Below are 72,089 nucleotides of genomic sequence, written 5' to 3'. Positions count from 1 at the left end.
AGTCCTCTATACTAAGAGAACATGATGATTAAAAGGCTTTCAATAATTTAATCTGAAACAAATTATTTACGTGTATATGTTACTTGAATTAATTGAATGTTTGATATATGAATGCCATGGGATGTCACTAGTAATAAATTCTAATAATTTATACCAAGTAAATATGCAGAAACTACGTTTAAAAAGTTGTTGTACATCTAAACATCAAGTTATTTTCCTGTTTCTGGATTAATCGGTATGATAGAATGTTAACACTGTCAAATGGTTACTTCTTTACACTGACAACATCAAATAATAATAGTTTTACTACACCAGATGCTCTTATCGACAAATTTATGTCTCGTCAGTGATGTTGGTTTTGTTAAACACACTGAATATTGAAGCAACATTACCTTAATCATCATTGTGTCATAATAATCAACAAAGGTACTAGTACCGATACGTTATGTTGGCTTTTGTTCTGTTTTATCGCAAAATCACTCATAACTGTTTCGCTGAATTTTTGTTTGTATGTTTAATTGCTTTTGTTTAGACGCACACAAAGTACAATTGAAGTTGTCAATTATATAAGTGATATATTTTGGTGAAATGTTATATTTCCTTTTCGGAAATGATCGTCCTCTCCATTTAATATAGGGGTACAAACAACTGATTACGCAAATTGATCAAAAACATATCTGATAATTAAAGTTAAAGATTTGTTATTATTGTAATTCAGTGTACTTATTGTATGAAAGGTATTTTTCAAAATATTGATCACAAATTGTGACAATAACTTACCATTATGAGCTATTCCAACTGAAATAAAGGTTCTATTTCTTTTTATTAAAGTACAAAATGTAGTTAAAAAAATTACGCTTTTTCATTTATAACGAACTTCATTAACATGAGTAAATCAAACACAAACGTCAATTAACTATCTAGTTAATGTTCTAGAATACAACCTTTTAGGTATTCAAACTTCAAATTAAAAATATGCTCTTGACTCCTTTTATGTCAAAAATGATGTGCAAGGGAATGAGATTTTCCACATTAATCATATGAGTTTTTGATTACGTAAGTGACGGTATTAAGAGGTTTAAAAACTACTTTAACCAAACCAAATATTCAAGCTTACATTCGGGAAACACTTGAAGAGCTATATAATCAAAAAGGACCTAAAATAATAGCCAAATCCTTCTAAGGCCAACTTTGACTGAAGGTGTTGAAACCTTAGTTTCTTAATAATTTCAAAATTTATAAAACGGACAATTTTCGAAAGGTTAGAAAACATGCAAACGAAAGATTTACAACCCCTGTATCTGGTCTCATTTATTTAGAAAAGGAAAATTCCATGCTTGCTGTGAGAACCACTTAATTTACCTACCAAATATCAATTAAAATTACAAGATAACATTGCATTGTGTACTTTTTTTGTGTCTTTGAATTCGATAAACGTTACATAGATTTAAGAGGATATTTGCCAAAAAAAGTCCAAGAAAAATGATTACTTCATGTTTTATATGATACTATTAAAGAAATTATATTTCAAAATATAATTCATTGATATTTATGAAATAAAATGTCGATGAATAAATAAATATTTATGAACTTACTAATTACACAATAAATAAATACTATACCATGCTTGATATTATATAAAGATAATTGTACTAATTAGCAAAAATTGTAAATGAATTTTGTGATAAATGTATCAACCAATTTATTATTTTAATGAAACCGTTAGTTAATTCTAGATATAAGTTTGTGAAATAACGTCATTATATTATAGTTATTGTTAGAATTATTAGAATATGTTTTTGAAAATTGTGGAAAGATTTCCGGAAAAGAGTATGCACTACAGTTTAAGATAATGTGCATCCTTTGAGAGTGTGTGTGGTGGAATTAAGGGATCAATTATTTTAATGTTATATGTTTGACACACATAGAAATTCGATGGTTATCAAAATAACTGTTTGGGAATATGCCCGTAGGCAAAATAGCTGTTCGGGAATATCTGTCTAGCAAAAATAACAAGTTTTAGCGCACATTTACACGTTAAAATAATATCTAGCAAGTGAAATCGTTACGTTCGTTTACATCTGAAAAATATGGCGGCCGCCTCAACATTTGGTTTATGTTCGAACCTGGACATTTTAAGCATTTTGAGACAAAAAGACTCAAAAAGCACTAAGCAGGCTTCTTAAATGAGTATGTAATTAGTACAGATACATGAGAAATCTTAAAATTTCTATAGACATTCGAGAGGACCTTTGCAAACTTATCTCGAATTTGTATGTTCATTCAAGGAAGATTATATCTTTGTATTAAGTTCAGTATAATAATACAGTTATAGCCTTTTTGAAAAGTTAATATCTAAAATTATTAAATACCGAAAAGGATGTTTTCCATAGGTCATAAGGACCTCAAATTTGTATGTTGATTCAGGGAAAATTATATCTTTGTATTCAGTTTAGTATAATAATACAGTTATGGCCTTCATTAAAAGTTAATTTCAAAAATTATTAAATCTCGAAAAGGTTGTTTTCCCTCGGTTCTCAGGACCTCGAGGAAAATAACCTTTCCTCGTTTTAACAATTTTGGATATTAACTTTTCATGAAGGCCATTATTGTATATTATTATTATTAAGGTCTTTCCTTTCACTATAAGGAAAGACCTTACTGTATTTCGTCTGTTTATTATTAAGGTCTTTCCTTTCTTAATAGAAAGACCTTACTGTATTTTGTCTGTGTATTATTATTATTATTCTTTTTCCTCCGCTAAATTTCAAAGTCAAAAGTAAAAAAAAGTACGCGACATATCAAAATGATCTTTGGTACCAAGTATCAGGTTAATAAAATCTTTCTTGTGGTAGAGGCATCAAAGTGTACTATTCACCTTATAAAAGTGATCGCCCCCATTCCCAAAAACATTGTTATTGCTACTCTTCATAAACTATAAAGTTAAGAGTAGCGACAAATGATTTTTTTTAAATGTTCCTTGTCAAATGTCGCAACATTTCAAATATTTTTAACCGAAGCGATCCAGCGACTTCTTATCTCCCCTTGAATATTTTACTTACCGGTATGCAAAGGAATCTCATAGACCAGTAGTTGTAAAGACCTAGGGTCTTTTGATTTGAGATCATTGGACCATAATTTAAAAATATAGGTCAAGGTCATATTTTAGATTTGACATTTCTTTGATTTCCCTATAATTCTCAAATGGTTGAAGATAGAGAAAATTTCAATGGTGAAAAATGTTTGGTTCTACAAGAGGCAACTTTGTTACATTATGACTTTATTGATTTTATCATTGTGTTAGGGACATAACCCCCATTGACGGTTTGCTAAAAGACATTATTAGGCAAAACTCTTTAACAAAAGGTGCTAGACCCATAAGGTCTTTTGCAATGACATTGTGGACCAACGACCTTGACCAAGTTCACAAGGTCAAAGGTCAAAGGTCAAGGTCATGCCTATAGAGGCAAATTATGTGATTTTGACCCTATTTAAAAGGTTTGTATGTGTGGGTTTTGAAGCTTTTGTAGCTTGCCATTGACCTTTGACCTTACTACTTGTTATGGAATATCTCAGAAACCCTTATACTTACAGGAATCCTGAATAGTGAAAAACATTTGAGTCATTAAGGCGCAACTTTGTAACATTTAGAGCGAAGAAATATAACCTTTACGTTAGGGGCATAACCACCGTTACAGCCACACAGATTTTTATTCTTACCATCTTCAAAAACTTCCCGGTGAAATGTGAACAACTTGGGTACCCATGGTGAAAGGGAGTGTAATGTGATTTTAGCGTTAATCATAGATATACCACTAAATCCCCCCTAGCAAGAGACAACAGTTGGTTAATGCAAAAAGTGTATGACAGTATATTTAAAAGAAAATATGGAAGGAAAGACCTCTCAATTGTTCACGAAGAATTGAAATTTTAATTATTAAGGTCTTTCCTTTCTTAATGGAAAGACCTTACTGTATTTCGTCTGCTTATTATCATTATTCTTTTTCCTCCGTGTTTTTTTTTAAATGTTCCTTGCCACATGTCGCAACCTTAGATAATTTTAATCGAAGCGATCCATTGACTTCTTATTGGGGTTATCTCCCCTGGAATATTTTACTTTCTCGGTATGCAGAGGAATGTCATAAACCGTAAGTTGTAAAGACCTAGGGTCTTTTGATATGAGATCCTTGGACAAAAACTTGAAAATATAGGTCAAGGTCAAAGGTCAAGGTCATATTTTTGATTTTGACATTTCTTTGTTTTCCCTATTGTTCTTGAACGGTTATAGATGGAGAAAATTTGAATGGTGAAAAATGCTTTTGTTAACAATGGGCAACTTTGTCACATTATGACTGTTTTGATTTTACTATTGTGTAAGGGACATAACCCCCACTGACGGTTTATTAAAAGACAATATTAGGCAAAATTCTTAAACGAAAGGTCCTAGACCCATAGAGTCTTTTGCAATGACATTGTGGACTAATGACCTTGACCAAGGTCACAAGGTCAAAGGTCAAAGTCATGTTCAAAAAGGCAAATTATGTGTTTTTGACGGGTTTTATGTGTGTTTTAATGCTTTTGTAGGTTGACATTGACCTTTGACCTTACTACTTGTTAAAGGATATCTCAGGAATCCTTATACTTACAGGAATCGTGAATAGTGAAACATATTTGGGTCATTAAGGCTCAATTTTGTTAAATTTAGACCGATGAAAATATAATCTTTCATTAAGGGGCATAACCTCTTTTAATGGTTTCGGAAAGAAAAAAATAGATTTAACTCTTAAACCACAGTTGCAGGGTCTCAAAAACTAAATGAAGTAAACAACTTTGGGACCCATGATGTTAGGGAGTGTTACGTGATTTAAGCGTTAGTTATAGAAACACCACTAAATTCCCCCTTTCAAGTGACAACACCAGTATGTTGGTGCGACAAGTGTATGACAATATATTGAAAAAAATATGGAAGGAAAGACCTCTCAATTGTTCAAGAAGAATTGAATTTTAATTATTATTATTATTCTTTTTCCTCCGTCGATTTCAAAGTCAAAAGTCCAAAAAAAGTACGCGACATATCAAATGATCTTTTGTACCAAGTATCGGGTTAATAAAATCTATCTTGTATTAGGGGCACCAAAGTGTACTATTTACCTTATAAGAGTTATCTCCCCAAAAACATTGTTATTGCTACTTTTCATAAACAATAAGAGTAAGCGACACATTGTTTTTTTTTAAATGTTCCTTGCCACATGTCGCAACTTTAAATAATTTTAACCGAAGCGATCCATTGACTTCTTATAGGGGTTATCTCCACAGGAATATTTTATTTTTTCGGTATGCAGAGGAATGTCATTAACCGTAAGTTGTTAAGACCTAGGGTCTTTTGATATGAGATCCTTTGACCAAGACTTGAAAAATTAGGTCAAGGTCAAAGGTCAAGGACATATTTTTGATTTTGACATTTCTTTGTTTTCCCTATTGTTGTCGAATGGTTATAGATAGAGAAAATTTAAATAGTGAAAAATGTTAACATCTACAAAAGGCAACTCTGTCAAATTATGACTGTATTGATTTTACCATTGTGTAGGGGACATAACCCCTATTGACAATTTATTCAAAGACATTATTAGGCAAAACTCTTAAACGAAAGGTCCTAGACCCATAGTGTCTTTGCAATGACATCGTGGACCAATGACCTTGACCAAGGTCAAAAGGTAAAAGGTCAAGGTCATGTACAAAAAGGCAAATTATGTGTTTTTGACGCTATTTAAAGGGTTTTATGTGTGTTTTAATGCTTTGGCGGTTGACATTGACCTTTGGCCATACTACTTGTTAAAGGATATCTCAGGAATCCTTATACTTACAGGAAACTTACTTGAAAAGTGAAAAATATTTAGGTCATTTAGGCGCAAGTTTTTTACATTTGGACCAAAGCAATATAACCTTTCCGTAAGGAGCATAATCTCCTTAAACGGTTTCTGAAAGACAGAATTAGATTTAACTATTAAACCACAGTTGCAGGGGTTCAAAAACTTCCCGGTAAAATGAAGTAAACAATTTGGGGACCCATGGTGTAAGGGAGTGTTACGAGATTTAAGCGTGGAATTTGTTCAAGACCAGACCTTGGTTCTTCGTTGCTTTTGGATCGAAAAGATTCAACGACTCATTGGTAGGGTTATGCCCCGATGAAAATTAACCAATATCACTTTAGATAATGTTGAAGTTGAAAAACTTCTTGGAATTCATATTTATAAAAATCTATCATTGTCAAATCAAATTGATAAAATATGCGAAACTATTTCAACCAGAATATACCTGTTAAAAAGGCTGAAACGTTATTTACCATCAAAGGGTCTTATTCTATTTTACAATAGCTATATATTACCCATTATTGACTACTGTTGAACACTATGGTGTCTTACCACAATCTGTAATCTGGAGAGGATACATAAGCTCCAAAAACGTGCTGCAAGATTAGTTTTATCTGTTTCTTTTGATTTTCCATCAACATTAATGTTTAAAAAGCTTGCATGGATGACTATATTTACGAGGATACAATATTTTCAAGCTGTGTTAATGTTTAAATGTATGAATGGTCTAGCACCTGATTATCTATCTATTAATTTTACTGCTTGTACTGGTCTTTATAATTATTGTCTCAGGTCGACAACATCAAGACTTCTTCATGTACCATGACCTAATTCTGAATTTTTCAAAAGAACATTTAAATATTCTGGTCTTATTACCGGGAATAATTTACCAAATAATATTAAAGAAATAAATAATTTAGATACATTTAAGATCAAATGTTCAAACTATTTTCTAACTGTACAGAATGAAGATGCTTGATTCTAATGTATTTTTTCTTCTTCTATTGAATACATATGTACTTATTCAATATTGAAGCTGCTATGTATAACAGTATTATGTATTTTATTTTGTTTGTATTTTTTTTCTTTTTTCTTTTCTATTTGCAATTGTATTAATAGATTTTGAAGGCCTCATGGAAGATTAACATGTAATTGTTAAATGTTTTACCTTCGTTAAATAAAGAATTTTATTTATTTATTATTTATTTATGTCGGTTGGCCACTAAAACTCAGAAACCGTAAAGTGTATCCACCTAGGATCTTCATCAATGATAATCGATTCATGTGACCATGAAAAAGCCGCAAGGTCAAAGGTCAAGGTCATAACCTAGATTTTGACCTTAGCTTGTTATCGGATTAACTCAATAACCGAAAATGATGGCTGATAAAATGTAATAGAGAAAATATGTGTCTTATCGAGATCTGCATTTGTTATGTGGGTCCAAAATTATTGGACCAACTATGATGGACCTAGGGCATCAAAACTGTTTTTCGGGTCCGAAATAAAGATTGTTTGCTTATAACTCAAACGAGGTTAGAGATAGAAGGTCCCTAGCAACGACATAAACACCTTAGGGACCATATATTTTTGAACTAAGAAGGCTATGAATAATATAAATATGACATTTTTAATACTAGAAATAACATTTTTGTCCCTAGCAATGACATATAAGTCCTTAGCAACCACCTATTTTTTTTAACTTTTAAGGCTATGAATAGTAGATATGACATTTTCAATACTGGAAGTAATATTTTTAACCTTAGCAATGATTTTTGTCCTTAGCCACCACTTGTTATGAACATAAAAGTCCTAAGCAACCAAATATTTTTGAATTAAGAAGGCTATCAATACAAGGAAAAAGGAAAAAGCAACTGCTGAAATAAGAATTTGATATATCATGACACATGACCACGATAGAATTGTACCTATGATGTTTTGATTATAGTCTAAATAAGCTGTTTCCAAAATAAGTGTGGAGCTACAACATGCAAAATTGATAAAACAAATCCTTACGTTTAGCCTGTTCTGATTTTAACGCAAAAGCACAAAACATGTCATATTTCCTATTGTAAATTAATTATAGATACTAGACATAAAAATGTGTACGCCAGACGCGGGTTTTGTCTATGTTTCGGACCATATGAGTATTTGGACCATACGCGTATGGTCATAACCATATGCGTATGAACGGACCATATGAATATCATACTCGTTTGGTTGATAACGGGCCGGACCATGCGAGTATTAAGACCATATAGGTATTTTTCGAAAAATTCGATCTTTCTTTGTAGGAACACAAAGCTTATTCTCTGAACAAAACAAAACAAAAAACGGCACAAGTTACTGTCTGATTTTTTTTCATCTTTTACATATTGTCTTGCTCCTATTCATACGATCTTACTGTCATTGTAAGATCATATGAATAAAAGCAAAAACACATGAAAAAATTTGCTAAAAACAATAAGAAATTTTTGAGAAATTATAATTTTATTAAAACAATTTAAACACCAAAAGAAATTTAAACAAAAAGAAGAAAAGACAGAAGGTTTAATGACCAAAGTGCCTGTGAGTTAAGCAATTTACTTATTGTTTAACGGTTCATTTAGATATTTTTTGAAGTAATTTATTGAGTTTCGTATGGACAAGTCGATAATGACCATGTAAAAATTATTTTACTATAATTCTTACTTGTAAGTAATATTCACTCTTTTAATTAAAAATCAATCATGTAAAAACGACTATCATATGCTTGAATTGGTCACAATTTCATTTTTAGAAACTATTAATTTATGAGGACACCTTTTCAACGTTTATCGTGTCAATTACCCGGACCATACGCGTATGGTCGGACCATATGAGTATATATGCAGATGGTCATGACCATATGCGTATGGTTCAAATACTCATATGGTCCGGAACAGCTACAAAAGATCTATCAGTGACGCTCGAATAAAAAATGTGAAAGAGGCTAAATAAATTAAACTACGAAGTTATCATTTAGTCTGGATTCGCATGGTGAGGTGTATATAACATATGCAGAGAACGTGGAACTAATTTGGCAAAAGACATCGAATCAAACTTTAAATCCGATTCTTCAGCTTCTTCTGGAATTCTCAATGTAAAAAAAACTTTTAATGAATTTATATATCAAACTGGTAACTTCAAACACACAAAAATATGGCTTTGTTTAAACATTTCTAGTTTGTATTAGCCAAATTGTGTTTGATTTACTGTAAGAGATGATGTTATTGTGACTAAATTTCTAAACTGAACATTTTAGGCAGAAATTGTGAACTTTTGTAGATAAATGGGAATACAGTAAGATGGGGACTAGAGACAGAGGCAGGATTTGATATTTTATATAATCTTAAATGTTGGAATGATTAACTATTAAGATATTAATGATAGTATTCTGAAATGCTTTCAATTTGTTATCAAAGTAGTTTCATACGGGTTCTAGGCATTTCATGTCAGAACACATGCACATACATGCAGGATAAGCTGACATTAGTTTGAGTCTTGACTTCAAATTCTTTAAAAATTGAAACAGGGGTGGGGTTATTAAAGGTACTGTAAATGAAAAGTTAGAGTACATGCAGAGATTTTTTTAGACTATGATTCTGATAAATAAGGATTGCTGTGAGAAAAAGTGTTCTTAAAGAGTTTTCTATTTGAATAAATGTTAGTACAGGTTGCACTTTTAAATTCATCTGTTTCACAATCCAGCCTCTTTTGGAGAGACATTTGATATTCATAGATATTTTGTCTCGTTTACCTACTGGTTCCCGGATATAATCTGTTTGTTTCATCTCGTAGCGACATAACTTAGGAATGTTACCAGTATAAATGCACATGGATAGTTGCTAAATTGAATTCTGAGGAAGACCAAAAGTGAATGGAGGGGGGTTACAGAATTTTAGTATACTAGAAAGTATAAAATCTTAGAAATTCGAGGCATACAAATGTTGAAAATATGCCGCACAGCCCTATATTTTGACCTTTGAAAAAAATAGAAGTGCATATGAACTTTCCATTCTATGATATAATTTTTTACGAAACTTCATAGTAAAGGTGGCACAGTTTTAGCTGTCAAAGGAGTTCTTATGAGAAATTGCATTGTCCATATTTTCAGAAGTGCAACCTATAGTTGTTAATTTCTGTTTCATTTGGTCTCTGGTAGAGAGTTGTCTCATAGGCATTTGTACAACATCTTCTTATTATCATTTGAAGTGAAACGAAAACAAATTATCTAGACATGTTCATTTAAGGGACTCATAAAGTGTTGTGTTGGTCCTGGTGAGTCCGTTATGGCTTTAAGAGGCAAACAGGCAATCAAATTGGTCTGATGTAAACAGATATTTTCAAGAACTTCAGAATCAATTGAAACCAAACTTGATAGATATGTCAATGGTTATGTCCTTTACAAGTGATGCTGTTACTTTGATGATACCGATTTGAATGCAATAAGGTCTCCACCGGACTTCAATGTTGACTTTGAAAACCCCATAGAAGATACATTTTGCTTATCTTTGAAAAAAAAAACAGATTAAGTGATTGAAAACAAACTACGCAGGTATGTCACAAGAGTTGTTTCTGTGGATTCATTTATTTTCGTAGATATCAATTTTCGTGGAGTGAGGAAAACTTTCATTTTCGTGGATGTTTAATTTCGTTGTTTTGCCAATGTGTACGTACAAGGCAATAGAAAATTTGTCATTCGTTGTACATTTAAATTGGTTTTTCAACAGTTCTCCCGAAACCCATGAAAATTGGTATCCAGCGAATAATAATGATTCCACAGTACTTTCAACATTCAAAAGACCGCACGCAGATATATATTCACATTTAAACTCTATGGAAAACTAGGTTTTTGAGTTTTGTTTTAGAACAGATTAATGGAAGCGAAAAAACATCATGCAGAAGAGTATTTAAAAAGGTCCTTAAGATATGTAATAATACTTTGGTCCTTATAAAACGCCTATATTTACTGATTATGCAAACACCGTCTCGGTGGTAGCATGTTCGCCTCAAGTGCGAGAGGTCGTGGGTTCGAACCTGCATCGTGTCAAACCAGAATTTGTTTTGGCTGATTCTCCGAAAAGCTTGCAGCAATCAGAAGTAAGAACAAAGATTGGTTGACATGGAGTCAGTATTATGTGTCTGGTTAGGGTGACAAATCTTCCTGCCTACCTTGTGAATTAGCACGTTAAACGTCCGGCTCATCGTGTCCATCTAGTACAAATAAGGGTTAGTACTCTATGTAATATTAATATGTTCTCCTCCAAAATATGCATTTCATTTGCCGCTAGACGTAAACCAGCCATCCTCCTCCTCCTCCTTCTCATCTTCATCGTCTCGATTTAGACAAAAAACATTAATGTGAACGATGAAGGTTCCCGGAAGGCTCTAGTATTTCTAAGCTCAGCTCTCCGATCTTTTTAAAAAAAAATAAGTAAACTGACAATAATAAAAAAAAAACTCTGAAGGAATAATGTACATAACCTTATGTACATTGTTTCTTCAGAGTTTTTATATTATTGGCAAAGTGGTTTCAGAAATAAGTATGAATAGTTATATACATTCAGAAATTAGCTACAAATACGGATTGATTGATGCTAAACGTCACGTGGCATATATTTCGTGTTAAATAAAGTAATAAATAAGGTGGAATAATGAAGCAATTTTTATTACAAAACATAGGTCGCAAAGAAAATACAAAAGCACAGCATTAATGTCACTGATAAAAACTTGGTTACTTCTGACAACATTGCTGTTCCTATGGTATTAATGACACTAAAATATATTAAAACTGGATACACTTTTTCACACAAACGAAATTTCTCTTCAAAAAAGACTTTGTAAACCAATTAAAAATAATAAACGAATCGGTCATCCTTGATAAACATTATCATGTTGTTTTCATTTTCTATCCCTTTAATATACTACAAGTATACTTACTCGCCTCTACCAAACTATGATTATCTTTATTTCTATTTTACATGTTATTCTCTGTAACTATGATTGAATGATATTTAGAGAATATAGTATTGACGTTGTTGGAAGCTGGCTTATCCCAATTATCCTTACAATGAATTCAGTTTGTTTGTTTGTTGGAATTCAATGCCACTTTCATCGGTGATGGCTGTAGCTGTGGCCAGTTTTTAATGGTGAAGGTGAATAAGATAAAAACGTCTGAATATCCAATCTTTGTTATGATTGATTAAACTTATTATCTTTTGGTGTTCAGTTTTCTTTGGTGGACGAAGCCGGAATTCCAGTTGAACTTCTTAGACCACTCGGCCACCGAGGCCCCTCTCTTTGTTATGTGATATCATTTTCAACATGTGTTTTGGTCAAAAGTGATTTTGGTATTAATTGCAAATCTTTAATAGTATATTTTTGAAATGTTAAGTTTTTTTAACCCGGGGCATCCTTGAGCTTGCCATGATTATGGACATCTGAAGAAAGATGGAAGAATGGACGTTTACCCTATAGATGTTTATTATCATTAGTTATTTATATCGTTGCGTTTTTGTCCCATTGACTTATACCAAACATAGGAACACACATAAGTAATACCCTAAAAAAGAATTGATCCAAATCTCAATAGATTAGTAACTTTCACATCACATTAACCAATATGAATCAATCAAAATAAAAAAAACCATCCTAAATCAGTATATAAAACATATACATGCTTAATAAGATAATCACTACATATACTAATAAAGATTAATCCATAAATAAATAAACATCAATGCGATTATGAATTCATACTAATTTAAAATAATCCTCAAAATCCATTTCTTGTTAAACTCACATAAAATTGCAAAAAACACAACAGACAACGCCAACATAAGAAAATGCAAGCACAACAATCTAAGTAAAAAAGCGTTCTCGTTGTATAGAGTAATCCTCTGTGAAAACAAAATTAATAAAAAAATGTACAAAAATGTACTCAAATGCAAATCCTTGGAAAATTGAACAACGTATATATTGATTTTCTAAAAAAAAAACGGTTTGCATGCTGAAACCCCGGGCATTCAATACTAAGATTATTCTATTTAAAGCATTTCATTTGCTCATTCTGACTGCAGAAATGTTTCCATGTAAATCTGAAAAAGTTTTTATGAACTCACAATTTAAAAGTATGAGAAGGATTGATAGACACTTTTAAAACATGATATCCTGGATAAATTTTTGATGTCAACATTAATTCTTCTGTCGCTGTTTTAAAATGGCCTCCAAAATGCTTTAACATTCAGAGTTTGGGTATTTCAGCGAAATATGATATTTAGGTAGGATATAATATTATGCATTGTTTCTCAAGTCAAAAATTATAAATAGACTCCAATTTGCAATACATCTGCTGTTCACCTTTCAAAAACATGGTGAATTTAATTCTAATGCAACATCATTTGTAACATTCATTTGATTGGATAACGTCACTAATGTTCAAGGCATCAATTTACAATTGATGCCATGAAAACGTACGCGCACGCGCAGACGACGTATGACAGATTTTAAATGTATGACTTGAAGTTGTTTTCTGTCAGTTTCATTAGAATAGAGATAACAATATTGTATTTTAAGCTCCGACGGCATCAATTGGTGATTTGATGGTCGCAAATATCCGTTTTCTTGCTCCGCTAGCGCGTCGCCAGTAAACTTAATTTGCAACCATCAAATCACCAATTGATGCCGTCGGAGCTTAAAATACAATACAGTTATCTCCTAATTTTAAATTGGTTCAGTAATACTTAATGTCAAATACATATAGGCATGTCGTTTAATCTGCACTAAATGTTATGTTGAGCTTGTAACAAAAACTAAAAATTAGAATAAAAATGGACAACCAAGGAACTTTTACACCAAATTTTTTATCATTTCTTTCGATGCTCCACACAAAAATGTACAACTAGGCACTCTTTCTGATATTTCAGTTCAATAAATTGGATTTATTGTTTGAAGGTTGTTAATAGTACATGATAAACTTGATGGTCTCTATAGTAATTATCAAGATCGTGAAATAGGAAGTGCACAAAATAAAACAAGCAATTAAAACCATTCATATAGGTGTGGACAATTAATATTATAGAATGAAAAGTAATAATGTACGTCTAAAAAGGGTACAACACCACCAAAAATCAATAAATATTTCGAATACAAAATATCCTTCGTCAGAATGAATTGCCTGATGCACAACGGAAATATCTACCTAACACCAAAAAAACATTTTCAACGTGTTTGGATAACAATGAAATATATTCACATAGAATATGTAACCTTAATAAATCTATGGTCTTACAATTACTTCGTCATCCTCTGTTTTCAAAATATCCCCCAAAATGCTTAAATTCGGAGAGCTCGTATTTCAGCAAAAACTGATATCTAGGTAAGACATAATATTATGCATTGTTTCTCATGTCAAAAATTATCCGTAGACTCCAATTTGAAATATATCTGTTCGTCACCTTTTAAAAACATGGTGAGTTTTTTTTTAATTGATACATTAGAACTCAATGGAAAATACATATAGGCACTTCGTTTAATCTGCACTAAATTTCGTGTTGAGCTTGTAACAAAAATAAAAATAATAAAATAAAAAAGGATAACTCAGGAACATGTATTGTTATGTTTACACCAGTATTTATTATTTCTTTCGATGCTCCACACAAAATTATACATCTGGACAATCTTCCTGATATTTCATTTTAATAGTTTGAATTTATTGCTCGAAGGTTGTTAACAGTGCATGATAAATTTTATCGTGAAATCGGGAGTGCACAAAATAAACCAAGCGATTGAAACCATTCATATAGTTAGTATAGGTACAATTAATATTATGGAATGTAAAAAATTAATAGTAATGATGTACGCCTTAAAAGGATACAACACTATCAAAAATCAACAAATATTTAGGATAAAAAATATCCTTCATCAGAATGAGTTGCCTCATAAAAAAGGGCACTAATCATCATTCTTTCTCATATATAATATAGTTATTATCAACGCTATCGTTTTTTCATCAGCACCACAAAATATTGTGCAAAGATGTGCAAACAGCTGTTTCCTTGGCTCAGGTTTTATACACTTTCATAATTTATAGCGCTGGTATGAATTCTAGTTAAAATTCTTGAATCAAAAATTATAATATACAACTATGGTTTCATGAAGCCCTCGGGAAGACAGGCCATATCGGGTTAATAATTTGGATGTTCACCTCATATGAGGGCAATACCGAAACGTCATTTGGGAAAAATTACATTACATGTATGTTTTACAAGAGCTCGTTATTTTGATTGGCAAACAACAATCGTGCGTCATTCAAAAATTAACCTTCATATCAAAATGAAATGTAACATTCGTGATGACACGTGCTTCTACAAAAAAAAAGTGCGCAGCTGAAATAATAAAAACCTGGTAAAAATTTTTTTCATGGTCTTATTAGCATAAAAATGTAGTTATAAGAAATGAATGCTTCTTTTTCCGATTTTATTGGGGTGTAAAAGGGTTGATCGTGCACACGCTCGCGTCCGCGCTTCATACAAAATGTGCTTCGGTCAACACTTTCACACCCCAAAAAATTGACAAAAAGAAGCATTCATTTCTTAAATACATGTAATTGAGAATTGTATATATACAAAAAATTAAAAAAAAAGAATAGCGGACCTCATGAAAATAACCTTAATAATTTTGGAGATAAACTTTTGATGAAAGTCATATCATTGTATATCTATAAACGTCTAAAAAGTGTACAACAACACAAAAAGTTAAAAAATATTACAGATAACATTTATTCTTTATCAGTATAAATTGCCGATGCAAAATGACATCGTGAAATTAGTGAAAATTGTAAATTATTAAAATCATAACCTTGTGCGTAATGTTGACATAAATGCTGATCGTTTATTGCCTAAAACGAATCTTTTGAGTACATCACTTGCATTGAAATGAAGATTGAAATTTAGGTGTATGAATGCAGCCAAGGACAATATTATAAAATAATAAGCTCCACAACCTAATTAGTCAAAATACTGTTCATACATTGTTCGTGTACCTGTGCATATGATGATTTTTAAAATTGCTCAATAAATTATTATCGAATGGTATGCATAGATAATGATTATGGAAGTTTGTGTTTAGTTTTACTTTTAAGATTTCGAAATGATATTACATTTACATATTTTATTTAAGGGATCTGTAAAACATATACCTGAATGGTTTGTTTGATTTTTTTTTAAATTGTAATAAATGAATGCAAGTGACAATCACATTTTTAGCTAGAAGCGCTTCCGCTGTTCATGCAAAATGTGATTATAATCATTTAGTATAAATTATAAAAAAAAAACACACAGCATGCAATTCTATAATTAAAGACAGACACATATAGTTTTAACAACAAGTAGGGGGAACTTTTAACCACCTAATGAAATAATCTGCAAGGTATATTCCAAAAAGTCTAAATTAACTGATCGTTCTTGAAAAATCAAAACAAAAGGTGTCCCGTTCAGAAAAAAAACACGTTTAAATATCTTGCTTAAAACTTGAAATATGGAGTCAGATTTATATGATCCATTAAATGATATCATCTATTCGGAACGTTCTTCTGGTTGTGAAATATCAGTTTTTCCTTTTTTCAATTTAGGCTTCATCAATTTCACAATTGACATCAAATTTATGATAACGACGCCCAATATGTTCGAAACAATGAAGACTATTCCAAGAATGCCAATGGACTGAGAAGACTTTCTTTCATCTTTTGCACTTATCCTTTTATTAATCGTCGCCGACAAGTTGGATTTGTCAACGGATAATTCTTTCTCTATTTTTGCCAGTTGAGTAGCCAACTTTTCGAGAAGTTCATTTATGGTATAGTTGGATAGATCTTGCCTTGCCCCAATTCCAAGAGAGCTGCATGGACATTTGCATGAAATCACCTCTGCAAAATATAATTTTAAAAGTTATAAAAAGGCAAACTAGACTGGTTGTCTTGTCCACGTTATATTGAGCTTTTGCAAACGTGGATAATAGAGTAATCCGTATGTTGAAAAGGACTTGATCCTCACCATTGCAATGGCGCATGTTGTTCATACTCAGTCCTAACAAACGCAACATTTAAAAAACGAGGTAAAAGAGATAAAATCTTGTTTTTATAAAGAATAAATAATATATAAATAAATAAAATAAATGAATAAATAAATAAACTAATTCTATATTATTCCTTCAGGCTACGCAAAACTTTTGTTCCAGATAAATTCCTACACATTCTGGGTGTTGTAAGAATTGCCTTTTATTATTAAGACTTAAATATCATATTTCCATAAAAAAAACCGCTAAACACGATGTTTCGGTCGCAATCTGCTTTTATGTTTAAAAGCAAATAAATGTATTGGAACATGTCACATGCTAAATTTATACATCCCAGAGACGTCTAATATCCATATCAATAATAATAATAATCTCTGTAGATACGATCATTGTTAGAAATCCTAAATACTTTTTGGCCTACTATTTTAATCGTTCAATTCAATATTAAAACTTATCCGTTTTCTCTTATATAATTGATTGTAAATAACCTCATCATATATACCAGGATTAAAAGTTTGTATGCTAGATGCACGTAAATTGTATCAGTTTAAAGTCACACTAATGCAAGTGCTGTTGGACATTTTGGATGAAGCATCGACGCCTCTAGATGAAAAATATATTACTTCACTTTCTTTCCTATTATTTGAAACTTGAATATGTACATTTCCCTCTTATTTTTACCGTAAACAAATTAAAGAATTTACCAAATTTTATTTTACTATAAACGTACTAAAAAGAAAAACAAAGATTACAATAACTACTTACCAGGTTTTGTAGTCGTTGTTGGTGTAGTTCGCGTCGTTGATGCAGGTGTAGTGTCAGGATTTTGAGTTGTAGTGGACGTCGTTGAAGGAGATGTAGTTCCAGGATTTTGGGTTGTTGTGGACGTCGTTGAAGGAGATGTAGTTCCAGGATTTTGAGTTGTAGTAGACGTCGTTGAAGGAGATGTAGCTCCAGGGTTTTGAGTTGTAGTGGACGTCGTTGAAGTAGATGTAGTTCCAGGATTTTGAGATGAAGTGGACGTCGTTGAAGGAGATGTAGTTCCAGGATTTTGCGTTGTAGTGGACGTCATTAAAGGAAATGTAGTTACAGCATTTTGAGGTGTAGTGGGCGACAAAGTTGGATCTGTTAGTAAAGGAATTAAAGTAAAACAAATGATATTTCTAAATAGTTAAATATAACATAAGTGAAAACCTAAACCATAAGTTGATGAAAGAAAGACAACATAATGGTAAAAAGAAAAATTAAAGAAAAACGACATTCCACCTTCCACATTACATTAGACAAAAAACTAAAGATCGAGAAATATAAATCTGAACAAACCAAGAAGTGCCTGCTCAACTAATGGCACTTGTCGTTATTAAGTAAGCGCGCGATAGTTTTGTGCCCTGCGGCAGACGGACAACACTTTACCACCAAATGCCAGTTGATGACGGAATATTTGAATAGATGACCTTCAAAATGTTTATGAATAAAAAATGTCCGAATAATGCAAAATATAAAAAAAGACTCTCTATGCTTTTGTAATTGCATTTTTTCATTGTAAGAGGGTATCATAGAAACTTGACAATATGATTGAATAGCAAACGATCACATGACTTGATGACACATCATGATATATTATCATATAAAGAATACACTTAAAAATTGCTTGTTTTGTCATGGCAACATAAATCATGCACAGTCAAATGCGTAAATATTTCCTTAAAACAGTTACATTAAGAAATTAGTCATTAACATCGATTTTTCAGATGATTCATTTTTGCATTTTGAGACATTTTCGCATTTTACGGCAATGTAAATGGAAGAATGAGGGTCTGAATGAGAGGGGTCCTTCAGTTCTGCATTCTTTAATTTTTTTTTGTCCTATTTACTCTATTCTTTATACTTTTTGCTCTTTATTCTGCACGTTTTGTCCTTTATTCTCCATTCTGTAAACCCCATCCACATCCTCAAGTATAAGCAATAATTACCACTAGTAACTGTAAGTGTGACTTCCAGACTTGTTCTATTCTCGTAACTATTCCCTACTTCACAAAAGTAAATCCCATAATCTTCAAATTTCACATTATATATCGTAGGAGATGGTTCTAACAACGTTGATCCGTTATATTTCAATATGTTCGTCATATTAATTTGATGTTCCTCGGTCTCTTTTTGCATACTCCAAGTTACTTTTGTAATGTCTGGCCTTCCAGTAACATTTCATTCCAATTCAATTCCATTGCCGTAAACAATTTTGTAATTAGTAAATGAAACTGTCAGTGAAACTGAAATAATACACGAAAAAGTTAATCGCTAAGTCAATCTGAGGAAAAAAATTCTATAGTGTAAAGTCTGATTATCCAGTAAAAGAACGTCAATTTCAAATAATGTTCGTTACCAATTCTGTAATGAGAAGACGAAGCAGTCAGCAAAATAAAATAATTAAATAAAATAAAGACTCATGCTGACACACTCACTATTCTTTTGACAACAAAATTACTCACTTCCATACACTTGTATATCAACTACAGTACGTGACGTTTCCTTAAAGATGTTTTCAGCTGTACATATATACTGGCCCGTGTCCGTAAAATCTGCCATTAAGATATCTAGTGACGGAGAAGTAACTGAAGATCCCAAATATTTTCCTAAGTTGTTTTCATCAGATGAAAGGATTTTCGTTCCAGCCTCGGTTGTGGTATTCCACTCTACGGAGCTGATATTAGGAGAGGCTTCTACGCTACATTCTATGGTATGTCGTGTTTGGTATTCTGCTACAATCGGTTCTGTTATCACTATTACAAAAGGCCTATCTGTAATGATAACGCAATAAATCAGATACTTTTAAAATGTTGCCATTACGTTATGAATTAGAAATATTTTATTTTAGTGAACATCATGTGTATTTCAACCAATATTACTCAAAGTTATCATTACTGTGTCAAATATGACGTAATGTCTATGAGCGTCGACAAATGTATTTCAAATCCACCGTATTTAAAAAGGAAAAAAAGACCTGTTTATGGCACATTGTTATGAAATTACCTTTTAAACTGCAATTGTGCTTTTTGCGTAGACAAATATGCATTGATCGTATTAAAATCGACCTAATACTGTCTCTGGCCGTATATGTGACGTTAAAATATGTTTATCTATAAAGTCGTGATATAATGCAGGTTCCCGTAAAAAGACAATTGCCCCTAAACCTTTCTGTTCCATCGCCTATGCATCACTGAAAGGAAATAACAACCTTGATTTTATTTGAATGAAAAAAATGTTTTTACACATTTAGTCTCGAATAACATAGTTTGATTTTTACAAAAATATAACTTTCCCACGATCATCAATTCTTTTCAGAACATCCCTCTTAAACAGATGCAAAACGTATAAATATATATAAAGGCTATGTGGTATAACTGCCATTGAGACAACTATCCACCACATTTCCGATGAAATGGATGTAAGCAATTATAGAAAACCGTATGGCCGTCAACAATGAAAAACCCACACCGTATAGTCAGCGATAAAATGTCACGACATAAAGAATATGAAACAATTCATTTGAGAAAACTAACGGCCTAATTTATAACAAAACAATTTACATAAAACAAAAATGACATACATGAGCTAACGACAAGCACTGAACTACAGTCTCCTGACTTGGGACAGGCACATATAGAATGTTGCGGGGTTATGCATGTTTTTAGCGCCCAACCCTTCCCCTAACCTGGGACAGTGGTATAACAGCACAACATATGAGCAAACTGTAAAAATCAGTGGCAGGGTATTTATACATCCCCACAACAAAAAGATATTAAGTGCAGATCTGAAAGTACTCGCAGTTACTGACAGTTAGCTAGTCTGAATGCCGTTGTAAATCAGCATGTGTTACTGTAGTGATATTTTTGTGTAATGGACAAATGTAGAAACAAACACAATGAAACCTAATGCTACATTTGGTGTTAGCGACTGTGTGATATGCACTTATATGTTCTTATGGCATCCTGATTTGGCAAATTGAAAATTCAAATGTATTACAAAATAAAATATAACGTTGCTGGATGAAATCTTCTGTAGAGTGTCCTTCGACACGGTTTACTTGTTTTCTATTGATTTGTATATAAGCGTTTTCATTTATTTTATACTTTTTGTGAGTCCAATGCAATCGGTGGACTGACTAAATAAAAGAGAATATACGATGAAATTGATGAAAATGGGTTGCGATCTGATCCACTTACTTGAATCCCGCCATAAATGACATTATTTTTTTTTGTTATTTAGAGAATTTGGAGCTCCATTTATAATTTATATACACCTGTATACTGTTGAAGACTTTATGTTGACTTTTTGTATCTGATATTTTGCTTTTTAAAATTATTAGACATTAAAACCGGACTTTTTACCTGTTCCACTCCAAACTTTGTCTAGTTTTGGGAACCCGCGTGGCCCCCTTTTTTCAAAATCTTGGATCCGCATCTGGTTTTATCCTGTTTGAAAATGCCGTTCTAGAAAGATGGTTCACGAAAGGCAAGCAGATTCTATTGATAAAATGGACATTTTAGTCAAATGGCCTGGACAGCAGTCTTAAACGCACAGCATTAAATCTGCAACACAAACATTCCGTCATGTGCTCTTACGCTGATCTGGGAAAAAGTTGTCATTCTAAGAATTACGAATAGAGACTTTTCAAAACTGTACGACTTGTCTGATACCTTTTCGGAAATTTCATTGGTGAAGGAAAATGAAAATTAAGGCTTGCTCTTCTACCTTGGTCATTCAAAAGGCGTATCACATGTTGACCGTACCAGTGAAGAAAGAGGTATATACAAGAAACTTTGTCTATAATAACAGTAGACACAAACCAATTTATCCACCGTAATTTAGGCCCGTTCTGAGTATTCGCACAGTTAGTTCATGAACAGAGTTAATAAAGAATAAGTTTTTACGTTGCATAATGTTGCTTCTTAGAAAGAAAGACCTTCTGCCGGCAAGGCTTGGAAAGACAGAAACGATTTTTAGCTCACCGTTCCGAAGCAACTGTGAGCTTTAGCCATCACTTGGCGTCCGTCGTCGTCTGTCGTCGTCGTCGTCCGTCTGGTGTAAACTATTTCAAACATCTTCTCCTCTGAAACTACTGAACCAATTCCAACCAAACTTAAGCTGAATGATTCTTAGGGTATATAGAATAAAGTTTTATTTTCTGTTTCGTCAAAAAACATGGCCACCATGGCTAACAATAGAACATAGGGGTAAAATGCAGTTTTTGGCTTATATCTAAAAAACCAAAAGAGTCTGTCATGGGGTAAAAGTGTTCATTAGGCGAAGTTCTATCAGCCCTGAAATTTTCAGATGAATCTAATAACCCATTCTCGGGTTGCTGCCACTCAATTGGTAATTTTAAGGACATTTTGCAGTTTTTGGTTATTATCTTGAATAGTATTAATGATAAAAATAAACTGTAAACAGCAAATATGTTCAGCAAAGTAAGATCTACAAATAAGTTTAATGACCAAAATTGTCAATTGACCCCTTAAGGAGTATTTCCCTTTGAGGACAATTTTACACAATTTGTTTATCATGTTTTCTAACTTAAAAAAATCTTCTCCTCTAAAACTACTTAACAAATTCCAACCAAACTTAAGCTGAATGATCCTTAGGGTATCTACGTGTAGAATAAAAATTGTGTTTTATTTTCTGTTTCGTCAAAAAACTTGGCCGCTATGGCTAAAAGTAAAACATAGGGGTAAAATGCAGTTGTTGGCTAATATATCTCAAACACTTAAGCAATTAGAGCAAATCTGATGAGAGGTTAAAATGTTCATTAGGCCAAGTTTTATCAGCCATGAAATTTTCAGACGAACCTAACAGTGCATTGTTGGGTTGCTGCCACTAAATTGGTAATTTTAAGGAATTTTTCAGTTTTTGGTTATTATCTTGAATATTATTAATGATAAAGATAAACTGTGAACAGCAAATATGTTCATCAAAGTAAGATATACAAATAATGTAACGTTTGTGGGTCACTTTATTTGGTTCATTTATTCATTATTAGTATTTTTTATTATTTTCCCAGAAAGATTTGTTATTATTTTATTACTTTCTGATTTTCTTTTTTTTTTTCATTCATTAGATGTTAGTGACGTAACGAACCTCGCAATATCATTCAAAATATTTTTCCTTTCTCAACCAATCAGAGAGCTCAATTGAGTTCCCAGGGAAAATTAGCTCGTGTAGTGATTGTCTTCTGATAATCATTCCCAGCTCAGATTCTCAGGTGTGTAGACGTAAGTTAAAGAGGGAATTTTCAACCATGTGCGCGAATTTTTTGGAAGTGGTCTCGGTGAGGAATCTCGCGCTATTTTATATGCTATAACTAGTGTATTGAAGAAAATGTGTATTACAGTATTTTAAGGTAAGAAGTTACCCCTCCTATTTTTGTATATATTTTGATTGACTAAAACTGGCTAGTTTTTGATCAGGGTTTTCATTGGATATTAAGCGGGAACTAAGAATATTTACGTATTGAGGCGTAATTTATTTAGAGAGCGGTTTGCTGGTTAAATGAGTTAACTTATGAGTTGAGTTTTTGTATAGTTCTTTGCACTGAATAAAAGTTGTCAGTTTGCGAATAACGAGATTCGATTAACTGTTCAGCTAGTCAGTTGTTAAGGTTAAAGTTATTTATAGATCGCTGGTCAAAGAAAGTAAAAGTTCGGGGTCATTATTTGTTGACATTCACGTGCGTGTCTCAAATCTATGACTTGAACTTAAAGACGGTAAATTTAAGTATTGAAGCGCTAACTAGCGAGTTCTAAATGCAAACCCTGAGGTGAACGGCAGAGTGAGTCGTTAGAGAAAATTACAGATACTAAAACAATTTATTTCTTGAACTAAGAAACTATTGTAGAGACTGCAGAATTAGACCATTGACTCACCAAAACTGTAACAAATTAAATGTGCAGCTGATTCATATACGTGTTGTTTAATAAAAGTTGTACTTTACTGAATTATTTTATTATAGAGAAACGCCTTGTCCCTTGCCTGAATTGGTCTTTTGATTAAAAATTAATCCCGGTTACTTCCCTTTGTATTGGTATCAACCTAGATCTCGACCCCTTTCGATGAGCCTGCGTTTCAGTGTTTCCTGATTACAGACCGTTTGTGAAAAAGCATATTCAGGACAGAACGAGTCTTATTTTATTTTAACTTCCCTTCAGTAGTAATATTTTCAGCTTGTATAATTATTTGTATATTCCAGGAGGGGAGATGTTTAAATATTAGTTGAAAGTTTAGATTTCATGCACACGAGACCACAAAACAAGTTTCACATAGCAGCGCACGTTAACTTGCACATGGATTTTGCCAAATATGCGGACATATATCTTCTGTGGAAAAGGGGGTGATGTTACGTTTGTGGGTCACTTTATTTGGTTTATTTATTTATTTCATTATTAGTATTTTTAATTATTTTCCCAGAAAGATTTATTATTATTTTATTACTTTCTAATTTTTTTTTTCATTCATTAAATTTTAGTTACGTAACAAACCTCGCATTAGCATTCAAAATATTTTTCCTTTCTCAACCAATCAGAGAGCTCAATTGAGTTCCTAGGGAAAATTAGCTCGTGCAGTGATTGTCTTCTGATAATCATTCCCAGCTCAGATTCTCAGGTATGTAGACGAAAGTTAAAAAGGGAATTTTCAAACATGTGCGCGATTTTTTTGGAAGTGGTCTCGGTGAGGAATCTCGCGCTATTTTATATGCTATAACTAGTGTATTGAAGAAAATGTGTATTACAGTATTTTTAGGTAAGAAGCTCACCTTCCTATTTATGTATATATTTTGATTGACTAAAACTGGCTAGTTTTTGATCAGGGTTTGCATTGGATATTAAGCGGAAACTTAGAATATTTACGTATTGAGGCGTAACTTATTTAGAAAGCAGTTCGCTGGTTAAATGAGTTTACTTATGAGTTGAGTTTTTGTATAGTTCTTTGAACTGAATAAAAGGTGTCAGTTTGCGAATAACGAGATTCGATTAACTGTTCAGCTAGTCAGTTGTTAAGGTTAAAGTTATTTATAGATCGCTGGTTAAAGAAAGTAAAAGTTCGGGGTCATTATTTATTGACATTGACGTGCGTGTCTCAAATCTATGACTTGAACTTAAAGACGGTACATTTAAGTATTGAAGCGCTAACTAGCGAGTTCGAAATGCAAACCCTGAGCAGAACGGCAGAATGAGTCGTTAGAGAAATTTACAGATACTACAACAATTTATTTCTTGGTCTAAGAAACTATGATGGAGACTGCAGAATTAGACCATTGACTCACCAAAACTGTAACAAATTAAATGTGCAGCTGTCCCTTTCCTGAATTGGTCTTTTGATTAAAAATTAATCCCGGTTACTTCCATTTGTATTGGTATCAACCTAGATCTCGACCCCTTTCGTTGAGCCTGCGTTTCAGTGTTTACAGACCGTTGGTGAAAAAGCATATTCAGGACAGAACGAGTCTTATTTTATTTTATCTTCCCTTCAGTAGTTTTTTTTTTGTTTCTTGTTTCTTGTATATTTGGTATACTAGTGGAAATAGAGAACTAGTTTTCGAAAAGTCTGATGACTTGTCTTTACATTTGTTGTGCCGTGCTTGAAACGTCCAATATTGTTAGGTCGGGCTAGTTACTTTTGGTCTGTCGGTCTATCGCCCTTTTATTCATTGTTTAACCCCAGGCTTATTAATTTTTTTTAGTTTTTACTCTAGCACATACCAAAGTCTATACTATAGTGTTAGTGTGGGATTGTACTTAATATTTGAGTGAAAATATACTGAGAGAGTCATATAGAAGTGCCGTTTATTTCTGGACTACTATCAGAACTACTGAGCTTGGGATTATGATTTCTCTTGTAAACTGATACCGCCAGATCCTTGTATATTTGGTAACGATCCAGATTGTTATTCCTGTTGGTCTCTATAGTCCGATACTATGATAGCCTAACTGCGGTCAAGTTCAAAGGTTAGGGCCAGGTTGGCCATTAGAGCAGTCTAGATCCTCTTTATCCATCATTTAAGAAAGATTCTAGAAGATACCCCTGACTTCAGACCCATCTAGTTCCAAGACACACATTTTAAATCTCTTATAAACTGGTGGCATGGACCGGTAAAAATAATACCTAATACAAATTTAAAATATTCCAGTCGAGCATAACTATAATAGAAGTCCTAGAGCGAAGCATAGGCCGAACCCTACCCTAGATTTAGACTAAAGGAAACAGTTGGGTTGCTGTCTAGTAGATATTAAGTTGAGGTCGCGTAGACAGTACCCCAGTTTCGTGTCAATAAGTTAATATGACCAAAATTGTCAAATGTGTCCTTAAGAAGTTATTGCCCTTTAAAGACAATTTTTCACAATTTGTTCATCGAGTTTGCTTACTTTAAAAGATCTTTTCCTTCAAAACGGCTAAATTAATTTCAGCCAAATTTGGACTGCATGAGTTTCAGAGTATCTAGTATGAATTTTATTTACTTGTACGTCAAGAAACATAGCCACTATGGCTAAAATAAAACATAGGGGTAAAATGTATTTCTTTGCTTTTGAAGAAAATATGACAGATACAAAGAACATCTCAATGGAATTTTTAAGCCACTCATTAATATATATTCAAAAGCAAAACTAATCATTGATGAAAGATTTAAGCAAAAAATTACAGGTGAGCGATTCAGGCTCTTGAGAGCCTCTTGTTCAACACCAACTCATTGAGCGTTGATCATAGTTTAAAAAAGAGGGACGAAAGATACCAGAGGGACAGTCAAACTCATAGATCAAAAAAACAAACTGACAACGCTATGGCCAAAAATAAAAAGACAAACAGACAAATAATAGTACAGATGACACAATATAGAAAACTAAAGACTAAGCAACACGAACCCCACCAAAAGTGTCCGATTCATTGAACTAGCCACATTCTTAACGAATACATTACATTTAAGGTTAAATCGATTGACGAGCGGAGGCGTTTGATAAGGCAGATTAGGAATAATTTTAAAAGTGCCTTGCTAACCAATCACGTAAAACGTGCAATGGAAAGTTTTACCAACCGTCTGCCATTTATATAAGGAATATATCCTGCTCCGTTTAGTCATGACAGGGTGCTGAAGAGTAAGAGTAAGGTAATTGCAAAAGATGAAAAACAAATGTATGTTTCTATAAGTTTAGAGGAAATCGCCTGAAAATATTATATCATTGAAGGCACATTTGAGTGACAATACTAGTAGAAAGATTAAATCAAAACTTTTCGATTATTTCGGAGCTTCGTTGGTTTCTTACTATGTAATGTTCCACTTGTTTAGCCAGGGTTAATAGGTGATGACCGAGAATTTATATGTATCATGGAAAGGAACTTTCGTACAGATCTATTGCCATTCAAGTATAATCGACAACAGCTTTCATACATAAAGGTTCAAGCATAGAAAGGTGGCACAAGGGTTTGGACATGAATCTTCGCAAAGATTTAGAATAACGAGATCAATGTTTTTACTTAATGAAAGGCATACTTGAAAGAGGTCATGCCAAAAATTCCCCGGATGTTGACGACCAAAACAGAACAGTGGTATTTTCTAATATTCGGGATATACCTCTCTATGAAGCATGGAAAGATAAACGCCGTATTTGTCTAATCTGCAAAATAAAGCGATGTGTCACTTAAAGACGTGCTTCTCAGAAACCTGGATTTTGCCAATAGGTTGATAAGAGGTTTTCATTTCACTTCAAAAGAGAACAAGTAGTTGAAATGAGCGCCATAGGACGAACGTTTTCTGATTTTAAAGTGTACGTACAAGATAGAGATTTCTCCTATATGGGAGGGTCATAAAAAAGGTTAATTCAAACCACCAGATCGATACTAAATTTATGATTGCAAAAGATTTGACGCAGGAAGATTGAGTCACTTTCCTTGTCAAAATATCAATTCCAGACCACTTATGTGTAATTCCACAGATGACTGGTAACAGTTTCAACTAATGCCATCGTTCTTAATTACACAGAAACCACATGTGCTTATTTCAAAAGACGTATCATTCGATTTGTAAAGATATAAAAGATAAATACGGTGTTGCATTTCTCCTAAATGTTATTGACTTCCATTCTACTTTAATCTTAAGTTGTAAATGTGTTATTTATTTAAACCAATAATTGTATCAAATATCAATCAGAAACTGGTGATTTTGTTTGTATCAACATATCCATGGGCATTGTTACTATTTTTTACCAATTTGCGAACTGAAGACTAAATTTATACCAAACTGTCAACCTTTGTGAGATTAACAACTGAACTTGTACTTCTTTCAAGGAATGGATATGAAATAGTTGCATCTTATATATGCCAGACGGGAAGTATATTGACTTTCTCTGAAGTATACCGCCATTCATCAATCATCATCATCATCATCATCATCATCATCATCATCATCATCATCATCATCATCATCATCATCATCATCATCATCATCATCATCATCATCATCATCATCATCATCATCATCATCATCATCATCATCATCATCATCATCATCATCATCATCATCATCAGGTGGCACCCGTCGTGTTGCACATATTAGTACAAACCCAGTAATAAGCCTAATTCGGTAGGTCACATTCGGGGAAAAGGGAACGAGATTGTAGTTATGACATTTGGAACATATCCGCTATCATCTGTGAACCGGATATTCCATAATGGTTCACCAACTCGTGATGGCGTCCGTAAAATTGACGAAGGGATGATTTCAACTTCACCACTTAGAACTCTTGTATTAATAGCTTCTTTGTAAGCAACAGCACTCTATCAAGGAAATCATGATAGGAAATACATGCCCTGGAATATCATATCAACGGGGATATATATATACTCCGTATGCAGGCGCTGCTGGAATGTTGCTACATAGAAATGGAAAGTTCACAATCGGGAAGCTGAAATCATTTTTTTCGTCGTTAAGTTTTGTTTTCAACCGATCCTCATTTTTCAATTTCTAGATGTAAGTCAAGATATGAGGCAGACTGAACTGTATCTGTTGTATCCGTTATCTCAAGTTCGATGGGATAGATGCGTTCAACATAGTCACCAAATTTTGAATTATTTAGTGATAGAACATCATCTTTATAGCGGAGAGTAAAGTTAAAGGATACTGCCATTTTTTTTTCTTTTTCCCTAAGAAGTTCTTGTATGAAGTCAGCATCATATGGATAAAGGAACAAGTCGGCAAGAAGAGGGGCACATTTGGTTCCCGTGGGAGCGCCGATTGTTTGTGAAAAACACGTCCTCCAAACGTAACAAATATGTGAGCTTTTGACCACCACATGACAACCGTCGTCCAGATTATGTCTGTTAACTTTTCACATATTTTATGTCTCCTTGAAAACAACGTAGACAGAATGAAACCAAACTTTGCAGAGATGGTTATTATAAGGTACTTTCTAAGTAATGGTCGCCATTATCTTATGACCTGTGGCTTTGAACACGCTTTTGGAAATACATTTTGTTTTTCTTTTGACAAAAACACAGAACGTGAACGAAAGCAAACCATCCATTTGATACTTTCAACATTCCAAAAGGTTCAAGGTGATGTACATATTCACATTGAAACCTATGGGAAATCAGGTTTTAAATTTTATTTAAGAACAGATAAAAGGAAGCGAAAACGTATTATGCAGAATGGTTTTTTAAAGGGTTCTTTAAGATATGTTATATTTTGGTCCTTATGAAAAGCCTATTTTTACTACTAGTATTCAGGATGAATTCGTTAAAATGAACGATTCAGGCTGCTATAAGGCTCTAGGTTTTTTTTTATATCAGCTCTACGGTCTTTCTTGAAAAGAATAAAGAAATTGACAATAAACTCATCGTTACATTTGTCAAGTAACATTCTGTACATTATTCCTTCCGATGTAAAAATAAGTAGATGTGGTATGATTGCAAAAGAGACAACTATCTACCAAATGAGTGGGTATAAACAATCATTGGCAACCGTACGACCTTCAACAATGAGAAAAACCCACACCGTATAATCGGCTATAAAAGGCTCTGACATGATAAAATGGGAACAATTCAAACGAGAAACCTAACGGCATAACTAATAACAAAATACTTTAGGAAAAAAAACTATGACAAACATGAACCATCGAGTTTGGTTATTATTGGCAAAGTGGTTACAAGGGCAAATAAGAAAGTTAATACAAGCCAATTGATAGGAAATATACACATTCAGAGATAAGCTAAAATGTTGGTTGATTGATGCTTAACGTCTAGCGGTCTTTATCTCAAGTTAAATAAAGTGAAACAATTAAACTCAAATAATTATGCTATTTTAATACGAACATCTGTCACACAGAAAATACATAAGCATAGCATTAACTTAATTGAAGAAAACTTATAACTTATGACAACACTGCAGCACCGATGTCGTCATGTCACTTAAATGTTTTTCAAATGGAGGAACTTTTTCACGGAAATGACTAAACGACATTATCATTTTGTTTTCATATTGTATCCCTTTATACTACACATATGTTTACTCGCCTCTACCAAACTATGTTAATTTTTTACTATTTTTTGCATGTCATTCTCTTTAACTTTGATTGTGATGATGTTTAGAGAATATAGTTTTGACGTTGTTTGACGATGGCTAATGCCAATTATCCTGACAATAATGTTTGTTGGTTGGGATTCAATGCAACTTTTATCGACGTTAAGCATGGTGACCAGTGTTTAATGGTACAGGAAGCCGAAGTAATCGGAGAGAACCACCGACCGACGGCAGGACAAGCCAGGTCAATACAGATCAGAATCGAAAAAACCGCGCCATGAAAGGGATTCAAACTCAAACCCTCCGATTTAACAGATCACTGCAGATGATCAATGTAGATGAACTAATTTACTTAGACCACTCGCCCTCCGAGGCCTTAACTGACTTCATCAGAAGCATTTTATTCATACATTCCACTTCAAATAACTTAATGGTGGAAACTCAAAATTACAGCAATATACACGTTTATAATGTAAAAAATAGCGTACAATTAAAGAACATTCTATAACATTTGTGAGAGTGCACAGTACCGACTAAGAGATTACGCAAGACAGAAACGTCTACATACAGTTTTATCCAGTCTTTATGCTGATTAACTAAACTTATTAACTTTTGGTGTTTTACGACACTTTCAGCACTATTGGCTATTTCGTGGCGTTATTTCTTTGGTGGAGAAAGCCAGAGTGTCCGGACAGAACCACTGGTCTTTGGCAGGAAAACTGACAATCCTAGTGAAGTAAGATTGGAGTCAAATGCACCTGCCACGTGCGGGATTCAAACCCCAAAACCAAGTATTAACAGGCTAGTGATACAGCAGTTGAACTATTTAGACCACTCGGTCACCGAAGTCCCTCTCTTTGTTATGTGATATCATTATCAACATGTTTTTTGGTCAAAGGTGATTTTGGTATTAATGGCAAATCTTAAATAGTATATTTTTAATATTTTAATGTTTTTTTTTTAACCTGGGACAACCTAGAGCTTGCCATGTGTATAGACATCTGAAGAATAATGGAAGAATGGACGTTGACCTTTATTAGATGTTTATTATAATTAGTTATTTATGTCTTTGCGTTTCTGTCTCATTGACTTATACCAAACATATGACCACACATAATTAATACCCTAATAAAGAATTGATCCCAAATCTCAATAGATTACCGTAGTAACTTTCACATCACATTTACTATCAATCCATATGAAAACAAGAATGTGTCCATATTACACGGATGCCCCACTCGCACTATCTTTTTCTATTTTCAGTGGACCGTGAAATTGGGGTCAAAACTGTAATTTAGCATTAAAATGAGAAAAATCATATCATCGGGAACATGTGTACTAAGTTTATAGTTGATTAGACTTCAACTTCATCAAAAACTAACATGACAAAAAACTTTAACCTGAAGCGGGACAGACAGACGAACTGACGGACAAACAGACGGATTGAAGGACGAACGAACAGACCGACGCACAGACCGAAAAAACATAATGCCCCTATTTTATGTAAAATCAGTATATAAAACATATACAAACTTAATAAGAGAAACATTACATATACTAATAAGGATTAATACATAAATAAATAAATATCAATGCAAATATGAATTCATACTAATTTAAAACAAATCCTCATATCCATTTTTTGTTTAATTCACATAAAATTGCAAAAAACACAACAGACAATGCCAACATGAGAAAATACAAGCACAATAATCTGTAGTAAAAAATGTGTTCTTGTTGTAAAAAGTAATCCCCTACGAAGATAAAACAAGCGAGTGAAACCATTCATATAGGTGTGTACAATTAATATTAATGAATCTAAAACACAAATAGTAATTACATATGTCAAAAAATGTTACAACACCATCAACAATAAAAACAAATATTTCGAATAAAACATATCCTTCGTCAGAATGAGTTGCATGATGCAAAATGGAAATATCTACCTAACCACCAAAAAATGTTATTCAACGTGTTTGGATTACAATGAAAGATATTCACATAGAACATGTATCCTTGATAAATCTCTGGTCTCAAAATTATTTCGTTATTCTCTGCTTTTAAAATATCCCCCCAAGTGCTCGTATTTCAGCGAAAATTTCTATCCAGGTAGGACATACTATTATTTATTGTTTCTCGTGGACTCCTTTTGTTCTCAATATGTCTGTTAGTCACCTTAAAACACGGTTTTATAAGCCTGGCATCTTTGATGTTTTTGATTAAATTGATACAGAAGAACTCAATGGAAATAACATGTATGCACTTGGTTTATTCTGCACTAGATTTCATGTTGAGCTTTTGAAAAAAAATTAAAAATTAGAATAAAAATGGATAACACAGGGACGTTTACACCAAATTTTATCATTTCTTTCGATGTTCCACAGAAAAATATACAACTGAGCTCTCTTCCTGATATTTCATTTTAATAGTCTGGATTTATTGCTCGAAGATTGTTAACAGTGCATGATAAACTTTATAGTCTTTATGGCAGTTATCAAGATCGTGAATTAAGAACCGCACAAAATAAAACAAGCATTTAAAACCATTCATATAGGTGGGTACAATTAATTTTGTTGAATCTAAAAAATGAAAAGTAATAACATACGTCTAAAAAGGCTACAACACCACCAAAAATAATTGAATATTTTGGATAAAAAATATCCTTCATCAGGATGAGTTGCCTCATGCAAAATGGGTACTTATCATCATTTTGTCTCATTTATGATAATTACTATCAACGTTATCATTTTTTTTTATCAGTAAAACACAAAACATTGTTTAAAGATGTGTAAACAACTGTTCCCTTGGCTCAGGTCTTATACACTTTGATTATTTTTAACACTGGTATAATCTCTAGTTAAAATTCTTCAATCAAAAAAATAATTATGATATGCTATTATGGTTTCACAAAGTCCTCGGGAAGACAGGCCATATCGGATTTACAATTTGGATATTCACCTCATATGAGGGCAACACTTGTGTCATTATAGCGAAACTACAATTGGGAAAATTATATTACATGTATGTTTCAAAAGAATTCGTTAGTTTTCAAATCAACAATTGCGCGTCATTCAAAAATCAAACTTCATACCAAAATGAAATGTTACATTTGTGATGACACGTGCTTCTACAAAAAAATGTACAGGTAAATAAAATAAAAATTTGGTAAAACTTTTTTTCATGGTCTTATTAGTATAAAAATGTAATTATAAGAAATGAATGCTTCTTTTTGTAATTTAAATGGAGTGTAAAAGTGTTGATCGTGCACACATTTCTTGGACCGCGCTTCATACAAAACGTGCTTCGGTCAACACTTTAACACCCCAATTAAATTACAAAAAGAAGCATTCATTTCTTAAATACATGTAATTGAGAATGGTATATATAATGAAAAAGAATAAGGGACCTGATGACAATAACCTTAATAATTTTGGAGATAAACGTTTGATGATGGTCATATGACTGTATATTTTAAAACGTCTTAAAAGTTTACAACAACACAAAAAGTTAAAAGATATTACAGATAACAATTATCCTTTATCAGTATATCTTTTGCTGATGCAAAAATGAAATCGTTAAATTGGTGAATTTTATAATTTATTAAAACATTGTGCGCAATGTTGACATAAATGCTGAACGTTTATTGACTCAAAACGGATCATTCGAGTACGTCTCTTGCATTCAAATAATGATTACAATTTAGGTGTATGAATGCAACCCAGGATAATAGTATAAAACTAGAGGCTCTCAAGAGCCTCTGTCGCTCATCTAATTCTACTTTGGTTTTGGAAATTATGTAAAAATAGATTAAAATCATAAGAGATACCCTAATAATGATTGAGGCCAAACTTGGTTTAATATTGGCCCCGTAATTTAATCAAAAGCAGAAGACTTTTGTAAAGTTTACAGAAATTACCAATAAATTCATTGAAATTGTAGAAAATGACTTTATAAGGACAATGACAAATCAGCTACAAAGTAACAACACTTCGTCAGCAACTTAAAAAAAAAAAAAAAAAAACAAACAAAACATTCATACCACGTTTGGTTTCAATCCATTATTCTAGAAGAAGACATTTGTATATATTTCTATTAAGGTCCTTTGTTAAACTAAGTCCCCCGTTTGCTACAAAGTAACAACACTTGGTCAGCACCTTATAAGGAACATTTATGCCATGTTTGGTTTCATTCCATTCAGTGGTTCTTCAAATGAAGGCTTTTGTATGTATTTCAATCAGGGTCCTTTGTTAAACTAAGTTCCCTGCTGGCAGCCATCTTGGATGATTGATTGGCTAAAAAGTAACAACACTTGGTCAGCACCTCAATAGGAACACTCATGCCATGTTTGGTTTTATTCCATTCAGTGATTCTCTGAAAGAAAAACATTTGTATATATTTCCCATAAGGTCCTACGTAAAACTAAGTCCCTGCTTGCGGCCATCTTGAATGATTGATCGCCTACAAAGTTACAACACTTGGTCAGCACCTATTAAGGAACATTCATGCCATGTTTTATTTCATTCCATTTAATGGTTCTCTAAAAGAAGACATTTGTATTATTTCCCCTAGGGTCCCATGTAAAACTAAGTCCCTCTCTGGCGGCCATCTTGGATGATGGATCGGCTTCAAAGTAACAACACTTGGTCAGCATCTCATAAGGAATATTCATGCTATGTTAAGTTACATTCCATTTAGTGCTTCTATAAAATAAGACGTGTATTGTTCATAGGGTCCAATGTTAAACGAAACCCCCACTAGCGGCCATCTTGGATGATGGATTTGCTACAAAGTAATAACACTTGGTCAGCACCTCATAAGGAACATTCATGCTATGTTTTTGTTTCATTCCATTCAGTAGTTCTCTAGAAGAGTTCAAAATGTAAAAAGTTAACGACGACGACGACTATGACGACCGGACGACAATGGACGACGGACGACGGACGTCAAGTGATGAGAAAAGCTCAATTGGCTGCGACCAGGTGAGCTAATAATATGCTCCGTTACCCAATTAGTCAAAATACTGTTCAAGCATTGTTCGTGTACCTGTGATATTTTTTAAAATTGACAAATACATTATTATCCAATGGTATGCATAGATAATGATTATGGAAGTTTGTGTTTAGTTTTACACTATGATTTCGAAATGATTATTACATTTACATAGTTTATTTAAAGGATCTGCAAAAAATATACTTGAATGCTGTGTGTGATGATTTTTAGATTGTAACAAATAAAAGGAAGTGACGATCACATTTTTAGCTAAAAGCGATTTCGCTGTTCATGCAAAATGTGATTATAATAATTTCGTATAAATTATTAAAAAAAAAAACCACACAGCATGAAATTCTATAAATGAAGGCAGACAAATCTAGTTCAACAACAAGTAGGGAAAACTTAAACCACCTAATGAAGTAATCTGCAAGGTATATTCCAAGAAGACTATATCTACTGATTCGTTCTTGAAAAATCAATACAAAGGGTATCCAGTATAGAACGAAACACGTTTAAATATCTTGCTTAAAACTTAAATATGGAGTCAGATTTATATGATTCATTGAATTCTATCATCTATTCTGGCCGTTCTTCTGGTTTTGAAGTATCAGTTTTTCCTCTCTTCAATTTAGGCTTCATGAATTTCATAAGTGACATCATATCTATGATAACGACGCCCAATAAGACGGAAACAATGAAGACTATTCCAAGAATGCCGATGGACTGAGAAGACTTTCTCTCATCTTTTGCACTTATCCTTTTATTAATCGTCGCCGACAAGTTGGATTCGTCAACGGATAATTCTTTCTCGATTTTTGCCAGTTCAGGAGCCAACATTTCGAGAAGTTCGTCTATTGAATAGTTGGATAAGTCTTTCCTTGCCCAAAATCCAAGAGAGCTGCATGGACATTGGCATGACATCGCCTCTGCAAAATATAATTTAAAACGTTATAAAAAGGCAAACTAGACTGGTTATATTGTCTACGTTATGTTTCACTTTTGTCGAAGTGGATAACAGAGTTACCCGTAAGTTGAAAAGAACGTGAACCTCTCCATTATAACGGCGCATGTTGTTCATATTCAGTTCTGACAAACTTCACATTTTGAAAAACGAGGTAAAAGAGGTAAAATATGTTTCTCTGAGGAATAAATAGTCCATTAATAAATAAAACGAATAAATGAATAAGTATTTTTATATTGTTCCTTTAGGCTACTCAAAACTTGTGTTCTAGTTACATTTATAGGTGTTGTATGAATTGCCTTTCAATAGTTAGATTTAAATATAATATTTCCATAAAACCCCGCTAAATACGATGTTTCGGTCGCATTTCTATTATGTTTAACAGCAAATAAATGTATTGGAACATGTCACATGCTAAATTTATACATCCCAAAGACGTCTAAAACCCATATCAATGATAATAATAAAACAATTCTGCAAATAAGTCCATTGTTGGAAATTCTAAATACTTTTTGGCCTACTGATTTTATCGTGCAATTCAATATTAAAACTTTAATTTCTCTTAAATAATTGATTGTAAATAAGCTCATCATAGAAACCAGGTGTAAAATTGTGTACGCCAATTTTATAAGTTTAAAGCGATACCAATGCAAGTGCTGTTGAAAATTTGGACGAAGCATGACCGCCTGTAGATGAGAAATATATTACTACACTTCCTTTCCTATATTTTAAACATTAATATGTGAGAGTCTGGATGTGGGGGAGGGGTTCTTCATTTCTGTATTCTTTAGGCCACTTTTCTCTGTTCTTTATACTTTTTGCCCATTTTTCTCCAATCTTATATGTTAGCAACTCATTATTCTCTATTCTTTTTTTTCTCATCCATTTTTCTCTATTCTTTTTATTATTTGCTTATTATTCTATATTCTGGAAACCCCCAACCACACCCTTATATGTACATTCCCCTTTTATTTTTATCGTTAAAAAAATAAAGCATTCACTTAATTTAATGTATTGATAAACGTACTAAAAAGAAAAACAAAGAATACAATAATAATTTACCAGGTTTTGTAGTCGTTGTTGGTGTAGTTCCAGGATTTTGAGTTGTAGTGGACGTCGTTGAAGGAAATGTAGTTCCAGGATTTTGAGTTGAAGCGGACGTCGTTGAAGGAGATATAGTTCCATGATTTTGAGCGGTAGTTGACGTCGTTGAAGGAGATGTAGTTCCATGATTTTGGGTTGTAGTGGACGTCGTTGCAGGAGATGTAGTTCCAGGATTTTGGGTTGTAGTGGATGTCGTTGAAGGAGATGTAGTTCCAGGCTTTTGAGTTGTAGTGAACGTCGTTGAAGGAGATGTAGTTACAGGATTTTGAGTTGTAGTGGACGTCGTTGAAGGAGATGTTACGGGATTTTGAGTTGTAGTGGACGTCGTTGAAGGAGATGTAGTTCCAGGATTTTGAGTTATAGTGGATGTCGTTGAAGGAGATGAAGTTCCATAATTTTGAGTTGTAGTGGACGTCGTTGAAGGAGATGTAGTTCCAGGATTTTGAGTTGTAGTGGACGTCGTTGAAGGAGATGAAGTACCATGATTTTGAGTTGTAGTGGACGTCGTTGAAGGAGATGTAGTTCCAGGATTTTGAGTTGTAGGGGACGTCGTTGAAGGAGATGTAGTTCCAGGATTTTGAGTTGTAGTGGATGTCGTTGAAGGAGATGTAGTTTCAGAATTTTGAGTTGTAGTGGACGTCGTTGAAAGAGATGTAGTTCCAGGATTTTGAGTTGTAATGGACGTCGTTGAAGGAGATGTAGTTCCAGGATTTTGAGTTGTTGTGGACCTCGTTGAAGGAGATGTAGTTTCAGGATTTTGAGTTGTAATGGACGTCGTTGAAGGAGATGTAGTTCCAGGATTTTGAGTTGTAGTGGACGTCGTTGGAGGAGATGTAGTTCCATGATTTTGAGTTGTAGGGGACGTCGTTGAAGGAGATGTAGTTCCAGGATTTTGAGTTGTAGTGGATGTCGTTGAAGGAGATGTAGTTTCAGAATTTTGAGTTGTAGTGAACGTCGTTGAAGGAGATGTAGTTTCAGGATTTTGAGTTGTAATGGACGTCGTTGAAGGAGATGTAATTCCAGGATTTTGAGTTGTAGTGGACCTCGTTCAAGGAGATGTAGTTTCAGGATTTTGAGTTGTAATGGACGTTGTTGAAGGAGATGTACTTCCAGGATTTTGAGTTGTAGTGGACCTCGTTGAAGGAGATGTAGTTACAGGATTTTGAGTTGTAATGGACGTCGTTGAAGGAGATGTTGTTCCTGGATTTTGAGTTGTAGTGGACGTCGTTGAAGGAGATGTAGTTTCAGAATTTTGAGTTGTGGTGGACCTCGTTGAAGGAGATGTTGTTCCATGATTTTGAGTTGTAGTGGACGTCGTTGAAGGAGACGTAGTTCCAGGATTTTGAGTTGTAGGGAACGTCGTTGAAGGAGATGTAGTTCCAGGATTTTGGGTTGTAGTGGATGTCGTTGAAGGAGATGTAGTTCCAGGATTTTGAGTTGTAATGGACATCGTTGAAGGAGATGTAGTTCCAGAATTTTGAGTTTTAGTGGACCTCGTTGAAGGAGATGTAGTTTCATTATTTTGAGGTGTAGTTGAATCTGTGGTTAGAGGAAATAAAATAGAATAAAAATTAATATTTTTCAATAGTTAAATATGACAGAAGTGAGAATCGAGACCATACGATTATAAAAGAAAGACAACATAAGAGTGAAAATAAAATAAAAGAAAAACGACATTCCACATTCCATATTATATATTCTATTATTGCATGTCGGTCAATATCCTTAATTCACCTCAAATTGAGGAACTCAAAAGTTGTGCGTTAACAAAAAATTTCTGTGTAGTGATATTGGACATGTTTCTATTTTTAACAAGTGACTGAGCTTAACAATTAATTTGTGTTGATTTGGAAAGTAGTAGACCATAGAATAAATGTGTGAAAACAACGGAGTTATTAAATTTATTGAAAGTATTAAATTTTCAAAGAACCTAATGTGTGAAAAAAGGGATTTCTTACCACGAGGAGCCGCATCACGAAATGATTTTCGGGGTATGCTAATTTACGGAAAAAAGAATATCACTACGTATCCCGAAAATTTAACCGCATATGTGACAATGTCTCAACTTCGAAACGAGCCATCATACATATCCAAGTTTACGATATGGACTGGGCTAAAGAATAAAACGTTACCATTACCGCCTACGGAGCAATTTAATTGCGCATATTGGCCCATCTATCCCTCCGAACTTGAAATAAAGGATACAACAGATACAAATAAGTCTGCCTCATATCTTGACTTACATCTCGAAATTGACAATAAGGGTTAGTTGAAAAAAAAACGTTACGACGAAAGAGATGATTTCAACTTCTCAATTGTAAACTTCCCACTTCTATGTAACAACAATCTAACAGCGCCTGCATACCAAATATATATCATCCATATTCCAATGCCAGTAATTCCAATCATGATTTCCTTGATAGAAGGTTGCTGCTCACAAGGAAGCTATTAAACCAAGAGTTCCAAGTGGTGAAGTTGAAATCATCTCTTCGTAAGTATACCGGACACCATCACGAGTTGGTTGACCGTTATAGAATTTCCGTTTCACAGATGATAGCGGACATGTTTCTGATGAAGTAACTACAATCCCGTCCCCTTTTCCAGAATGTGACCTACTGAATTAGACTTATTACAGGTCTTGTACAAACATGAGCTACACGACGGGTGCAACATGTGGAGCAGAATCTGCTTACCCTTCCTATGCACCTGAGATGACCCCCAGTTTTTGGTGGGGTTTGTGTTGCTCAGTCTTTTGTTTTCTATGTTGTGTTTTTGTATTATTGTTTGTCTGTTTGTCTGTTTCTTTTTAAACCATGGCGTTGTCAGTTTGTTTTCAACTTATGAGTTTGAATGTCCTAGATCGAGAAATATATATTTGAAAAAACAAACAAGTTCCTGCCCATCTAGTGGCTAATAAATTAGGGTGCGATAATTGCTGTGTCTGGCGGCAGGCGGCCATCACTATACCACTTAATGCCAGTTGATGACGTAAATATTAAAATAGATTACCTTTAAACTATTTATGAATGAAAAATGTCCAAATAATTCAAATTATTAAAAAAAAACTCTCAAGCTCGACTATTGTTTGTAAAAAAAAATGAAGTAGTGATAAACTCCTGTAAAAACATGGATGCGTCAATTATATCCCCACACACAATGAAACTACTTAATTGATTTTTCATAATTGGTTCAGGTTTTTAGTTAATTGTGCATAAAAAGTAGAATAACAAAAAATGCTGAACTCCCAGGAAAATTAAAAACGGAACGTCCCTAATTAAATGACAAATTTAAAAACTCAAACACATCAAACGAATGGATAACAATTGTCATATTCCTGACTCAAATGTCTATAAAACAATGCGAACATCTTTGACACCGGAGGTAACACTTGTCTATGCTATCAAACTGTATGCGTGTTACGCTGCTTCTAGTCGTCTACATTCTGAATAAGATGCATAAATATAGGCAACAGTATTATATCGCTGTTCAATACTCATAAATCAATTAATAAATCCGGGTCACAAACCAAAACCGATATCAATCAAGTATAAGAGGAAAACAACAGAACAATAGAAACACTGAACTGCTACAAAAAAAAAAAAAAACAAACGCCAACATACATAGAAACGGACTATTTGATAACAACTGCCACATCCTTGACTTGGTACAGGACATTTTACGAAAAAATGGTGGGTTGTACCTGGTTGATATATATATTAAGGAAATAAAAAGAACAAATTTTCAAAAAAAATACCTTTTTCGTAAAGATAAAAAGTCAATAAGACTTATAGATTCTTTAATATCACAATAAACTTTGTAATCATACGTAATCCAAAGTAATCATGATTATTTAAAAAAATAAGGTAATCTAATGTAATCGATTAAATCTGAATTTAGGTGTAATTGTAATGTAATCGATTACATTAAATAAGCAAATTAGTTATAATTTAATCGATTACATTTTAAAGAAATTGATCACACCCCTGGAGTCTGTATTTGGTAAAAACCTTTTGGAATTAATGCCCGCAATGCTCTTTAACCTCGTATTTTATTTGGATTTTAAACTTTTTAAATTCGAGCGTAACTGATGAGTCTTCTGTAGACGAAAAGCGAGTTTGGCGTATAAAGTTAAAAACTGGTATCTTTGATGAGTTTTGTTTAAATATTTTCTTTTGACATCTGGAATAGGCAAAATCCAAATTCAAATTTATAACAAAAAAATATAAAATGGTCGAATGAAATCTTATATAGAGCGATACGGTATAAGTGTTTTCTATTAATTTGTTTATATTTTTTTACCTATAAGAATAAGTGATTTTTCTGGTTCTGATTTTTATCGTATCTTCATTTATTTCATACCTTTTGTTCAATTCAATCGGTGGACTGACTAAATAAAAGAATATACTATGGATTTTTTTAAAAATTGGGTGCGATGTGAAAAACCTACTATTAATCCGCAACGAATTATAATATTTTTTGTTTGTTTGGAGAATTTAAAGCTCCATAAAAAATTTATAGACAACTATATACTGTTTATGTTGACTTCTTTATCATGTATTTCGCTTATTTGGGTTGTTAGATTGCTGTTTCATTAATGTATATTCCACGTCTCCTTTTACTCATAGTTTTATGAATGTGAGAAAAAAAAAAGAACTAACTTTAAAAAGAATATTTTCATTAAAATTATTAAACAATTAAACCGAGAGAGTCAACATAGGTTGAAATTTTATAATATAATTATACTTTATATTGTGTAACATCTGTAACATACATATCTAATATTTAATTCTATGACTTACATATATAGCAAGCCGTTTTACAATTTATTCGAACTTCAAGATAACTCATATAATAGATAATATATCTTTTAATCTAGTTTTTATAAGATATCTTATAAACTTTATAAGATATCTTATATAAGACATCTCATACACTTTATATGATATCTAATATACTTTATAAGATATCATCTAAAGTTTATAAGATATCATCTAACGTTTATAAGATATCTTATATACTTAATAAGATATCTAATATAGTTTATAAGATATCTTAAAAAGAAATATATATATATATATATATTGATATATATCTTTCACTTTGCTACCGCGAACACGATGAAACGGAGCTTCCTTTGAGCATAGCAAACACACCTTCAAAGTTTTTTTAAACAAATGTTTATCGATTATCAGAACACTAACAAAAAAATGACTTTTTTTTGTCTGAACTAGTGCCAAAGAAAACTGTAAATGACAAGAAAAAATTTATTGAAGCAATGACCAAATGGTATCTTTTTGCGAGTTAAATTAACTACAACAAATGTATGAGTAAATAATAAATCATTTTAGTATTAGATACATGATGTTTTTTTAGTTGTTTTTACTAGCTTTCAGTAACTACGAGTACTCTCAGATCTGTACTTTGTGTCTTTTGTGTTTTTTGTTATTTTGTAAGTGCTTTGTATCGATCTGATGAGTTAAGCCGTTTTCAACTGTTCTTATTTTGTAATGTTACACCGTTGTCCCATGTTAGGGTGAAGGGATTGGCGCCAGCAAACATGTTTAACCCCGCCACAATCTATATGTGTATGTTCCATGTCAGAATTCTGTAATTCAGTGGTTGTCCTTTGTTGCTGTATATCATATTTGTTTTTCGTTTTTTGTTTTGTACATAAATCAGGCCGTTAGTTTTCTCGTTTGAACTGTTTTGAAGCTTACTATGCGGTTTGGGTTTTGCTCGTTGATAAAGGCAGTACGGTGACATATAGTTGTTAACTTCTACGTCATTTAGTCTCTGGTGGAGAGTTGTCTCAAATTGTTTGTTTCTATGTATGTTGGCGTTTGTTTTTGTAGCACTTCAGTGCTCCTGCTGTTCCTTTGTTTTCCTCTTATAGTTGATGTGTTTCCCTCGGTTTTAGTTTGTAACCCGGATTTGTTTTCGCTCAATCGATTTATGATTTAGAACACCGGTATACTACTGTTGCCTTTATTTATTCATAGGCAATCCTACCTCATCTTCTTATTTGTATATGAGATTACTAACATGGATGGATACAAATTGTATAATTTTGAGAACAATAAAGATGTTTTTGTCAATTTCCTCTATTGAATGACACATGACAATGTAAGCTGGAGTCTCTTAATTTCCTTTTGTTAAAGCTCTTTTCTAAATGTCGAATGTAAATACTGATTGTTTGTATCTACAATGTATCCTTATCGACGTATAATGATAAGAAATAAACCGCTTCTTCATTTTGAGAATTCCGAGTTCACCCCCGATTTTCGTGAGGTTTGAGATGCTCTATTTTAGTTTAACCAACCGTTTGTTTTTGTCCTTTCCTTTGTTTGCCATTCCGTTGTCTATTATACAATTAATGTCTTTTTATTGCTCCCTTTTCTGTCTACTTCTTTCTTGAACAGTTATTCTGTATTAGGCGATTCTAATATAAATTAGTGTTGTCCTATTAACCGTCGGAAGGACCAAATATTGAATACCAAAAACGCTAACCGGTTAACCGGATCTTTTTTCAATTCTAATAGATTTGACATAAATGTATATTGAAATCACTAATATATGTTTAAAATGATAGTCGTGTTAATTAATTTGACATATCAACTGTTCAGTATATTGATTATTATTATCAATCTTGAAAACATTCTAGTTTTACTCAATTAATTAACGTAAATGACCGATGTTCTAATGTCTAATAAGTCCAATTATTAATTTGAAACAAACGTATACTACCGATTTTGTTATTTCGTAAAATGATTAAGAATATACAAATCAAGATGAATAACACTGTTTCAAAGAAACGCGTTTAAGCTCACCAATCAGCGTACATGTTAGGTGTAATCAATTAACCACTTTTTGAGTCGACCACTGATGACGTCATACTCAGAGATTTACCCCTAAACACGACAAAAACACTGGAATAAAGTGACCTTGATTGCGTTTATTTAAAACATTGGAATAGCTATTTAGCATCTCATGTAATGCATGCATCACACGACACACAAAACCACACTCCGTCAAATCAGACAACAATGTCAGTGAAAAAATCGGAAATTAATGAACAAAGAGAGATACCAGATCGTCGACATATTAAGCATAATCTATTTCTCATTGATTTAACAATCGTACTGTTCCATAGTTACATTTAAGAAGTACAAGTAAGCGTCAAATTTAGGAATATGACACAACCTTTAATAATGTTGTACTGGCATATGTTTGATATATCACATACTTTAATTAGACTATTTACCGGATTTGTAATAACATAAGTAACACGACGGGTGCCACATGTGGAGCAGGATCTGCTTACCCTTCCGGAGCACCTGAGATTACCCCCAGTTTTTGGTGGGGTTCGTGTTGCTTAGTCTATGTTGTGTCATCTGTACTATTATTTGTCTGTTTGTCTTTTTATTTTTGGCCATGGCGTTGTCAGTTTGTTTTCGATCTATGAGTTTGACTGTCCCTCTAGTATCTTTCGTCCCTCTTTTAAATATAATACAGGTATGGGTTAGCTCGTCTTTGACCGCCGTACTCTGACCTCTAGTTGTTTACATACTCTTCCTTTGGTATCTTGTGGATGGATATCTCATTGGCAATCATACCACATCTCCTTAAGTTTTCATTGAAATGATCAAATTATACTTTATAGCATTTTGAACGAGCACTGGACCATTTCAACCTCGGTCAATCCATTCGCTCCTTAAACATGTTGTTAACAATTTTTTTTTAATTATAAATGAGCAAACATTTAGAAATTAAATGTTAATTTAGAAACATCATGAAGGCAGAGTAACATTATAAAAACATCCACTAGTGATTTCGAAAAAATAAAATAAGACTGAACAGACTGTCATTGTATGTGCTGTCTTTTATTTCCTTATTCAAGTTAGTGATCATCCTGTTGGTAGCCGGACTTTGCTGGTTTGTGTTTGTGTGTAATTTACTTTCAAAGACATATACTTTATATAGGTCAAAAGCTACTTTTAACCCCGTTCATGTTGTGACTGTATCATGTCAGATTACTAGTATCTTGGTTTTGTGTAGTCCAAATAATTATGACGTCTTGGAAGGCTTCTTTAATTTTTTGCTTTGACGCCTTCCTGCGACGTCATAATGCTGACGCCACCATTTTCGGTTGGACTTTGAGAGCATATTTTGCTCTCAACTTTGAGACCCAATTTAGCCATAAAATTTTCATTGAAGGCTAAAAATTTTTGCATATATAAAATTTCTTACCTTTTATGTGTTTGTTTGTGTAAAATATTTCCAATAAATCCCTACAGTAATAATAAAATAAGTTACAATTCCATCCGAGGCGGACGATTATCTACTGCTTTTTTTAAAACGTTTATCTGATTTCATTTTAGGAGAGTATAAAATAAATTTTTGCACCAAACTCGGTAAAATTTGACAGACCCGAATTTCCGGAAGCTTTGCTTTATATTATCCGGAAATTCAGGTCCGTCAAATTTTACCGAGTTTGGTTCAAAAATATATTTTATACTCCTAAAATGAAGCATCTAAGGAGAAATCAGCTAAACGTTTTAATAAAGCAGTAAATTCCCTCTCAAAGTCCAACTGAAAATATGAGTTCGGCGTTATGACGTCGATGTAAGGCGTCAAAGAAAAAAATATAATAGCCTTTCAAGACGTCGGAATTATTTGGACTAGGTTTTGTGCTGCTCAGTGGTGTTTGTCTTTGTATGCCGTCTCTTTGACTTTGTTTTGAGTAATGGGATGCTGTTGGTTGATGTGATTTGTTGTCAGATATTTTTGGTAATTTAAATTATTCTTTTTATGTATTACATGGTTGTTTGATGGATATTGGTTAAGAAATCTCATACTGATACACACAATTCAACCTTAACAAACTAACAAAACCGCATGGCTAATGAACGAATAAGTCCAACTATAATTATCATTTTGTTACGTTGGGAACATTATTTATTCTGAAGTAAACAGTTGCGATATGATACGTTTACTACAGTTTAACAACACTTCAAAACAAATATTTCAGGTATCTGCAACTATGTTTTTTAATGGAGAATGTCTGTTTTTATTCAAGTTGCCCCCTTTTTCATACTGCCAACCTCAATTTCCACTCTTCCCTTAAATCTATTCAGTTTGCAAAATTATCCAGTTTTATTTTGTTTTGTTCTCGTCCTGTTTATACATTAGCTATTTTTGTTGTTTCTCGTCCTGTTTATACATTTGCTATTTTTTTGTTCTTGTCCTGTTTATACATTAGCTATTTGTTTGTTCTTGTCCTGTTTATACATTAGCTATTTTTTTGTTCTTGTCCTGTTTATACATTAGCTATTTTTATGTTCTCGTCCTGTTTATACATTAGCTATTTTTTTTTGTTTGTTCTCGTCCTGTTTATACATTAGCTATTTTTTTGTTCTTGTCCTGTTTATACATTATCTATATTTTTGTTCTTGTCCTGTTTATACATTAGGTATTTTTTTTGTTCTTTTCCTGTTTATACATTAGCTATTTTTTTGGTCTCGTCCTGTTTATACATTAGCTATTTTTTTTGTTCTTTTCCTGTTTATACATTTGCTATTTTTTTGTTCTCGTCCTGTTTATACATTAGCTATTTTTTTGTTTGTTCTTGTCTTGTTTATACATTAGCTACTTTTTTGTTCTCGTCCTGTTTATACATTAGCTGTTTTTTGTTTGTTCTCGTCCTGTTTATACAATATCTATTTTTTTGTTCTCGTCCTGTTTATACATTAGCTATTTTTTTGTTCTCGTCCTGTTTATACATTATCTATATTTTTGTTCTTGTCCTGTTTATACATTAGCTATTTTTTTGTTTGTTCTCGTCCTGTTTATACATTAGCTATTTTTTTTTTGTTCTTGTCCTGTTTATACATTAGCTATTTTTTTGTTCTCGTCTTGTTTATACATTAGCTATTTTTTTGTTTGTTTTCGTCCTGTTTATACATTAGCTATTTTTTTGTTCTTGTCCTGTTTATACATTATCTATATTTTTGTTCTTGTCCTGTTTATACATTAGCTATTTTTTTTGTTCTTTTCCTGTTTATACCTTAGCTATTTTTTTGTTCTCGTCCTGTTTATACATTAGCTATTTTTTGTTTGTTCTCGTCCTGTTTATACATTAGCTATTTTTTTTGTTCTCGTCCTGTTTATACATTATCTATATTTTTGTTCTTGTCCTGTTTATACATTAGCTATTTTTTTGTTTGTTCTCGTCCTGTATATACATTAGCTATTTTTTTGTTTGTTCTCGTCCTGTTTATACATTAGCTATTTTTTTGTTCTCGTCCTGTTTATACATTAGCAATTTTTTGTTTGTTCTTGTCCTGTTTATACATTAGCTATTTTTTTGTTCTCGTCTTGTTTATACATTAGCTATTTTTTTGTTTGTTTTCGTCCTGTTTATACATTAGCTATTTTTTTTTATTCTTGTCCTGTTTATACATTAGCTATTGTTTTGTTTGTTCTCGTCCTTTTATACATTAGCTATTTTTTTGTTCTTGTCCTGTTTATAAATTAGCTATTTTTTTGTTTGTTCTCGTCCTGTTTATACATTAGCTATTTTTTTGTTCTTGTCCTGTTTATACATTAGCTATTTTTTTGTTCTCGTCCTGTTTATAGAAAAGCTATTTTTTTTTTTGTTCTCGTCCTGTTTATACATTAGCTATTTTTTTGTTCTCGTCCTGTTTATACATAAGCTATTTTTTTGTTTGTTCTCGTCCTGTTTATACATTAGCTATTTTTTTGTTCTTGTCCTGTTTGTACATGAGCTATTTTTTTGTTCTCGTCCTGTTTATACATTAGCTATTTTTTTTTGTTCTCGTCCTGTTTATACATTAGCTATTTTTTTGTTCTTGTCCTGTTTATACGTTAGCTATTTTTTTTTTCTCGGCCTGTTTATACATAAGCGTGTTTTTTGTTCTCGTTTAGTTTATACATTAGCTTTTTTTTCTCGTCCTTTTATACATTAGCTATTTTTTTGTTCTCGTCCTGTTTATACATTAGCTATTTTTTTGTTCTTGTCCTGTTAATACATTAGCTATTTTTTTGTTTTCGTCCTGTTTATACATTAGCTATTTTTTTGTCTGTTCTCGTCCTGTTTATACATTAGCTATTTTTTTGTTCTTGTCCTGTTTATACATGAGCTATTTTTTTGTTCTCGTCCTGTTTATACATTAGCTATTTTTTTTGTTTGTTCTCGTCCTGTTTATACATTATCTATTTTTTTTGTTCTTGTCCTGTTTATACATTAGTTATTTTTTTGTTCTTGTCCTGTTTATACATTAGCTATTTTTTTGTTCTCGGCCTGTTTATACATTGGCTATTTTTTTGTTCTCGTCCTGTTTATACATTATCTATTTTTTTTGTCCTGTTTATACAGTAGTTAATTTTTTGTTCTTGTCCTGTTTATACATTAGCTATTATTTTGTTCTCGTCCTGTTTATACATTAGCTATTTTTATGTTCTCGTCTGTTTATACATTAGCTATTCATTGTTCTCGTCCTGTTTATACATAAGCTATTTTTTGGTTCTCGTCCTGTTTATACATTATCTATATTTTTGTTCTCGTCCTTTTTATACATTAGCTATTTTTTTGTTTGTTCTCGTCCTGTTTATACATTAGCTATTTTTTTGTTCTTGTCCTGTTTATACATTAGGTATTTTTTTGTTCTCGTCTTGTTTATACATTAGCTATATTTTTGTTCTCGTCCAGTTTATACATTATCTATTTTTTTTTTTCGTCTTGTTTATACATTAGCTATTTTTTTGTTTGTTCTCGTCCTGTTTTTACATCAGCTATTTTTTTGTTCTTGTCCTGTTTATACACTAGCTATTTTTTTGTTCTCGTCCTGTTTATACATTAGCTATTTTTTTGTTTGTTCTCGTCCTGTTTATACATTAGCTTTTCTTTGTTCTTGTCCTGTTTATACATAAGCTATTTTTTTTGTTTGTTCTCGTCCTGTTTATACATTAGCTATTTTTTTGTTCTTGTCCTGTTTATACATTAGCTATTTTTTTGTTCTCGTCCTGTTTATACATTAGCTATTTTTTTGTTTGTTCTCGTCCTGTTTATACATCAGCTATTTTTTTGTTCTTGTCCTGTTTATACACTAGCTATTTTTTTGTTCTCGTCCTGTCTATACATTAGCTATTTCTTTGTTTGTTCTCGTCCTGTTTTTACATTAGCTTTTTTTTGTTCTTGTCCTGTTTATACATAAGCTATTTTTTTTGTTTGTTCTCGTCCTGTTTATACATTAGCTATTTTTTTGTTCTTGTCCTGTTTATACATTAGCTATTTTTTTGTTCTCGGCCTGTTTATACATAAGCTTTTTTTTTTGTTTTCGTCCAGTTTATACATTAGCTTTTTTTTCTCGTCCTGTTTATACATTAGCTATTTTTTTGTTCTCGTCCTGTTTATACATTAGCTATTTTTATGTTCTCCTCTGTTTATACATTAGCTATTTTTTTGTTCTCGTCCTGTTTATACATTATCTATTTTTTTGTTCTCGTCCTGTTTATACATTAGCCATTTTTTTGTTCTTGTCCTGTTTATACATTAGCTATTTTTTTGTTCTCGGCCTGTTTATACATAAGCTTTTTTTTTTGTTCTCGTCCAGTTTATACATTTGCTTTTTTTTTCTGGTCCTGTTTATACATTAGCTTTTTTTTGTTCTCGTCCTGTTTATCCATTAGCTATTTTTATGTACTCGTCTGTTTATACATAAGCTATTTTTTTGTTCTCTTCTGTTTATACATTAGCTTTTTTTTCTCGTCCTGTTTATGCATTAGCTATTTTTTTGTTCTCGTCCTGTTTATACATTAGCTATTTACCACTTCGTTAATAAATAATTAAAAGAATAATTATTAAGTAAAGGTTTGTTTCTGGTGTAGTTGTATAATATGATATTCTATATCTGAACATCGCACTTCAAAAGAATTTTGTATAATTATAAAATCAATATCACAAAATTAAATAATTCCGTTATGAGGGTCTGGATGGGGTTTACATAATAGCAAATAATGGGCAAAAAGTGCAAGGTAAAGGGCAAACAAAATAAAAAAATAGAGAAAATGGGGAAAAAAAGATAAGATAATAATGAAGTGCTAAACATAAGTAATAGAAAATAAATTAAGACTACAGAAACTGGTCTAGAAAATTGTAGATTAAAATGCACAGATCAAGACTTTCTGTTCTGTTGTATGTTGTTTATTAACGATTCTGGATTTCAAAAGAATTCATTATCAAGTGAAAACATACCTGGATTTTAAATGTGAAGTTTGCATGGAACGTTTCTGATGTTGGTTAATCCAGAAAAGTGCCGCGGTCATCAATATATACATTATTTGATGAAATGAATATTTCAAGCGGGAGTGGACGGAACAAAACGAAATTATGCTATGAACGAATGTAATAATTACTAAAAAGGATAGTGCATATACTATGTCACATAGTACCTATGTGTATGCAAAACAGTAACAAAATTTAAAGAGTTCTATCTTTTATGTAATTAATCAAATATAGTGCAATGTCACAGCAACATTTTGTAGTTTGTCCTTTCAGGTCACCACTAATATTTTTATCCCGCTGAAATGATTCTATTCTCTCATTTGTGTATTGAAACAAATAGCGGCATTTTAAAAGAATGAACTAAATGTGCAAATTATGAAATTGAATATTGAAAACATACTTCTTGTCTTTTTATCTAGATATGTGTTATATGTCCTACACATCTTAATTGTCAAATTGATTTTATCAAATCCGGTTACAATTTATAAATAATGGACACATTTATTGTGCATCACAGATTTTAATTACAAGTTTCAATTTTATTATATTTTGATTGTTAGAGAAGGATATTCCAAATGGTTATGTACGTTTTAAAATAAAAAAAGACATTTAGAGACTGGTTGTGCTTGACTATTATCAAATACAGAGGGAACTTTTTTGCTTTCATAATGAAGTATGCTCATACTTCATAACATCAAATCCAATCATTCAAGGCTTTAAATGTTTTTTCGATTCGTATTATTGTTATTAGTACTGCCAAATGGCTTTGACGCGAACAGTGTCTATTACTGTAAGTATTATCAATTTCTAATATAGAGAAAATAGACAATGGTCAGCTACCGAATTGTTGAAAATAAATGCATTGATATAGGAGTACAGTTGAATTAACATAGTACGCAAGTTTATCGATGTTCAAATCAATGTAAAAATAACCCTGAGGAAATCACATGAACCCCAAAAGGAGCGATACCGGGTGTCCTACTATTCATGCATATACCGCGGCATGCAAAACAACATTTAGTCAGATGTCACATTCGTAGATAGTACACAATCGGTAAATTTACAGATTCGACGACTATCCTAGCAAGTAAAATCTCTACGACTTCGTTGATATGCCCTTAGTGAGTTGAGACACAGACATATTGTATCGGTCAACAATTCGTGATGTCGACTGTAAAACGTATGTAGTGTTGCTAACCGTCGTTCTTCTCAATAACTCTGTTTTAGAAGATTTTTTTTTTTATTATTAATATGTAAGTGGTCTTGTTCAATCATTCATGCAGTGAACCAAATTATCTATATTTTTCTTTTTAAATTTAGTTATATAAGGTTCAAAACTACTGTTTGCTGATAGTGATTTCAAACATTCAAACAATTGTTTACATGGAACTGGTTTTGTTTTCACCAAAATCCTTTTTGAATAAAATCTGAACAATTGTCTTTCTTGCATATGTTTATTATGATTTGGTACTTATGATATCAATTAATAGTTAAACAACTTTTAAAACACCCATCAAAGATACAAGGCTTATGATTGTTTACGCCAGATACACGGTTTGTCTACATCAAAATCAAACACGAAGAGGTGGAAAAAAAAAACAAAGCTGTAGAAAAAAAAACTATTCATCTGTGTCACTGCGTGATAATCAAAAAGTGGCGGCGTCAATGGTTGTGTCAACTACTTGTTTGATGCAGGTATAAAAGAGAGTTTGACTTGGTATGTCAATTTCCAATGTCTAAAAGCACGTCTCATATATCAATTTTCAATCGCTTCGACCTCTTGGTTCAATGATTTGTTAAAGATAATTTCATTTTTAGATCAGTTTCTCGCGTTGTCAATATTTGGTATACCTAATCATTTTAAGGTGTACATTCTAAAGGAAAAACAAAACAGGAATAGTCCATAAAGGCTCTAGCAAGACGAACCAATTAAAATCTGACAATAAACTCGGGTCTTACGGACTATATCATTGCACCAAAACTTTTCATGCTAGAATGCATCAAACTTCAAATCTCAACATTCCCCAAAAAAATCGTGTACCATTTTCTTTGTACGAACTTAATTTAATAAAGGACAATTAACATACATTACATCTTAATAATCAAGTCATCATATAACATACCCTCTTCGGTTAATGTTAACATATTACAATTGTTCATTATTGGCCATTTATTTTCAGATAAATGAAATAGAAGTATATTCCAAAAAAATTCTCATGGAGATTCAGAAATGTTTGCGTATATTTATTATTGTAATTGTGCATCAATGTGAAAAAAAAAAAAGATCCAGACAAATTATTACGCCTTTAGGAAACACTGCGTATGCAGAATACAATGCTTTCTAAAATTTAATATGCGTATTTTTTTTTTTATTTTCGAAACCTATCTCGTCGCAATTTTTGCAATCTAAAAACGTCGCAACTTATTTTTAGTTTACAGTAATTTTATCCTCACCATCACATTTACGTTTTTTTTTTTGAAAAATTTATGTAAACCGTTGAAAAAAATATCGTATTCATTATTCGAAGTTGAAGAACTTACTCATATAAAAGCTTTTCGAATAAATAAATACTTAAATACTTCGCAACATTGCACGATTTTATTATCATTTGTGATACAAAATTATAAAACAATCTTACCAATAACAGTACAAAAATATTGTACCACTAGAAAAAATGATAACAAGCTCATCTTCATTCACTTTTAAAACTCGTTATATCCAAACTAATATTCATGTTTTCTGATCATTAAGAAATGCATACTTTTATAAAATATTGCAATCGACCACGTTAGAAAATGGAATTGTACCCAGAGGGATTGTCTAATGATGTTTTGAATACTAATACTTATGCTAACGTTAAGTCATTATAGATAGTATTGTCGTTTTCAGTTGATATATTGTTCTTTACAGGTATTTAGATAATTTCTCTGTTATTATCAGACTGTTTTTAAGACGAGTTATGCGGGAAAAGATGTATGACTATTATTGTGACCAATTCCTGATGCGAGTCAGAACCAAATCATTAATTTCGTCAATGTTTGAATCCAGTCGTATTTTAGTTGTTTTGTCCAATGATAAATTGTAGATATTTGGAAATCTTTGTTCAATTTATTCATACCTTTTATATACCCTGGGCGAATTAGAACATGAGTTATTATATGATAAATAAAGGCAACAGTAGCATACCGCTGTTCAAAAGTCATTAATCGATTTAGAGAAAACAAATCCGGGTTACGAACTAAAACCGATGGAATCACATCAACTATAAGAGGAAAACAAAGGAACAACAGAAATACTAAATGCAACAAAAAACAAACCCCAACATACATCGAAACGAACTATTTGATAACAACTGCCATATTCCTGACTTGGTACATGACATTTTAAGACAAAAATGGTGAGTTGAACCCGGTTTTATGGCTAGCCAAACCACCCGCTTATATGGCAATGCTAAAAAATTGCTAAAATGACAACACTACATGACAGAAATACAGCACAAACAAATGCAAGAATACTCATCACAGAGAAACGCATAAATAAATAATATAATAGTCGTTAAAACATGTAAACCGCAGAATTACAACGAACATCTTCCAATGACGACAGACAGCACAAAATCTTGAAATTCATACATTTTCGCAATACTAGTCCAAACAATTATCATGATAATTACGGTATTGAAAGGCTATATTAAATAAATGCTGTGACGAAGTCATAAAAAACACATGTCTATTTTTCATTTGACTTACTTTCTGATAACAAATTTAGCAATACTGAAGTATTATATACAAGATACATTTGAAATATAGTTTCTCCCCATGGTATTGGAAACCAAGTGGAAATCCGATAAAAGAGCAGAACAATAAAAACAGAATAATAATAAAATAATTAAAAAGACCCTGCATTTTTTGGGAGAATAGCTGTTCATAGAGGGGGTTTAATAAGAACCATGATAACTTGTCATTCAATTCAATTTAAAAAAAAAAAATAGATTTTTAAATCCTTTAAATATCTCATTTTATGGATAAATGTATCAGATAATATAATTTGGAAATTTTAATGCAGAAAGGTCACTTGTGACGCTTATAGTATCCCCATAAACTGGTCAAAGTAGTCTATAAACTAAATTAAGCATCTATCACGTGGTTTATGTTCATAAAGCTCATAAGGAGTAAAGCTATTTTTGAAATTTCTGCAGTTGTTTATGCAGCAATATGTTAACGTTGGAATGTTTAGAAATAGTAATCAAACCTCATCCTTCTATAGTTTTTGTCGGCTGAAAATTTCTAGCATATTAGCATCAGACTCTGATTTGCCGGATTTTCATTAAAAAATGTCAAAATTAAACCATTTGAATATTTCATTTTGTATTTTTCTTTATCTTTTGGCAACCACTCTTGCTATTCAATAAACCTGATACAAGGTATTTCTATCAAAATTGATATTTCAGCGCTAACCTTTTTTTTTAAAGAATTTCTGTTGAAGATATAATTATATTCCAAAAAATTGATATTTTTTTTGTTTATAATTTTTTGTAAATCTGTAACCTAAAACTGATTTTCCCGTTCTTTTAAACTTTTCATTGGTTGAATTTCTATTCGCAGTTCCATGAGATGAAAATGGCTGAAGAAAAACTGCTTATGATAAATGTTAATGACAGCTATTTTTTCGTAGCACCCGAATTATAATGTATATACCGTTTGATTGGATATGAAATTTCAAGTCAATACATCAATAGTAAATTCCTTGGCTTTGATTTGACTATAAAAATGATATATAAAGATATTATTTGATCACAGCCCTCAATACTAAGAGTACATGATTTATATGATAATTAAAAGGCTATCAATAATTTAATCCGAAACTAATCATTTACGTGTATATGTTGAAATAATTGAATTTGTGATATCTGAATGCCATGTGATGTCCCTTAACAAGCTTTTAGTGATAAATTCTAATAGCTTATACCAAATAAATACATGTATGCAGAAAAAGACGTGTTAAACTAAGTTTAAAAAAGTTGTTGTACATATAAACATCATGTAATCTTACTGTAAAAGAATTCATCGTTATGCTAAAATGTTAACCTTGTCAAATTGTTACTTGTTTACAGTTTTAATATCAAACAGTAATACTTTATTTATACCATATGCACTTATCGACAAATTGGTGTCTCGTCAGTGATGTTGGTTTTGTTAAAAACACGGAACATTGAAGGAACATCGCCTTTATCATCGAGATACGTTTTAATTTTCCAATGGAGAAAACCCAAGTATCTATAAAAAAATACCAGGATTATAGTACACTTGTAATCGAGAGGCAAACGTCTCGAGAGATATCAAAAGAACAATCAATCTCATTAGACGTCAATAAACTGACAACACCCTTTGGCAAATCGAAAAATACTAAGAAGACAAACAACAGTATACAAAACATAACATAGAAGACTAAAGACTGACAAAACAAACCTCACCAAAAACTAGGGGTGATCTCAAAAGCTGCAAAATAGTAAGCAAATTCTGCTACAGATGCGACACTCGTGGTATAGATTATGTTAGTACAAACCCCGTAGTAAGTCTAATTCGGTTGGTCACATTCGAGTAATAGAGGACAGAATTGTGGTTAAGACAATTGGAAATGTTGAAGTACGAACTTGATACATCATGGCACATGCCAACGATATAATTGTGCCAATAATGTCTTGACTATAGTTTTAATAAGACTGTTTCGAAAGTTAGTGTAGAGCTACAACATTCAAAAAAGTATAGCAAAAATACCGAACTTCAAAATTATTCAAAAAGAGAAAGTCCACAAAAACTGAAAAAATCAAACATTTTCAACCAACTAAACGAGTGAAAAACAACAGTCAAATTCTTTACCATGTACAGAAATTTTCCGAGCAAAATGGTGGGTTTAACTGGTTTTATAGCTAGTTAAACCTTGAACCGGTATGACAGTTGTTATTAGTTCCGTTATATTTACATAATTGGACGAGGAACCCAAAACAGACATACACGGTTAATGTGACGAGTTCATGATTTGAAGATCAGTTACTACTATCTGTACTATAGATATAAATACATGCTAAAAGACAAAAAAAGATTTGAAGATCAGTTACTACTATCTGTACTATAGATATAAATACATGCTAAAAGACAAAAAAAATAAAAGGCGAAAAATGAGAACAGCCACGTGCATTATGTATTAGGGTATGTTTGATGAAAGACGTAATTTTACCTTGCAACAGGCAATTTATGAACCCACAAGAGTTGTTGTAAGGTGTATATAACGCATTCAGAGAGCGTGCCCCTAACCCAACAAAAGGCATCGGAATTAACATTATATTCGCCTCGGAAGTTGCTGCGTATTTATACATCTGGCACAACCGAATGATTATTTGTTTGGCTTAACTGAATGTGAAAATTCGTAGCCACCTCCAGTCCCAATGGGACGTTAGATCCAACTATCCATCTTCTTTGGAAGATCTTTGCATATTTATTTTAATTGGTGAAGGAATGATCCGTAGATAGACTAATACCAATTTACAATTTTTGTTGCCAATCAAAATTTAAGATGGCCATCGCAATTGAACACAGTTTAACAAAATACTATGAGAAATACATACATATAGAGTCTTCTCAAAAACTGTCTCACATATTTAAACACAATGTTCAACTTATGTTACTGGGGCATCCTTTACTGATTTGCGATGTTTAGTGCCAATCTGATAAAAGACTAGATCAACACGGTGGAGCATGATAAAACCATACAAAAAATATTCACAAACAAAACAGAACCCATAACAAACATTTGAAAAATCTTAGTATGCATCTATGGTGATCCTCTTCTAATATTTGAGTGTTGGTGCTTATCCGAATACAAACACTGTCACTACTGTTGAAAAACACTGTCACTACTCTTAAATAAAAGTTTAACATACAACCATTCAGGAAATCTATACAAATAGCAACCTCTCCAAATCTTGAACATCATAACCAAATACTGAATAAATGACACTATGAGAATATTGAGCTTTTGCTTCGTATCTGAACACCGTGGAAAACAGTTTAACATAGAACCATATTTGAATGACATAATAATAGTGTAGAATACATCTTGTGGGGCACAACCAATGCATAAGCTCAATAGAGGAAATACTGTCAAACATACTACTAAGTAACAATAATAAAACAATGACTATCCACACTGATCTGTGTCCATACTTGTATAATTTATAAAACGAAGTTATATTTAATTTTTACTTACATCCACCACACATTGTTTTAAAGTCAGAATTGCAATCATATGTGGCAAAACACCAGGTAGATTGTGGGTAATACATAATTCGGACACAGTCTTGTTGTGATTCGCAATATCCAGAGAAAGATGTCATACAGTTTGGTTCATTGGAATTGCCTGAACCGGCATAACACCAATGGTTCCAATTCAAAACGGTATTATCCCTCCAATAGAATTGCTGATTGACTGTATTCCAATATAGACCAATCCAGAACTGAGAACTAAATAAGAGAACGGCTAGAAACAGCTAATGCTTTTTTTAATCAAAATATTGTTATTTTTTTTTTATGTCTAATTGATATGATATTATCAAACTAATTTGCATTTTAGATGTATGAAAAAAAAGTAAAATAGAAAAAAATAACGGAACGTCCTTTATCAAAAGGCAAAATCAAAAACTTTCCTTATGTAATGGATGGATTAAACCTGGTTGTATAGCTAGCTAAACCTCACACTTGTATGACGGTCGCATGATATTCAATTATATTGACAACAATGTGGGAGCAAAACAAACAGACATAATAAATGAAATTGTCAAAAATTTGGGTACAGGAGTCAACATTGTGTAATAATCTAAATCACTATAAAAACAAATAACTATTTCAACAAAGAAAACCAAAATTGCATATAGACACTCCATTGACAAAGTACATCAACAAAAATGAAAGATAAAAAAAACAATAGCACAATAACACAATACTACAATGATCGGATGTATAAATACCGAGCCACACCAAAAGTATATTACCAATTGAAAATGGAATAAACAGTAAAATTGCAAATATACAAAGACAAATAAAAAGAACAATATAACACGTAATTAAGATGATAAACAACGTCAGTACCTAAAATCTATTCTTCAAGACCATCATGTATTATTGCGTACTTACTGCCAAAACATTATAGGTGTTTACATGAGTACAGATATTGCCCAGTCCTGTTTCCTGCATTCATGACAAAAACATTAAATCAATATAATCTGAGTTTTACGCCATTAGAAACACGGCGATAACTATTTGTGGAGCGGAAATTGCTTACTCATACATACACTTGAGTTATGATTTTGATTGCCCCTTAGTGTATTCTTCAACTGATATATCTTCCTTTAATGTTAATATGAAAATAAGCTGATGTGGTATTGTTGCCAATGTGAAAACTCTCCACAAGAGACCAAATGACATAGAAGTTAAAAGGTATAGGTCACCGTACGGCCATTAACAATCAGTAAAACCCATACCGCATAGTCAGCTTTAAATGGCCCCAAAATGACAAATGTAAAACAATTCAAACGAGAAAACTAACGGCCTGTACAGAATAGTGAACGAAAAACAAGTATGATATACAGTAACAAATAACAACCACTGATTTACAGGCCCCTGACTTGGGACAGGCACATACAGAATGTGGCGGGGTTAAACTAATTTGAAGGCCCAAACCCTTTTCCTAACCCGGGACTGTTCTGTAACAGCACTACATAAGAACAAGCTATAAAAATCAGTTGCAAAGGGCTTAACTCATTAGATCGATACAAAGCAGAAAGACATATAACAAAAACACTGACCGGACGTGGCAGTGTATTTATACATCCTCACAACAAAAAAGACACTAATTGCAGATCTGACATTAATTAGTCTTTTCAGCAACCGTTTTGTCTACTATTTTTAGTAAAGCTAACATATCTTATCTATCGTTGGCAATACAAAACAAACACCGAATTAACTCTTTGTAAATATAGGTGTCCATCGTTTCTGAACCTGTTAGCAATTTTATCCTTATCTAATTTCCTGACATTTTTTATATCATGTATAATTATTTGTTTGGATGATTGGAAATAAATTAAAAAAAAAACACTTCTGTTATGTTGTTGATTCATAACAAAGAAATGTTGTCCAGTTCATTCATTGCAGTTGAAAAGATACTAACTAGAACACAACCGCGGTTCTGTGACATCGCGGTTCCGTGACTGAACTAAAGTACCTACGCCTTATTTTTAGCCTGGATCTTCAGTATTATCTTATAAAGTAACGTTGATTAGGTGCACAGTTTTCTATGCTTTCAAAATCTTTCAAAATCTTTCTATTTGAACCCGTCCATGTTTTCCTGCTATATGTGACATATACTATCTGTATCGGATTCGACCAGGAACTTGTAAATTTTTGGTTATATTAATTATGTGGGAAACAAAAGGGCCTGGAATGGTATAATTTTTAATCAACACTTTTGTCCTATATTAGTTAAATATAGAGTTGAATTCTTTGATTCGTGGTTTTCATGTCATGCCGGCTAACAAATTGGACCTCAATATTTTAGTAGTATAGATGTATGAATAAAAAAAAGAGATGTGGAATATACGTCACTGAGACTGCGACCGAAAAATATATACATTTTTACTCCACAAAAATTCACGATGGCTTGGTTTAATTTGTTTTGTTTCAAATATATCTGTATTAACCTAATTATATTCAAACCTTAAATGTTTGGTTTGCAAAAAGGTAAATGAACTATTTTCTGTTAAAGAACGAAATTAGCTACTACAAATTGATCTAAACTTAACTACTGTAAACTTTATAAATTAATTAAACATAAATTTAGTCATCAATGAAAAACAGCACGTAAGACTGTCATTGTAGGGTCAATATTTGACCTTGAATTTGTAAACATTTTTGAGTCAATACTTGATTTGTTTCAAATTTATTGAAATAAAACATCAAGCAACATAAGCACGAATCAAAAGTTGAAAAGGTCTTGTTTTAACTCTACAGATGAAACACTCTTGAAAATTCAAAATGACGGATTTTATGAGACTGCATTTCTGTATTCAATTTATTAAAATCGTCGGACAATTTGCGTATATGGATGTTTCTGCTATTAGATCTCAGATCAAATTATTTGGCATGTGTGCGAGTTTGATTTTAAAAATTCAGGTAAGCTTATTTCATTTATTTAGCTTGGGATTTTCTTCTTTTTTTTTTGGCTTTCAAGAACAAGAATTGCTGAAATAAACTTACTTGAATTTGAAGGATATTACAAAATTTTTGATCCGGTATTATTCAGTTTTGGTTAAACATGTGCTTGATGAAATTATACTGATGTTCTGTCTCTTCGAGAAAAACAAAAATGCACACTACAACTTTCAATATCATTACAATTAATATATTACCGAATGAAATCATGTAAAAAGTAAAGTAACGAAAAAACCGAACGCCAAGGAAAATTCAAAACGGAAAGTCCCTTAACAAATGGCAAAATCAAAAGCCCAAACACGTCAGACAAATGGAAAACAACTGTTCCATTCCTGAATCTGTACAGGCATTTCCTTACGTAGAAAATGTCGGATTAAACCTGGTTTTACAGCTAGCTAAACCTCTCACTTAATTGTTTGACAGTCGCATAAAATTCCGTTATATTGACAAAAATGTTTGATCAAAACAAACAGACATAAGAGGTAAAAATATAAAAAAATATAAATGATTTTAAATTGCACCTTCCATTTGAGGAGGAAAGATTAAATCTTGTAGATATTTGTACATCGTTTTTCAAAAACAAATTCTAAATAACGAATTGATCAGAATAGGAAACAAACCAGTTATTGTCTCATTGTTGGGTGTCTAGCTAGAAACTTACTTGGTGTTAACAGAGTCTAATGTTAATTTGCTCTTTACTTCGTCATAATCACTTTTGGTTTTTATCATTATTATATCCATATTGCCGTTGTCCTGGCACCATTGTCTTGAATCATCATTTCTTCTATCCTCATTATTTAACACTATATTTGTTCGCCCTAAAATACAATATGTTAACATTAACTTAAACATTCTTTTCCCTCCTAGAACAACACACCTATAAGGTTTTTTTACGCTCGTGCTCAAAAGGTATTCAAAATTTGAAGGAAACATATAACTGTACTTAGACATATTATTATGAATCAGAGCAGGTTCATTTTTGCTCATATTTCTAAGTTCTTATCATAAAAGAATTGTCTATTAGTTTTCGAGTAAATCCATTATCAGTGACTTAGCTTTACATTAATTTCTAATGAAGAAAACTGTTGGGAGCCATGGCTTTACTGAAATTTAAAGATCACGGTGTAGATTGGTGGCCAATGTCTCGTGTCTCTTTCATATACACAAGACGTATATACATCCTGAAAGACACACGTTTGCACGTAACTGATAGAAGTCTGAAAAAAGAGAGACGAAAGATACCAAAGGGCCATTACACTAACAAGTAGAAAATAATCTGACAACGTCATGGTTAAAAAAAGAAAAAGACCAACATACAATCAGTATACAAAACACAATATAAAAAACTTAAGACTGAGCAACACGTACCTCACCAAAAACTTGGGGTGATCTCATATACTCCGGAAGGGTAAGCATATTCTGCTCCATATGTTATAACGGTAACCTGACAAAAATCAATGGAGTTATGTCAAGATCAAGTTTAGCAGGAAACGAAAAATAGTATTAGAAAATGATTTTTTTATATGCCTAAATAAAAAACACTAAATAAACAAATACAAATCAAAACAATAAAGAAAATTGCTCTTAGGCAATAACAAGTCATGAATCACAGAAGGGAAACGCTATAGCTAAATCAATATTCGTTGGCTGCTTACTCTGAATACATTCACTCTACGTTCTTGTGTCCTGTGATTCCCGAATGTTTGTTTATTTTCATTGAATTAACATCGTGTGTCTTTACTGTAAAAGAAAGGCGACAGATACCAAAGGGTTGTTCAAACTCATAAGTAAAAAAAGAAAACAAAACAACAAAAAACTGACAACGCCATGGCTCAAAAAGAAAAACAAAAAACCAGACAAACAACAGTACATAAAACACTAAAGACTAAGCAACACGAACCCCACCTAAAAGTAGGGGGAACCAGGTGTTCCGGAAGGGTAAGCATATTACTATTATTATCATTTTTATTATTATTGATTGATTGATTGATTTTTTTGTGTGTTTTAGCGCTCTTTCATTCCTTATTGGCTATTTCTTGGCGTCTAAATTTGATTGGTGGAGGAAGCAGGAGTGCCTGGGGAGATCCACCGCCCTTCGTCAGGAAAACGTACAATCCTAGTCAATGAAGATTTGAGTCAACGCTCCTACCACGTGAGTTGCTCGAACTCACAACCTCAGTGTTGACAGGCTAATGATACAGTAGTTTAACTGCTGATACCACTCGGTCACCGAGGCCCCCTAAATAAGGAAATATTGTATGATCGCCAATTAAACTACTATACACTTAAGACCACTGAACGTTGGTGTATGCAACTATAGGTCATCATACGGAAATAAGAATGAACAAACAAACTGTTTGAAATATAAGCCGATTTAGTCGTTCCTTCAAAATAGCAAGATGAATAGTAATATATTAGTCAACAAAAGAAACGATACAAGGCAATGCATTTTCCATATATCATGAAATTGGATACACTGTATCAAGGTAAATAATTGGCCACTTGGTCTAATATTTACAGAGTGTTATTTTCTTATCAAAACCAGAACTTAAAACTTTAAACTTAAATATGGTCTGCTTAAAATTTTTAATGACTTTGCAGATATTTCGAAATAAAGTGCCGACTTTTGTCATCATTGTCTGCACAATAAATTTGACCCCTGTGTTAAAAAAAAACGATATTTTCTAACTTTCTTATTTGGTCAGATATTTTAATCTTATGCATTTGCTTTGCAAATAAATGTTTGTTTTTCAGTGGATAATTTAACAGTTTTTCCTATTATTATAATTTATGATCAATTGGAGTTCAAACTTGTGTATCGTTTCTTTTGTTGACTAGTATATATGGTGACGGGGAAAAACAAGATATTTAATAATTCATAAAATTGTAATGATTGTGTTTTAGTAGACCTGAAGAGTTGTTAAGAATTCATATCTGATTCGTTTTCATCGTTTTTGTGATGTTATTTTTACTTTAGAAGTATGATTCTATGAAAGATGGAACATCTAGAAAAGCTTGCTATATCTCGTTGTTTAATGTCAAAAAACTAAAAAAGAACAACGATCTCAATTCATTTAAATAATGTACGTGCTCTCAGTATTAAGCCTTTAATGTAGTGTTTTATATTATTATAGTTTTGTGCCATGATCGATGTTGTCGGTCTCTTCACATTATAAGTTTCGATTCTGCCTTTGGTATCTTCTGCTTCAATTTATATTTGTATATTTAAGAAACTGGGGTGCTTACAGAAAAATACACCGTGTTTATTAGAGAATTCCAATCAAATGACAGTAACTTGACGTACGGACCTAATGGGACTGGTTATTGCCAACCATGAAATGTGATTAAATACGTCGCTCAAGTTTAAACAAAGTATTCCAAGAGTTTTAAAATCACACACTGGAATTTTCGTCCATATAAAATAATTTTATCATGACAAAAAATGATAGAAATCTTGCAATTTTATTTATCACTAGGTTTTCCAGATTCCCGCTTTTATTTTCACTGACATAAGATGACGTATAAACACACGTACCCCATACCTATCATACATACGATTTGAGTTATCTTTCATGGTTTTGATTATGACAATTATTTTTCAATATACTTTGCAGATGAACGCTCCATTATACTTTTTTTCTGTCTTTCTTTATAGTTTATCTATCTTTTTATTATATATGTTGCGGGGAAAATATTTAGAAGGATATTTGTCTGACAGTTTCAGAAATATCGAAACCAGAGTTTGTCAGCATCTGTCTCTTTATAAAAGTTGAAAATTGAGATAAAACTATCGCTTCCATTTAATTTCTAAACAAAAGTATTTTTCATTTATTATAAAATGTATTGATAAAATAAATGCTTACATATGTTGTTTTGAGAATTAAGGTGTGTTCGATTAGGGATTGTTCTGAATTAACTGTTTAACGGGAATGCTATCGGAGTCCAAATACAAAAGACATTTCCAGGCATTTTTTTTTAATATTCCTTGAAGTAAATTAACTTATAGTATTGTATCCATTTTATTGATAAACAATTAAAAGAGGGTCAACGAATTCATTTTACTGAATAAATCATAAAGGAAATGTGTAAGGTAAGTAACATTGAACAACATAATATAATAAGATTTTGTTGCCAGATGCGGATCCATGATTTTGAAAAGAGGGGATATAGGAAACGTTAGAAGTGGAACAAAAATTGGAGTATTTATAGGATGTAGGGTCATATATATAAGTGTTCGTTGCATATGTATTTTCCATATGCATATTTAGGACCAGAAGATGAATATGAACCAGACTTTGTATTATACCGCAGGGAGACATGTCATCCTACCCGGACACATGATTTCGACCCCGGACCGACCAATCTTTGCTCTAACTCCTAAATATTGCGTGCTTAGCAGACAGGCAGCCAATCTTTGATTTGAAACGGGCGAGGATCGAGCCCAAGACATCCCGCACTCGAGCAGTGGTGTAGCTTTCATTGAGGCAACCGCCTCACCAAATATTTAAACATTAGAAAAGAGAGATAAAGATAATTGTATACCATGTATGTCATAGTATAAAGTATACTGAGTGACGACTGTTCAAAACGTTGACTGCTTACTCTCTATTCACTCATTCCTCATTATTAACGTCTAGAAAACTTTCTTTCATTGATACAAATATCTTTTTTAAGAAACAAACAAAGTATACCTTGCAAAAAATGATTCAAACAAGAGGTCATAGCTGTAAAACTGATATGATGCTTGATTTTTCTTTTTACAACGAAGTTGTTACTTTAGGTGGACTTAGTTTTCAACAGCCACTTGGCATTCCTACATTTTATGTAGTACTCTTCTACCTTGGTTAATATAAGCAAGACTTCATAGTTCACCCAGTTATTATCATCCATACATTTTGACAAAAGCTAAACGTATAAAGTTATAAGACATAGTGGATCTTAAACTTAATATCCTCAAATCTGTACAAAAGTATTTTAGAGGAGGTCATACATATAATTCTGTCAATTATTTTTGTTTTGATCAGGACCTGTCTGAAACTGAATACTGAGAATTTAACCTTTAACCAGCAGTTTCATTGAAATATATTGATTTAATACGCACTAGAAATATCATTTCATGATAAAATTCCACAAATCTGGATTTTTAATAGACAGGATCTTTTTGCCAGTGTGTGACCTATCAAGAGTATGATCGCCTACACCTATTTTGCGATTCATATTTTCAATTAACCGTCCACTCCCTATTGGCATTGGCGTCTTTTAACCAAGGCGAGGCTTTGACTGCTAAGATTCAAATCATTTGCCTCACCAGAAATAAAATTCAAGTTACGCTGCTGTCGATTGATTGATAGTTGGTTGCTTAAAGTCAAGTGGAAAATATTTCATGCATAATTAACGTCTAGAGAGCGTGGCATTCTCTTTACATGAGGCATCGGATTTAACGTTCCGTACTTGTACATCCCGCACAACCAAACGGACTCCCAACTTTGACAATTATTTAACTGCCGATCGGAACAAGACCAATAGTGACCATATTTCTATTCCCCCGATCACCTTTGAGGGGCTACTGTCGAGGCGAGCGCGCGACCAAAGAGGAAATTATGAATATGGAAGATACATATACATGTACGTGTATTAATCAAAACATTTGCAACAAGAGTGTGTGGCCTTAAGACACCGTGCCCCTTCACATGATCATATTTTCATGTTCAGTGCACCACTTGATCCGGGTCAAACTCTAATTTGGTATATAATGTTAATCGTTTTATATTTTGAACAGAACGGACGAACGAACGGATGCACAGACCAGTAAATATAATATCCCCTTGCTATCATAAGTTGGTCATAAAACTAAAATCATCATCCTACTGATCAAAACTTCAATCAAATATTCCGTACATGTCCGTTTTTCATATGTTTTTGCATAAGTTAAACGCCAAACATTTTAGAAACTTTTTAAGAGCAATGATGTTAAATTACGCATACGTTTGTACGGGCTTTTCCTAGAATCTATGCATCATTATAATTAAAGACAAGATATAAAAAAAAAAATAAACTGATTCAGTAATCTTATTTTTTTTGAAGATGCGTCCTCAGAAATTCCATTTGATAAAATTCTACGGAAAGGTGACAAAGTACTATCAGAAAGATGCATCAGTGATCTGAATTCTTACCTTTCACAAAAGTATCTTTAAATAAATTATAGAAGTATGCTAACAAAAAAGAAGAAGCAAGTCGTGTACACCTCTTACATTCCGGCGTGTTTGAAAATCTTGTTTTAATTTTATAAACTTTTAAATAAAAAATGAAATATGATCTCGCTTTAGATTCCATTATTTTAATTTTTTCAAACTAAATTTTTGATTTAGTAGCTTTAAGAATTCATCGTCGAAAGATGATGAATATATGGGTCAAGTGAAAACATTATCGGTGACTGAATTAATTATTCCCTTTAAAGGTTGTTGTCAATGAAATCATCCCAAATTTAATAAAAAAATATGCAAAGACTTAAAATAGAAGTGTGTGCTAATTTTTAAATAACATATATTTCAACAAAGTATGTGTTTTCAACGAGCCAAAAATTCATGCAGTCTATGCTCCCCTCCATCATCCTTCAATGCAATTAGACGAGATGAGGTCAGATAGGTTTTTTACGTCGAGTAATGTCATTTTATTGGAAATCTCTAATGAAACATATAGGGACTGGGACCAGTATCATGCTGAGACAGCAAATTGTGTCGCCTCGAACAAGAAAGGCCACTAAAAAATCGTCAAATAGCAAATTATTTTGGTCAAGTTGGTGAATAAAAAGTATTGCACGGAATGCACATGTAAATTTCAGTATTCACAGGACCAAGTTTATATATCTTTACAAGAAAAAGTAGAACACACCAGCATTTCTTCCAATTCAAAAATTGCTCTTAATAATTTGACCTTAAGTCAGGTTATGTTGCGTAACATAGTTTGTCTATAATAGTCATATTACATTATTTTAATCACGCAATTTAATGATACAAAAAATCTCAAAAAGATACCATATTATAATAAAAAGGCAACTGCTGAAGTAAGAATTTGATACATAATGGCACATGACCACGATAGAATTGTACCTATAATGTATTGATTATAGTCTAAATAAGCTGTTTCCAAAATAAGTGTGGAGCTACAACATGCAAAAAATCCTTACGTTTTGCCTGTTCTGATTTTAACACAAGAAGCACAAAATATGTTATATTTCCTGTTGTAAATTAAAAACACTCATCATAGATACTAGACTTGAAAATGTGTACGCCAGACGCGGGTTTCGTCTACAAAAGATCTATCAGTGACGCTCAAATAAAAAAGGTGAAAGAGGCTACATAAATTAAAATACGAAGTCATCATAATGAAAATATGCTGCACAGCCCTATATTTTGACCTGTGAAAAAATAGTGCATATGAACTTTCTATTCCAGGATATAATTTTTTACGGAACCTCATAGTAAAGGTGGCACAGTTTTAGCCGTCAAAGGAGTTCCTATGGGAAATTGCATTGTATATATTTACAGAAGTGCAATCTATAGTTGTTAACTTCTGTGTCATTTGTTCTCTGGTAGAAGGTTGTGTCATTGGCAGTTATACCACAACTTCCTATTATTATATGAAGTAAAACGTATCAAGACATGATCATTAAAAGAACTCATAAAATGTTATGTTGGCCCTGGTGAGTCTGTTATAGCTTCAAGGGACAAACAGGCAATAAAAATGGTCCAATTTAACAGATGTTTTCAGGAACTTCAGAATCAATTGAAACCAAACTTGCTAGATAGGTTAATGTGTATGTTCTTAACAAGTGCTGTTATTACTTTGATGAAACCGATTTGAATGCAATAAGGCTTCAACCGGAGTTCAATGTTGACTTTGAAAACCCTATGGGAGATACGTTTTGTTTGTCTTTGAAAAAAAAACCCAGATTAAGTGATTGAAAACAAACCACGCAGGTATGATACAAGTGTTGTTATTGTGGATTCATTTATTTTCGTAGATATCAATTTTCGTGGATTGAGGAAAACTTGCATTTTCGTGGATATTTGATTTTGTAGTTTTGCCAATGTCTAGATATAAGGCAATAGCAAATTTGTAGTTCGTTGAACATTTGAATTGGGGGTTCACCTTTTCCCCAGAAACCCACAAATATTGGTATCCAACGAATAATAACGATTCCACAGTACTTTCAACATTCAAAAGACAACAAACAGATGTATATTCACATTTAAACGCTATGGAAAACTAGGTTTTGAGGTTTGTTTCAGAACAGATTAAAGGAAATGAAAAAAACATGATGCAGAAGAGTACTTAAAAAGGTCCTTAAGATGTGTATTAATATTCATTATGAAACGCCTATATTTACTGATTATGCAAAAAAGGTCTCAGTGGTCTAGTGGTAGCATGTTCGCCTCAAGTGCGAGAGGTCGTGGGTTCAAACCCGCACCGCGTCAAACTAGACTTAAAAATTGGTTTTGCCTGATTCTCCGAAAAGCCCGCAGCATTCAGAAGTAAGAGCAAAGGTTGGTCGACTTGGAGTCAGAATAATGTGTCTGGGTAGGGTGACAAATCCACCTGCCTACCTTGTGAATTAGCACGTTTAACGTCCTCCTCATCGTTTCACAAATCAGGGTTAGTATTCAAATAACATTAACATGTTCTCCTCCTAAATATGCATTTAATTTGCCACTATTCGTAAACCAGCCATCCGCCTCCTCCTCTTCCCCCTCCTCATCCTAATTATCTTCATCATCTCGATTTAGGCAAAAAACATTAAAGTGAATGATTAGGGTTCCCGGAGGGCTCTAGTATTTCTAATCTCAGCTCCCCGATAAAAGAATAAAACAAACTGACATATGACCTTATGAACATTATTACTTCAGAATTATTTTTTATTATTGGCAAAGTGGTTTCAAAAATAAGTATGAATAGTTATACACACTCAGAAATTAGCTACATATGATTGATTGATGCTTAACGTCAAGCAGCGTATATTTCATGTTAAATAAAGTAAAAAATAAGGTGGAATAATGAAGCAATTTTTATTACATCATAGGTCGCAAAGAAAATACAAAAGCACAGCATTAATGTCACTGATAAAAACTTAGTTACTTCTGACAACATTGCCTGCCATTCCAAGGGTATTAATGGCACTTAAATATATTAAAAGTGGATAAACTTTTTACACAAACGAAATTTTTCTTCTAAAAAGACTTTGTAAACCAATTAAAAAAAAATTAAACGAATCGGTCATCCTTCCTATAATATACTACAAGTACACTTTCTCGCCTCTACCAAACTATGTTCATCTTGATCTTTATGTAAAAGATTTGAACTGATTTGGTCATGAAAGACACTCAAATTCAAGCTTGAGTATGAAAAATCTATCAAATATGCCATAAAAAGTCACATTTCAGATGGTTTTATATATATATATATGTTATTTTTAATCATCAAATACAACATATATGTAAATAATTAGACTGAACACAAATGCGGCAACTTCCATTTTATACAAAAAAAAAAAACGTCTTAAACGTAGCACAAATGTTCAAATTGTTAAGATGTCAGTAATATTATAGTATCCTTCCTATTCATAAATAAAGATACTTTTTTTGGAGGGTTGAAACATTGTTACAATTTTTTTTGCAATATCAATAAAAGTCTGAAACGGTAACTTGACAAAAATCAATGGGTTATCTCTAAGAATAATTTTAGCAGGAAACGATTCTTGTAATCAAAGAATGTAATTAGTTATGCTTATTAAAAAAAACCCACACAAAACAATCAAACAAACAAACAGACAACCAAACAAATTGAAAAAAGAGAAAAAAAATGTTCTTAGGAAATAACAAGTCATAAATCACAAATAGGAAACGTTATAACTAAAACAATTGTTTTGCCCTGCGTACGTCGAAAAAATGTCTCTTCTAGTTTGTAGTTTGGGTATTGCATGTACCCTGTGATTTCCGAATATTTGTTTTAATTCATTGACATCTGGTGTCTATACTGTAACATAGTAATACAACGGTATCCTATTTTATGACCTCATATTAAAAATGCATTATTCAAAATTCGAAAAAAAAATAAGTACCCTTCTAGAAATAAAGGGGATATAAGTACATTGTAAGATTGTTTATGGATGACAACTACTCCAAAATCGGTTGTTTAAGAGTCAATTTTCTTATTTATTGCAGAATTAATAAAGGAAAAGTTACGGACATTAGAATCATTACATCTTAGTAGTCATATCATTACATTATTTCCCCATGTTAATGTCAACATATTACAACTCTCCATTTTTGACCATTTTTAGATAAATAAAATAAATATATATATAAAAAAAAACTAATGTAAATTTTGCTTGAATTAATTATTGTAATTGTGGAGCAGTGTAAATTTTCAACAGAATTCATTACGATTTAAGAAAATGATGCTGAAAATTAGTGCTATTAAAGTTAAAAATGTTTGTTTTTTGTATTTCCAAAAAATATCCCCGTCGCAATTTCTGAATAATAAAATTTTCTAAATAGACAGTTATTTTAGAAATGTACTTTTCTATCATCTCCATCATATGCCACTTTTACAACAAATGATGCAGTTTAACGTTTAAAGAATAACGTATTCATTCGTATTAAAATTAGTTATTCGTATAAAGGTTATTCAAATAACAGTTATATAAAAAAACTATTTAAACATTTCGCAATATTGCGCAATTATGAAATAAGCTTACCGATAACAGTACAAAAATATTGTACCACTAGAAAACATGTCAAGAAGCACATCTTCATTCACTTTAAAAACTCATTACATCTAAATTCAAACTTATTTTCCTGTTTTCTGATGCATTAGACATGTATGATTTTATTGAAATTAACGCATGAGATTTATAACGTGTTGTTTTCATTTTTTATAAAATA

At 32.3% G+C, this 72,089-nt stretch overlaps 2 protein-coding genes across 2 annotated transcripts; both read right to left on the bottom strand.

Moving 5' to 3' along the window:
* Window positions 1-12,945: 12,945 nt before the first annotated feature.
* LOC127724908 (salivary glue protein Sgs-3-like) lies at window positions 12,946-18,034 on the bottom strand. The gene is made up of 2 exons (XM_052231910.1): window positions 17,728-18,034; window positions 12,946-12,986 (listed from the first exon to the last, which is right to left on the bottom strand). The coding sequence occupies exons 1-2, from the start codon at window positions 18,032-18,034 to the stop codon at window positions 12,946-12,948; spliced, it is 348 nt and encodes a 115-aa protein (XP_052087870.1).
* Window positions 18,035-36,091: 18,057 nt separating this feature from the next.
* Window positions 36,092-58,163, bottom strand: LOC127724907 (mucin-5AC-like). The gene is made up of 4 exons (XM_052231909.1): window positions 58,151-58,163; window positions 38,669-39,119; window positions 37,539-38,623; window positions 36,092-36,441 (listed from the first exon to the last, which is right to left on the bottom strand). Exons 1-4 carry the CDS (start codon window positions 58,161-58,163, stop codon window positions 36,092-36,094), a joined length of 1,899 nt encoding a protein of 632 aa, XP_052087869.1.
* Window positions 58,164-72,089: the final 13,926 nt, after the last annotated feature.

The sequence above is a fragment of the Mytilus californianus genome, unplaced genomic scaffold, assembly GCF_021869535.1.
Source record: "Mytilus californianus isolate M0D057914Y unplaced genomic scaffold, xbMytCali1.0.p SCAF_14, whole genome shotgun sequence".
NCBI lineage: Eukaryota > Metazoa > Mollusca > Bivalvia > Mytilida > Mytilidae > Mytilus > Mytilus californianus.
Note: the sequence above shows the minus strand (reverse complement) of the source record. Positions and strands in the feature narration are given on the sequence as shown.

Bases quoted from the DNA above. Each gene is read 5' to 3' on its own strand.
- LOC127724908 (XM_052231910.1), bottom strand. From the start codon at position 18,034: ATGACGTCCACTACAACGCAAAATCCTGGAACTACATCTCCTTCAACG. The intron at 12,987-17,727 runs GTAAGTAGTTAT...AAACTTTTTCAG, and splicing joins AACAACGACTACAAAACCTG to ATTTACATGGAAACATTTCT.
- LOC127724907 (XM_052231909.1), bottom strand. The intron at 38,624-38,668 runs GTCCATTACAAC...TCCTTGAACGAG, and splicing joins AGTACATCTCCTTCAACAAC to GTCCACTACAACTCAAAATC. The intron at 36,442-37,538 runs GTAAATTATTAT...TATATTTTGCAG, and splicing joins AACAACGACTACAAAACCTG to AGGCGATGTCATGCCAATGT.